General features: G+C 46.2%; 5 protein-coding genes and 2 long non-coding RNA genes across 7 annotated transcripts; 3 read left to right on the top strand and 4 right to left on the bottom strand.

Annotated features, from left to right (window-relative positions):
* Positions 1-34,141: 34,141 nt before the first annotated feature.
* On the top strand, positions 34,142-39,271 carry LOC125526824 (chaperonin CPN60-like 2, mitochondrial). The gene is made up of 16 exons (XM_048691446.1): positions 34,142-34,448; positions 34,593-34,752; positions 35,640-35,815; positions 36,024-36,119; positions 36,196-36,300; positions 36,853-36,939; positions 37,027-37,116; positions 37,339-37,419; positions 37,515-37,583; positions 37,676-37,753; positions 37,870-37,965; positions 38,041-38,140; positions 38,257-38,360; positions 38,456-38,561; positions 38,693-38,771; positions 38,864-39,271. The coding sequence occupies exons 1-16, from the start codon at positions 34,242-34,244 to the stop codon at positions 38,967-38,969; spliced, it is 1,740 nt and encodes a 579-aa protein (XP_048547403.1). The 5' UTR covers positions 34,142-34,241; the 3' UTR covers positions 38,970-39,271.
* Positions 39,272-40,184: 913 nt separating this feature from the next.
* On the bottom strand, positions 40,185-41,167 carry LOC125526812 (uncharacterized protein At4g29660). Its single transcript, XM_048691433.1, has 2 exons — positions 40,867-41,167; positions 40,185-40,512 (listed from the first exon to the last, which is right to left on the bottom strand). The coding sequence occupies exons 1-2, from the start codon at positions 41,047-41,049 to the stop codon at positions 40,378-40,380; spliced, it is 318 nt and encodes a 105-aa protein (XP_048547390.1). The 5' UTR covers positions 41,050-41,167; the 3' UTR covers positions 40,185-40,377.
* A 38-nt stretch (positions 41,168-41,205) lies between these two features.
* On the top strand, positions 41,206-45,454 carry LOC125526792 (flap endonuclease 1-A). The gene is made up of 17 exons (XM_048691421.1): positions 41,206-41,340; positions 41,481-41,597; positions 42,154-42,212; positions 42,329-42,388; positions 42,492-42,545; positions 42,639-42,687; positions 42,783-42,830; positions 43,073-43,138; positions 43,317-43,367; positions 43,451-43,570; positions 43,642-43,726; positions 43,828-43,909; positions 44,093-44,201; positions 44,284-44,340; positions 44,418-44,464; positions 44,590-44,644; positions 45,140-45,454. Exons 1-17 carry the CDS (start codon positions 41,329-41,331, stop codon positions 45,209-45,211), a joined length of 1,143 nt encoding a protein of 380 aa, XP_048547378.1. The 5' UTR covers positions 41,206-41,328; the 3' UTR covers positions 45,212-45,454.
* A 562-nt stretch (positions 45,455-46,016) lies between these two features.
* On the bottom strand, positions 46,017-50,199 carry LOC125526781 (glucosamine inositolphosphorylceramide transferase 1). Its single transcript, XM_048691414.1, has 4 exons — positions 49,557-50,199; positions 49,336-49,458; positions 48,156-48,323; positions 46,017-48,070 (listed from the first exon to the last, which is right to left on the bottom strand). Exons 1-4 carry the CDS (start codon positions 49,818-49,820, stop codon positions 46,388-46,390), a joined length of 2,238 nt encoding a protein of 745 aa, XP_048547371.1. The 5' UTR covers positions 49,821-50,199; the 3' UTR covers positions 46,017-46,387.
* Positions 50,200-51,312: 1,113 nt separating this feature from the next.
* On the bottom strand, positions 51,313-54,838 carry LOC125526801 (uncharacterized protein ycf36). The gene is made up of 4 exons (XM_048691427.1): positions 54,211-54,838; positions 54,092-54,120; positions 52,299-52,355; positions 51,313-51,671 (listed from the first exon to the last, which is right to left on the bottom strand). Exons 1-4 carry the CDS (start codon positions 54,674-54,676, stop codon positions 51,450-51,452), a joined length of 774 nt encoding a protein of 257 aa, XP_048547384.1. The 5' UTR covers positions 54,677-54,838; the 3' UTR covers positions 51,313-51,449.
* LOC125526818 lies at positions 51,456-51,940 on the top strand. Its single transcript, XR_007291905.1, has 2 exons — positions 51,456-51,696; positions 51,773-51,940. It is a non-coding gene; the product is annotated as an uncharacterized LOC125526818 (long non-coding RNA).
* Positions 54,839-57,347: 2,509 nt separating the features above from the next.
* On the bottom strand, positions 57,348-61,038 carry LOC125526772. The gene is made up of 3 exons (XR_007291883.1): positions 60,754-61,038; positions 58,509-58,634; positions 57,348-57,678 (listed from the first exon to the last, which is right to left on the bottom strand). It is a non-coding gene; the product is annotated as an uncharacterized LOC125526772 (long non-coding RNA).
* Between the last annotated feature and the right edge of the window lie 8,971 nt (positions 61,039-70,009).

The following is a 70,009-nucleotide window of genomic DNA, read 5'->3' as shown; positions in this document are numbered from 1 at the left end:
AGAAGCCACTAGTGAAATCTACGGCCCCCGTGTCTATTCTTTATCATATTTGCTTTGAGATCTATTTTTATTTGCTTTTGTTTTCAGATCTGTTATTCCAAAACCCAAGAATACCTTGCTGCAATTTTTTGTTATTTATTTTATTTCGCGTTTCCGCTAGATCTATTTATCCAATGTACTACAAACCAATCTATCTTTTACCCAAGTGGGATTTTTTGTTATATGCATGAGTAGAACACAAGTGAGTTGTGGGCGATACAAGTCATACTGCTTACTAGCATATCATACTTTGGTTCAACGGTATTGTTGGATGAAGCGGCCCGGACCGACATTATGCGTACGCTTACGCGAGACTGGTTCTACCGACATGCTTTGCACACAGGTGGCTGGCGGGTGTCAGTTTCTCCAACTTTAGTTGAACCAAGTGTGGCTACGCCCGGTCCTTGATAAGGTTAAAACAACACTAACTTGACGAACTATCTGCCGCGGTGGAGCGTGTCACGCGGCGCGGCGACTGTTGACCCGCTTGCCGCTCCGCCACGTCATCGGCCTTGCGGAGACGCCTTCTTGGTGGGGATGGAGGCTCTGCTTGTGGCGAGCTGTCTGAAGACGAGGTGGAAGATGAGTTGATTTCCAGCGAGCCGCTCGTGTCCTTGGCGGGCTCGCTCGGCTCGGCGTCACGCCCGGCAAGCTCCTTCTTGCCGGCGGGCTCCCCTCGCTCGGCACGGCTTGCCGCTTCTGCTGCATCTGCCTCCTCCATGGTGAATCCAAACTCGCCCGCGGCTGCGGCTGCCGCCGCCTCTTCTAGCCTAGTGGCGATGAGCGCCATCTCCGCATCCGTGGTGTCGCGGGTGAGGCTGTCCTTCTCGTCGGAGCGGATTGGCACTTCTACCAAGTCATCGAAGAACTGCTGCACGACGTCGTCTGCAGGCTCCTGCCAAGTTGTCACAATTCCATGCGAGTCGCATTCCGGCATCATTGCACGGATGCGGTCGAGCGAGGAATTGTTGCACGGCGGAACGACGCCCCCCGGCAACCTGAAAACCTCGGGATGTTGGGGGTCATACTTGAAGAGCTCCTGGAGCATTGCGTTGAGCTCTAGAACTGTGAAGTTGAAGTTGAGGCCCGGCCGCAACCTCATGATATCTGCCGCATTCTTGAACTCCCAGGCAGGTCTCCCCTGTTCCTGCAGGGGGGCGATGCGGCGGCGAAGCGTATACTTGAAGGCCGGCGAAGGCGCCTTCATCAACCTCCCCTGGGCGTCAAGGTCCAGGGCGCCGGTCGAGGGAGAGATCTTCGACGGGGAAGTGCTTGCCTCCGCGGGGCTGACGCTGGTTGACGCACCAAGCAGCAGCAGCAACGAGCCCGAAGAAGAGCGGCTACTGCGGAGGTTGATGTCGCTCTACCGCGCGCGGCAAGCCAAGCTGGAATCCCGCGAGGCGCTTGTCGCGAAGGCGGGAGCAGATATCGAGAAGCGCGCGGAAGAGCTCGGGGGTTTCCACCGGGAAGCCCTCCGGTCCCTGGCGGAGGAGCGGGAGCTGCTTGCCGAAGCGCAGAAGGTCTTCTTCCTCGAGAAGGCCGAAGTTGAAGAGCAACAGCGGCTTGCCGCTGTAAAGCTATCCGCGGAGGAGGGCGAGCTGGCGCAGCGGAAGGTCAATCTCGACGCCCACGAGGAGGAGCTCGCCGTGCGCGAGGAAAAACTCGGCGGAGCCCTCAAGCAAGCAGAGGATGCTGCCGCCGACGCCGAGGCCGCCAAGAAGGAGTTGGAGACGAAGGTGGCGCAGCTAGAGGCCGATCTTGCCGAGAAGGGCAAAGAGCTCAGCGCCGCCAAGGACTCCAACGCGAATCTTGAGTTGAAGCTGACCGCTTTGACCAAGACGCTGGACGGCGCCAAGAAGCAGGAGGCGGCCTTGAAGGAGGAGATCAAGGCCGACAAGGCGCTGCTAGAGAGTGTTGCCGCCACCCAAAACGCCTTCAGGGAGACTGTGGAGCACTGGACTGAGAGTCTTGTGAATGCTGCCACAGACATTGACAGGGAGTTGGCGCAGTTGGGGATGGAGGATCTCGGGTATCCCTCCGACGAGAACCTCCAGCCCAGTGCCAAGCTCGTCTTGTTCTTCAAGGGCGTGGCGACGGCCCTTCAGCGGCTCCGGGAGAAGATCCCAAGGCAGCTGGCCGACGAGTCGCGCAAGATCTGCGCGGGAGCTCTCCAGAAAGTGTTGGTGAAGGTGGCCTTCCACAATCCGGGCCTCAACCTCACCAACGTCCTCAAGACCCTGCCGCCGGATGCTGATCTGGAGGCGCTCAAGGCCCTTGTCGCACCCATTGTGGACAAGGTGAGCGGGATCAAGAGGATCGAAGGCGATCGCGTAGATTAGGCCACCCATTTCTTCTTTTCTTGTCGTTGTTTGTCATGTTATGAAAACAATCTGTTAGAACTGCGACAAGCTATCTTTGTAATATAACTTTATTCTGGGTAATGATTGCAATGTTATTCCCTTTACTTGATTCCTCCCTTTGTATGTTTTCGCCCTACGCTTTTAGGGAACTTGCCGGTGCAGGCACCTGAGCCGCGAGCGCTGAGTGCGGAACGTCAGCAGCCTGCTGGCGGTGCTGCTACCGACAAGAAACCTTGTCGCAACTAGTTGCAGCTCACTTAAGTTGTTGAGCGGACTCGAAACAAAGTAAGGGCGCAACTAGCTACGAGTTGGTTCCTCCGCGCACAGGTTTTCCATACAAAGTGCGGTCGTTCAAGGGAGATAACTTAAAATTTAAAAAATCTGATTGCTCAAACTTTGGCAACTTAGCTTTTCTGTTGTTTGCTTCCCGGCAAGGCGAAACTTTCTTGAACGACGCCTGGTCCATACCATCGTCTTCTCCTTCCCCCCCCCCCCCCCCCCCCCCGGCAAACTTGTGGGCGAGGGAACCTTCCTTTCCTTGAGAGAAAAGAAAGAAGAGAAAATAAAGATATGGAGCCTTACGGCTCGTTATTGCTTACCATGGAGTAGGTGCCGCACAAAGTGTCAGATAACTCATGCAAAAAATGGAAAGCATGAAATCGACAAAATGTGCGGAGCACATGAGCTTTACTTATGCACGGGGTCTGCGCCCGGCTTTGTACAAAGGATTACATGCAACAGCGGCAAGACTTGTACAAAAGGTGGTTGCCGGAACAGGTTCCGGCAGCCGCGCCTTACGGGTAAAACTTACGAAGATGCTCAATGTTCCAGGAGTTGCTCAGTGGAATGCCATCTTCGGTCTCAAGGCGGACAACACCAGGCCTAGTGACTCGTTTCACCCGGTAAGGGCCTTCCCACTTCGGCGTCAACTTGTTGGAATTCTTGGCGGACTGAACACGCCGAAGAACAAGGTCGCCTTCCTCGAGACTTCTGGCGTTAACTTTGCGGCTATGGTAGCGGCGCAAAGCTTGCTGGTAGCGAGCAGCTCGCACAGCAGCCTGAAGACGGTCTTCCTCAAGGAGCAGCGCGTCATCTTGTCGCAGCTGCTCTTGCTCGAGCTCATCATAAGCGAGCACTCGAGGTGACCCGTATACGAGTTCCATGGGGATAACTGCCTCTGCTCCATAGACTAGAGCGAAAGGTGTCTGGCCAGTGGCTCGATTTGGCGTCGTTCTGATCGACCAAAGAACCACCGGCAGCTCCTCGATCCAGTTTCTTCCGCACTTGTGCAGCCTGTCGAAAGTCCTGGTCTTGAGCCCGCGCAGCACTTCAGCATTTGCCCTCTCCGCTTGACCGTTGCTTCTCGGGTGAGCAACAGAAGCGAAGCAGACCTTGGCGCCAAGATCTTGGGCGTACTACATGAAGGTGCGGCTCGTGAATTGTGTACCTTTGTCGGTGATTATCCTGTTAGGGGTCCCGAAGCGGCAAACAATCAACCTGAAGAACTTGACTGCTGACTGTGCTGTCACCTTCCTCACTGGTTCCACTTCCGGCCACTTTGTGAACTTGTCGATTGCAACGTACAAGTACTCAAAGCCCCCGACTGCTCGGGGAAAAGGGCCGAGGATGTCGAGCCCCCAGACCGAAAATGGCCAGGATAAAGGGATCGTCTGGAGAGCTTGAGCTGGTTGGTGTATCTGCTTGGAATGGAACTGGCATGCTTCACACTTGGTTACTTGTGCAGTTGCATCCTGGAGGGCTGTCGGCCAAAAGAAACCTTGCCGGAATGCTTTGCCGACAAGTGCTCTTGCGCCAATGTGGTGGCCGCATATGCCTCCATGTATCTCTGCCAACAGCTTCTGTCCGTCTTCCCAGTGAATACACTTCAATTTCACTCCGTTGAGTCTTCTTCTGTACAGTGTCTTGTCGACAAACTGGTACATACTTGACTGCCGGGCTACTCTTTCCGCTTCTTCTTGCTCTTCGGGAAGTTCTCCTGTCTGAAGGAAACGGACAATCCGCTGTGTCCATGCTGGAGCTTGTGGCTTGACAACAAGGACTAAAGGCAAATCTGCTGCTGCGGGAACATCCGCTTCTATGGCGAGAACCTGCAGGTCTGTCGGAGCTTGACGTTCCCCGGCAAGCTTGCCGGAGCAAAACTTGTCGGGAGCTTCTGCTTCAACGAAACAAACCCTAGGGCTTGCCAGAGCAGACTGCTCCTCAGCGCTCTTGGTGTTGATCTTGGGGACCTTCTTGGCGGCGGCTTCGGGAAGCTCTACCGGCAAATAGTCACCAGAAATCAACTTCCTCTTCTTGCTCTGTCCAGTTGATGGCGTTATGGACGGTTGAGTCAGCTTAAGCACAAAGATCCCTGGTTCCACAGGTAACTTAAGTGCGGCGCACTTTGACAGGCCATCGGCAATGGCGTTCTGAGCTCTTGGAACATGCTCCATTTGTAGGCCGTCAAAGTGCTCTTCCAGCTTTCTCACTTCGTCGACGTAAGCTTCCATCAACGGACTCTGATAACTCTTGTTTACTTGGCGGACGACAAGCTGTGAGTCACCCCTGACAATGAGCTTCTTGATCCCAAGGTCTGCCGAGATCCTGAGACCGGCAAGCAAGCCTTCATACTCTGCAGTATTGTTTGTTGCTTGCTCCTTGGGAAAGTGCATCTGGACTACGTACTTGAGGTGCTCTCCGGTGGGTGCGACAAGCAGCACGCCAGCGCCGACGCCTTGGAGCGAAAAGGCACCATCAAAGTACATCAGCCACTCTTTGCTTGCTTCCTTGACGGGGATGCTCGTTTCTGGAATTTCTTCATCTGGTGTTGGCGTCCATTCTGCTATGAATTCTGCCAATGCTCTGCTTTGGATAGTTGAAGTACTCTCAAACTTGAGGCCAAAGCTTGACAGTTCCAGTGCCCACTCAACAATCTTGCCTGTCGCTTCTGGATTCTGCAGTATCCTCTACAGCGGAAAGCGAGTGACAACTGTGATCTCATGTGCTTGGAAGTAATGGCGCAGCTTTCTCGAGGCCATGAGAAGGTCGAAAAGCAATTTCTGCACGCCAGAGTACCTTGACCTAGCCCCCTGCAGAAGGGAGCTGACAAAATAAACTGGGCGCTGCACCATTTTCTTCTGTATCTCCTCGTGCATCTGCGCAGATCCATCTTTGTCGGGACCAGAGCTTGCCGGGGAAGCCCCTTGCTTGTCGCTGGATGCGCTTGCCGTGGTTGCAGGCTCGTCATCTGCCTCCCTCTCTGCTACTAACGCAGCACTAACCACTTGATTGGTTGCCGCTATATACAGCAGCAACTTCTCTTGTGGCTTAGGTGCGACAAGTATTGGAGGGGAGGACAGGTATCTCTTCAAGTCTTGCAGCGCATCCTCCGCTTTCGGAGTCCATTTCGTTGGACCTGCCTTTTTTAATAACTTGAAAAACGGCAGGGCGCGCTCAGCAGACCTAGAGATGAACCTGCTGAGAGCAGCCACGCAACCGGCAAGTCTTTGTACATCCTTGATGCGCTTTGGTGCTTCAATCTGCTCAATGGCCTTGATCTTGTCGGGATTGGCTTCAATTCCCCGCTGAGACACGAAGAACCCGAGAAGCTTGCCGGAGGGAACTCCAAACACACACTTCTCTGGGTTGAGCTTGAGGCTGATCTTGCGCAGATTTGCAAAGGTCTCGTCTAAATCTTGAATCAGGGTTGCTCTGTCCTTGCTCTTGACCACTATGTCATCCATGTAGGCTTCCACATTTCTGTGTATTTGTGGCTCAAGAGCGACATGGGCCACTCTTGCAAATGTTGAACCAACATTTTTTAATCCGAAAGGCATCCGTATGAAACAGTACGTGCCACATGGAGTAATAAATGCGGTCTTCTCCTCATCCTCTTCTGCCATGAAGATCTGATGATATCCTGAGTATGCGTCAAGAAATGAAAGCAAATCACATCCGGCTGTGGAGTCAACAATTTGGTCAATGCGCGGCAAAGGAAATGGGTCTTTGGGACAAGCTTTGTTAACATCGGTAAAATCGATACAAAGTCTCCATTTCCCGTTTGCCTTGCGCACGACTACAGGATTGGCCAACCACGTAGGATGGAGCACTCCTCTGACAAGGCATGCTGCTTCCAACTTCTTGATCTCTTCTGCGATGAATTCTTGGCGCTCCACTGCTTGCTTCCTGACCTTCTGCTTGACGGGCCGCGCATGAGGACAAACGGCAAGGTGGTGCTCAATTACTTTCCTGGGAACACCGGGGATGTCAGACGGTTGCCACGCAAACACGTCGACATTCGCCCGCAGGAAAGCAATGAGCGCGCTTTCCTATTTAGGGTCGAGAGTGGCACTGATGGTGAAGGTACCACCAGTGCCGTCCTCCATGGCGGACACCTTTTTCGTCTCTGGCGGAGCTGCCATCGTCTTCTTACACTTGCCGGTGGAGCTCGATGGTGCGTCCTCGACGGCAGCGCAGCACTCCGAAGAGGTGCGCTTGCCGAAGTGGGCATCAGAACTCTTGCCGGACTTGATCTTCTTCCTCCCGGGAGCTTCAACGGCAAGTGACTTGCGATCTGTTGCGGCTGCCGCTTCCCGGTAGATCTTGTCGACGCAGATAAGAGCATCCTTCTTGTCACCAGGGATAGAGATGACGTTTATCGGGCCTGGCATCTTCAGCATATTGTATGCATAGTGAGAGGCCGCCATGAACTTGGCGAGTGCTGGACGGCCAAGTATCCCATTGTAAGGCAATGGAATATCGGCAACGTCAAAAGTGACCCTCTCAGTCCTGAAGTTCAGCTTGCTGCCAAATGTTACGGGCAACGTGACCTTCCCCTTCGGCTTGCTCCTTCCCGGGTTGATTCCTTGGAATGTGCCGGTTTCTTCAAGCTCGCTGTCAGGGATCTGGAGTTTCCAGAGTACAGCGGAGGAGATCAGGTTCAAGCCGGCCCCGCCGTCAACTAGCATCTTTGTGACCTTGAGGTTGCGGATAGTTGGTGAAACCAACATCGGCAAGCACCCGACCGCAGTTGTGCGATCAGGGTGGTCCTCAATGTCAAAGATGATATGCGTGCTGGACCATTTCAGAAGCTTGCGCGACTCGACAGGTGGTTCTACCGCATTGACTTCTCGCACCCACTGCTTGAGTTGGTGGTGCGAAGTATGCAGAGAAGCACCACCATCAATGCACAAGACTTCTGTGGCTTTCTGGAACTCCTGCTCACTGGTCTCGACATCATCCATGTCTTCGTCGTCGTCGTCGTCTTCATCGTTGTCACGGCCGCGGGGAGGTCTGTCTCCTTGCCGCTGCTTGGCCTTGCCGCGGCGTCCTCCCCGGCCGGCGCGCTTCTTGCCGGATTCTCCAGCACCTCCTTGGGCCCTCTCCTTGTCGCGTCGCTCGTATTCAGCCTTTTACTGCTGAACAAGCTGCTCGACTTTCTTGCAGCTCTGGAGGTCATGGCCCTTGGTGCGGTGAATCTTGCAGTACTGCTTGTCGGTGCCGTCCTGCTTGTCGGCGACCGCCACAGCCTGGCAGTTGGTGCATGCGGCAATCTCCTTGCTGGAGCTACCAACCTTGGCTTTCTTGGCGCCACCCTCGTTGCCGGACTGCTCAACGACTAGCACTTCTTTGCCTTTCTTCTTCCTGTTCCGCCGCCGGCTTTTCTTTGCCGGGGCAGCATCTTCGCTGTCAGATCCTTCTGCTCCGGTAGTCTCTCCGGGGAGTTTCCTCCCTTCCTCAGCGCGTGCACACTTGTCGGCCAGGGCATACAGTTCACTGACGTCTCTGATCCTGCACATCGCCATCTCCTCCCGCATCCTGCGGTTACGCACGTTCTGATGGAACGCGCTGATGACCGCGGCGGGGTGGACGTCTGGGATGTTGTACTGTACACGGCTGAACCTCTGAATGTACTTGCGCTGGGGCTCTCCTTCCTTCTGGGCGAGAAGATGAAGATCACTCTCTTGGCCGTGAGGTTTGTGGCCGCCTGTAAAGGCGCCGACAAACTGATGGCATAGGTCTGCCCAGGAGGATATGGAGTTGTCCGGCAAGTGCATGAGCCAGGACCTGACGTTGGGCTTGAGCACCAGCGGGAAGTAGTTGGCAAGGATCTTGTCGTCCCGCCCCCCGGCAGCCTGCACCGCGATGGTGTAGATGCTGAGGAACTCCGACGGATGCGTCTTGCCGTCGTACTTCTCTGGTACGTCTGGTTTGAAATTCTTCGTGTTGGGCCACTGGACTTTCCGCAGCTCATGAGTGAACGCAGGGCAACCTACCGCGTACGGCAAGTCGCCTGGTTCCCCTGGCGCATGCATGTCGACAGAGGGCCCAGCGCGCTGGTCTGATTGACGCCGCGCTTCTCTTTGGCGCTCGATGCGAGTACGAGCGTCTTCTTTTTGTCGTTCTTGAAGAACTTGGCGCTGATCGCGACGAGCTCGCGAATCTGATGACGCGGTGGAGTCGCTGTCGAGGTGGATCCGGCGAGTCGGCGATCTTGGCCTTCGGGGCGGAGAGTGCACAGTGGTTGCACCCCCACCGGTCTTGTCGCCACCGGCTCGTGCCTGGCTGATTGGCTGCGGCTGCGACGTGCTCGGTTGCCGTTGAGTGTCGCCGTTGGCGAAGCCGATGAGACTCTGAATGGTAGCCCTCCAGTCGTCGATCTTGTCTGCCGTTGGAGGGTAGTCCAGGAGCAGTTGAGCTCGCGCCAAAGCTTCTGCTGCAGTGGCGGGTGGCGGTGGCGAACGGTGCGAGGAGCGGGATATGCTCGGACTTCTAACTACGTTAGAAGGAGCAGTATCCCGTCCAGGCGACCGTGTCTCGCTCGCGCCAGCATGTTGGCGTGCATGGTGGTCCTGAGCGCTCCGAGATCCACCAGCTCGATCTTGGTCTAACAAACGCATGGTACCGTGAGTACCATGACGCTGCCAATCCCGCGCCTCCTGAGATGGGCGCGGTGCATGCACGGACGCCGAGGTCTTGGAGTGTGCCCGGTCATTGTGGGAGCCGGCTACGCCGCCGATGGGCAGCGCAGCCTTGTCCTTGGACCTGGCAGCACCGTGAGCTCCCTCGTCGACGCTCGTTCTTCCGTCGGCGCCTGCCCCATCAACCGTTTGCTCCGGTGATGGCGGGTTTGGCGCGGACGGAGCAGCCGCCTCCGAAACCTTCTTCTTCGGTGGCATGTCGATGAAGATGACGAAGATCTAGCTCGCGAGAACGCCGGATCTGGTTCACACAACCTCGACGCCCCCTACCTGGCGCGCCAAAGATGCCGGGGTACTGATCCACGGGCACCTATGGGACCGGCGGACCGGGTCCCTTTCGGTTCGGCGGGGGCAGAGGTCGCGCAAAGAGCGGATCGAGGCGAAGCACACAAGCGGTTTACCCAGGTTCGGGCCGCACGGATGCGTAAAACCCTACTCCTGCTTTGTGGTTTGTATTGAGTTCTTGCTCGGGAGCGTGGAGTGCTACAGTACACACCAGCAGCTAACCAGACCGAGCGTGAGTGTTCTCTGAACTAGCTAACCGCTAACCCCCACTACGTTGCGCATGGGCCTCCTTTTATATGCTCAAGGGGTCACCGACAGGTGGCAATGTAGACAAGGGTAAAAACGGGAAGGTGCTGCGGTAGGTACAGCTACCTGCTACAGTGTATCATACCTAACCCTGACAGCAGGGGACAAGGGTATTAAATGCCCGTCTGTGTCGCCTAAACAGTGCAAAAGGGACCGTCAGGGACGCCACCGCTCGCCACGATGGCAAACTTGTCAGCGCCGCTTGCCACCGCGCGCCGCTGGCTGCACAGCCTCCCGCCACGTATGCCTGGAAGGGCCCCAGAGCGACACGTTGGTGGATGTGCTGGAGCGCGGGCACATAGAGGTGGCTTGCCGCGGCAAGCGCCTTGCCGTTGTCGTTGTCTTGTCGCGTCCGGGAGCTTGTCGCTCACCGGGCCTTGCCGGGACGCGTGGCGCACCGTGGCAAGTTCCTTGAAGTGCCTTGGTAGGCCTTCCCGGCAAGCTCCTCTTGCCGGGGTCTTGAGATGTCTTTGTTGGCCTTCCCGGCAAGCTCCTCTTGCCGGGGTCTTGTCTCCTTGACTTGGATACTTTGTTCTTGAATGGCTCCAAAGGAACCACGGAGGACCTTGGCGGTCACCCGGCAAGCCTTGCCGCGGGATGCTGCGACTGCCCGTGCACAAGTTCGGGATACTAGGGTACCCCTACTCTAGTACACCGACACTATCATTGTGGTTTTGATGCGTAGGTAAGAACAGTTCTTGCTCAGCCCGTAGCAGCCACGTAAAACTTGCAACAACAAAGTAGAGGACGTCTAACTTGTTTTTGCAGGGCATGTTGTGATGAGATATGGTCAAGACATGATGCTATATTTAATTGTATGAGATGATCATGTTTTGTAATTGAGTTATCAGCAACTGGCAGGAGCCATATGGTTGTCGCTTTATTGTATGCAATGCAATCGCCCTGTAATGCTTTACTTTATCACTAAGCGGTAGCGATAGTCGTAGAAGCAATAGTTAGCGAGACAACAACGATGCTACAATGGAGATCAAGGTGTCGCGCTGGTGACGATGGTGATCATGATGGTGCTTCGGAGATGGAGATCACAGGCACAAGATGATGATGGCCATATCGTATCACTTATAATGATTGCATGTGATGTTTATCTTTTATGCATCTTATTTTTCTTTGATCGACAGTAGCATTATAAGATGATTTCTCACTAAATTTCAAGATAAAAGTGTTCTCCCTGAGTATGCACCGTTGCCAAAGTTCGTCGTGCCGAGACACCACGTGATGATCGGGTGTGATAAGCTCTACGTTTCATCTACAACGGGTGCAAGCCAGTTTTTGCACACGCATAATACTCGGGTCAAACTTAACGAGCCTAGCATATGCAGATATGGCCTCGGAACACTGAGACCGAAAGGTCGAGCGTGAATCATATAGTTGATATGATCAACATAGTGATGTTCACCATTGAAAACTACTCCATCTCACGTGATTATCGGACATGGTTTAGTTGATTTGGATCACGTGATCACTTAGATGATTAGGGGGGTGTCTATCTAAGTGGGAGTTCTTAAGTAATATGATTAATTGAACTTAAATTTATCATGAACTTAGTCCTGATTGTATTTGCATATCTATGTTGTAGATCAATAGCTCGCACATAGCTTCCCCGTTTATTTTCGATATGTTCCTAGAGAAAAATAAATTGAAAGATGTTAGTAGCAATGATGCGGATTGGATCCGTGATCTGAGGATTATCCTCATTGCTTCACAGAAGAATTATGTCCTTGATGCACCGCTAGGTGACAGACCTATTGCAGGAGCATATGCAAACATTATGAACATTTGGCAAAGCTCGATATGATGACTAGTTGATAGTTTAGTGCACCATGCATGCTTTACGACTTAGAACCGGGACTTCAAAAATGTTTTGAACGCCACGGAGCATATAAGATGTTCCAAGATTTGAAACTAGTATTTCAGACTCATACCCATGTCAAAAGGTATGAGACCTTTGACAAGTACTTTGCCTACAAAATGGAGGAGAATAGCTCAGCTAGTGAGCACGTGCTCAGAATGTCTGAGTTCTACAATCACTTGAATCAAGTGGGAGTTAATCTTCCAGATAAGATGGCGATTGACAGAATTCTCTAGTCACTATCACCAAGTTACTGGAACTTCGTGATGAACTATAATATGCAAGGGATAACGGAAACGATTCCCAAGCTCTTCGTGATGCTGAAATCGACGAAGGTAGAAATCAAGAAAAGCATCAAGTGTTGATGGTTGACAAGACCACTAGTTTCAAGAAAAGGGCAATGGGAAGAAGGGGAACTTCAAGAAGAACGGCAAGCAAGTTGCTGCTCAAGTGAAGAAGCCCAAGTCTAGACCTAAGCCTAAGACTAAGTGCTTCTACTGCAAAGGGACTGGTGAGTGGAAGCAGAATTGCCCCAAGTATTTGGCGAATAAGAAGGACGGCAAAGTGAACAAAGGTATATTTGATATGCATGTTATTGATGTGTACTTTACTAGTGTTTATGGCAACCCCTCAGTATTTGATACTAGTTCAGTTGCTGAGATTAGTAACTCGAAACGGGAGTTGCAGAATGAACAGAGACTAGTTAAGGGTGAAGTGACGATGTGTGTTAGAAGTGGTTCCAAAATTGATATGATCATCATCGCACACTCCCTATACTTTCGGGATTAGTGTTGAACCTAAAATAAATGTTATTTGGTGTTTGCGTTAAGCATGAATATGATTGGATCATGTTTATTGCAATACAGTTATTCATTTAAGTCAAGGAATAATTGTTGTTCTATTTACATGAATAAAACCTTCTATGGTCATACACTCAATATAACTGGTTTATTGAATCTCGATCGTAGTGATACACATATTCATAATATTGAAGCCAAAAGATGCAATGTTAATAATGATAGTGCAACTTATTTGTGGCACTGCCGTTTAGGTCATATTGGTGTAAAGTGCATGAAGAAACTCCATGCTGATGGGTTTTTGGAATCACTTGATTATGAATCACTTGATGCTTGCGAACCATGCCTCATGGGCAAGATGACTAAGACTCAGTTCTCCAGAACAATGGAGTGAGCAACTGACTTATTGGAAATAATACATATTGATGTATGCGGTCTGATGAGTGTTGAGGCTCGCGGTGGGTATCCTTATTTTCTGACCCTCACAGATGATTTGAGCAGATATGGGTACATCTACTTGATGAAACATAAGTCTGAAACATTTGAAAAGTTCAAAGAATTTCATAGTGAAGTGGAAAATCATCATAACAAGAAAATAAAGTTTCTGCGATTTGATCATGGAGGAGAATATTTGAGTGATCCTGCTAGTATTAGCATATCTATGTTGTAGATCAATAGCTCGCGTTTAGCTCCTCTATTTTATTTTTGATATGTTCCTAGAGAAAAACTAAGTTGAAAGATGTTAGTAGAAATGATGCGGATTGGATCCGTGATCTGAGGATTATCCTCATTGCTGCATAGAAGAATTATGTCCTTGATGCACCGCTAGGTGACGGACCTATTGCAAGAGCATATGCAGACGTTATGAACGTTTGGCAAAGCTCGGTATGATGACTACTTGATAGTTTAGTGCACCATGCTTTACAGCTTGGAACCCGGAAGTCAAAAATGTTTTTGAACACCACGGAACATATAAGATGTTCTAAGAGTTGAAATTGGTATTTCAGACTCATTCCCGAGTCAAGAGGTATGAGACCTCTGACAACTACTTTGCCTACAAAGATGGAGGAGAATAGCTCAACCAGTGAGCATGTGCTCAGATTGTCTCGGTACTGCAATTGCTTGAATCAAGTTGGAGTTAATCTTCCAGATAAGATAGTAATTGAAAAAGTTCTCTAGTCACTATCACCAAGTTACTAGAACTTGGTGATGAACTATAATATGCAAGGGATAACGGAAACGATTCCCAAGCTCTTCGTGATGCAAAAATCGACGAAGGTAGAAATCAAGAAAAGCATCAAGTGTTGATGGTTGACAAGACCACTAGTTTCAAGAAAAGGGCAAAGGGAAGAAGGGGAACTTCAAGAAGAACGGCAAGAAAGTTGCTGCTCAAGTGAAGAAGCCCAAGTCTAGACCTAAGCCTGAGACTAAGTGCTTCTACTGCAAAGGGACTGATCACTGGAAGCAGAACTGCCCCAAGTATTTGGCTGATAAGAAGGATGGCAAAGTGAACAAAGGTATATTCGATATACATGTTATTGATGTGTACTTTACTAGTGTTTATAGCAACCCCTCAGTATTTGATACTAGTTCAGTTGCTGAGATTAGTAACTTGAAACGGGAGTTGCGGAATGAACATAGACTAGTTAAGGGATTAGTGTTGGAAGTGGTTCCAAGATTGATATGATCATCATCGCACACTCCCTATACTTTCGGGATTAGTGTTGAACCTAAAATAAATGTTATTTGGTGTTTGCGTTGAGCATAATATGATTGGATCATGTTTATTGCAATACGGTTATTCATTTAAGTCAAAGAATAATTGTTATTCTGTTTACATGTATAAAACCTTCTGTGGTCATACACCCAAGGTGAATGGTTTATTGAATCTCGATCATAGTGATACACATATTCATAATATTGAAGCCAAAAGATGCAAAGTTAATAATGATAGTGCAACTTATTTGTGGCAATGCCGTTTAGGTCATATTGGTGTAAAGCGCATGAAGAAAATCCATGCTGATGGGCTTTTGGAATCACTTGATTATGAATCGGTTGATGCTTGCGAACCATGCCTCATGGGCAAGATGACTAAGACTCCGTTCTCTGGAACAATGGAACAAGCCACAGACTTGTTGGAAATAATACATACTGATGTATACAGTCCGATGAGTGTCGAGGCTCGCGGCAGGTATCGTTATTTTCTGACCTTCACAGATGATTTGAGTAAGATATGGGTATATCTTCTTGATGAAACATAAGTCTGAAACATTTGAAAAGTTCATATAATTTCAGAGTGAAGTGGAAAATCATCGTAACAAGAAAATAAAGTTTCTACGATCTGATCATGGAGGAGAATATTTGAGTTACGAGTTTGGTATTCATTTGAAACAATACGAAATAGTTTCGCAACTCACGCCACCTGGAACACCACAGCATAATGGTGTGTCCGAACATCATAACCGTACTTTATTAGATATGGTACAATCGATGATGTCTCTTACCGATTTACCACTATCGTTTTGGGGTTATGCATTAGAGACAACTGCATTCACGTTAAATAGGGCACCATCTAAATCCGTTGAGACGACACCTTATGAACTATGGTTTGGCAAGAAACCCAAGTTGTCGTTTCTTAAAGTTTGGGGTTGCGATGCTTATGTGAAAAGGTTTCATCCTGATAAGCTCAAACCCAAATCGGAGAAATGTGTCTTCATAGGATACCCAAAGGAGACTGTTGGGTACACCTTCTATCACAGATCCGAAGGCAAGACATTCATTGCTAAGAATGGATCTTTTCTAGAGAAGGAGTTTCCCTCGAAAGAAGTGAGTGGGAGGAAAGTAGAACTTGATGAGGTAATTGTACCTACTTCCGAATTGGAAAGTAGTTCATCACAGAAATCTGTTCCAATGATGCCTACACCAATTAGTGAGGAAGCTAATGATGATGATCATGAAACTTCAGATCAAGTTACTACCGAACCTCATAGGTCAACCAGAGTACGTTCCGCACCAGAGTGGTACGGTAATCCTGTTCTGGAGGTCATGTTACTTGACCATGACGAACCTGCGAACTATGAAGTAAGCGATGATGAGCCCAGATTCCGTGAAATGGTTTGAGGCCATGAAATCTGAGATAGGATCCATTTACGAGAACAAAGTGTGGACTTTGGTTGACTTGCCCGATGATCGGCAAGCCATAGAAAATAAATGGATCTTCAAGAGGAAGACGGACACTGATAGTAGTGTTACTACCTATAAAGCTAGACTTGTCGAAAATGGTTTTGACAAAGTTCAAGGTGTTGACTACGATGAGATTTTCTCACTCGTATCGATGCTTAAAGTATGCCCGAATCATGTTAGCAATTGTCGCATTTTATGAAATCTGGCAAATGGATAACAAAACTGCAATCCTTAATGCATTTATTAAAAAAGAGTTTATATGATGCAACCAGAAGGTATTGTCAATTCTAAAGGTGCTAACAAAATATGCAAGCTCCAGCGATCCATCTGTGGACTGGTGCAAGCATCTCGGAGTTGGAATATACGCTTTGATGAGTTGATTAAAGCATATAGTTTTATACAGACTTGCGGTGAAGCCTGTATTTACAAGAAAGTGAGTGGGAGCACTACAAAATTTCTGATAAATATATGTGAATGACATATTGTTGATCAGAAATAATGTAGAATTTTCTAGAAAGCATAAAGGAGTGTTTGAAAAGAGTTTTTCAAAGAAAGACCTCGATGAAGCTGCTTACATATTGAGCATCAAGATTGTAAGGGCATACTTATCCCTAAGGTGTTTTGGTGATTGATGACAATGCATTTGTGGACTAATCGTGTGTCTCGAGTATTTCAGATAATTCATGACTAGGCAAGAGACGGTTAGGAGCCCCTCGAAGATTATTGAAGACGGCGGTTTTCTACGTTCCTTTTTCGGTGGATTTGAGTCGTAGTAAAGCCGTCCTATTAAGAGGGGTCCGCTTTGGAAAGGTTTGGGTGGAATTGTCACGTACACGTTTACTCCTCTTTGCACCGCCTTTCCTTTAGCACCTTGGAGCATCTTTCGTTTCTTCTTGTCTGTGCCAAAAATAAGTCTTCCTTTCTATTGTTGTTCTAAGGCTTGCGGTAGTACTGCTCTTGGGAGCGGTAGTACCGCAGGCCCCTACGGTAGTACCGCATGCCTTTGCGGTAGTACCGTAGGTGGTCATGGTAGTACCGCTCCTCGGGAGCCGTAGTACCGTGAGCCCCAGTCCAGCACAACAGGAGTAGCGGAAGTAGGAGCGGATGTAATTTTTTACATCCGCTCCCCGCGCGGTAGTACCGCGTGCCTTCAGCGGTAGTACTGTGTCGGACTTTTTGCACTGTTTTGTTATCAGCGGTACTAGCCACGGACGTTTATCTGTCCACGGCCTTCCCAGGCTGGTCCAACCCTGCCTTGCGGTAGTACCGCAAGGTTGTGCGGTAGTACCGTATGGCCTTGCGGTAGTACCGCTTGGCAGGCATAGTAGTACCGCTTATCGCGGGCTGGTCAAGTGGATAACGGTTGGATTTCTCTCTCCACTATATAAGGGGTATCTTCTTCTCCGAGTTGACCACCTCTTCCAACCCTAAGCTCCATTGTTGCTCCAAGCTCCATTTTCGCCTGATCTCTCTCCCTAGCCAATCAAACTTGTTGATTTTCTAGGGATTGGTTGAGAAGGCCTCGATCTACACTTTCACCAAGAGAAATTCAATTCCCCCCACTAATCCCTTGCGGATCTTGTTACTCTTGGTTGTTTTTGCACCCTAGACGGTTGAGGTCACCGCGGAGCCATATTCCATTGTGGTGAAGCTTCGTGGTGTTGTTGGGAGCCACCGATTAAGTTGTGGAGATTGCCCCAACCTTGTTTGTAAAGGTCCGGTCGCCGCCTCCAAGGTCACCAATAGTGAAATCATGGCATCTCGCATTGTGTGAGGGCGTGAGGAGAATACGGTGGCCCTAGTGGCTTCTTGGGGAGCATTGTGCCTCCACACCGCTCTAACGGAGACGTACTTCCCCTCAAAAGGAAGGAACTTCGGTAACACATCCTCGTCTTCACCGGGTCCACTCTTGGTTATCTCTTACCTTTACTTGTGCAAGCTTTTTAGTGTTACTTCTCTTTCTTTATTGAGTGCTCGTTGTTGTTGCATCATATAGGTTGCTCACCTAGTTGCACATCTAGACAACCTACTTTGATGCAAACTTTAATTTGGTAAAGAAAAGATAAAAATTATTAGTTGCCTATTCACCCCCCCCTCTAGTAAACCATATCGATCCTTTCAATTGGTATCAGAGCCTCGTCTCTTTACTAAGGACTTTGTCGTCCGAAGAGTATGGTTGACACCGTAGACGGTGTGGAGGAGCACTCCGGTGTGAATCCGATCTCGTCTACGGGTGATGGGGGAACCTCGGTCTCCCGTGAGGAATTCAATGTAGCCTTGGAGACATTGAAAACCTCAATGACGACCGAGGTTGAAAGCATGTTTACTAAATTCATTGAAGGGCTTAAACTATCCACCGCACCATTGAAAGTGGGTGATCCCACTGACAAGGTGACGGATGCTAACTCCGACAAGGGGGAAGCTAGAAGCGAAAAGGCTCCTTCTTCTAGTGGTAAAAATGGCACCGGCAGCTTTGCCCATGTGGAACAACCACTTGTTTATGGTGGACCGATTACTTCCACTCATTTGAATCATGTCGGTCCTCCCCCTAAGATTGTGAAAAATGAGGACTTTGATTCTTGGGTTTATCGCTTTAAGCGCCATTTAAATCATGTGAATACTAATCTTTGGAGAATCATTGAAGAAGGTTTCTATCCGCATGACCCAAGCAACTTCACTCCTCGAGAAGCCGCGGATAATCAATTCAATGAGAATGCTCTCTTCATCATCCAAGATGCAATTCCACCCGAAGATTTACCACATCTTCAGCCCTTCGCCTTGGCCAAAGATGCATGGCTTTGTGTTCTCTCTCTCTACCGGGGAAGTGCAAGCATTCAACGCTCCAACTATGAAGTAGTGCAAGATGAAGCCGATGAGTTTTCAATGAAAGAAGATGAAGAACCTCGTGAGCTTTATCGGAGAGTAACCAAACTCGCGGTCTCACTTCGAGATAATGGGAGCAAGGACACAGATGACAATTGGATCAAGCACAAATTCCTCAAGGCAATGATGCCTTACCACAAGGCCATGTCCTCTGTCATTCATCAAAGGCCGGACTTCCACACTTTGACCTCAAGTGAAGTGTTGGATGAGTTTGTGGCTATGAACATCTTGGACATGTTGGGGAACGTAGTAATTTCAAAAAAAATCCTACGCACACGCAAGATCATGGTGATGCATAGCAACGAGAGGGTAGAGTGTGATCTACGTACCCTTGTAGACCGACAGCGGAAGCGTTAGCACAACGCGGTTGATGTAGTCGTACGTCTTCACGGCCCGACCGATCAAGCACCAAAACTACGGCACCTCCGAGTTTTAGCACACGTTCAGCTCGATGACGATCCCCGGACTCCGATCCAGCAAAGTGTCAGGGAAGAGTTCCGTCAGCACGACGGCGTGGTGACGATCTTGATGTTCTACCATCGCAGGGCTTCGCCTAAGCACCACTACAATATTATCGAGGATTATGGTGGAAGGGGGCATCGCACACGGCTAAGAAAACGATCACGTGGATCAACTTGTGTGTCTAGGGGTGCCCCCTGCCCCCGTATATAAAGGAGCAAGGGGAGGAGGCTGGCCGGCCCTATAGGCGCGCCAAGGAGTCCTCCTCCTAGTAGGAGTAGGACTCCTACTAGGAGGGGGAAGGAAGTGGGGAGGGAGAAGGAAAGGGGGGCGCCGCCCCCCCTCTCCTAGTCCAATTCGGACCAGGGGGAGGAGGCGCGCGGACCACCCTGGCTGCCCTTCTCTCTCTCCACTAAGGCCCATATGGCCCGTTACTTCTCCCGGGGGGGTTCCGGTAACCCTCCGGTACTCCGGTTTTCTCCGAAATCACCCGGCACACTTCCGGTGTCCGAATATAGCCGTCCAATATATCAATCTTTATGTCTCGACCATTTCGAGACTCCTCGTTATGTACGTGATCACATCCGGGACTCTGAACTAACTTCGGTACATCAAAACTCATAAACTCATAATATAACTGTCATCGAAACCTTAAGCGTGCGGACCCTACGGGTTCGAGAACAATGTAGACATGACCGAGACATGTCTTCGGTCAATAACCAATAGCGGAACCTGGATGCTCATATTGGCTCCCACATATTCTACGAAGATCTTTATCGGTCAGACTGCATAACAACATACGTTGTTCCCTTTGTCATCGGTATGTTACTTGCCCGAGATTCGATCGTCGGTATCTCAATACCTAGTATAATCCCGTTACCGGCAAGTCTCTTTACTCGTTTCGTAATACATCATCTCGCAACTAACTCATTAGTTGCAATGCTTGCAAGGCTTATGTGATGTGCATTACTGAGAGGGCCCAGAGATACCTCTCCGATAATTGGAGTGACAAATCCTAATCTCGAAATACGCCAACCCAACATTTACCTTTGGAGACACCTGTAGAGCTCCTTTATAATCACCCAGTTACGTTGTGACGTTTGGTAGCACACAAAGTGTTCCTCCGGTAAACGGGAGTTGCATAATCTCATAGTCATAGGAACATGTATAAGTCATGAAGAAAGCAATAGCAACATACTAAACGATCAGGTGCTAAGCTAATGGAATGGGTCATGTCAATCACATCATTCTCCTAATAATGTGATCCCGTTAATCAAATGACAACACATGTCTATGGTTAGGAAACATAACCATCTTTGATTAACGAGCTAGTCAAGTAGAGGCATACTAGTGACGTTTAGTTTGTCTATGTATTCACACAAGTATTATGTTTCCGGATAATACAATTCTAGCATGAATAATAAACATTTATCATGATATAAGGAAATAAAATAATAACATTATTATTGCCTCTAGGGCATATTTCCTCCAGTCTCCCACTTGCACTAGAGTCAATAATCTAGATTACACAGTAATGATTCTAACACCCATGGAGCTTTGGTGCTAATCATGTTTTGCTCGTGGAAGAGGCTTAGTCAACGGGTCTGCAACATTCAGATCCGTATGTATCTTGCAAATCTCTATGTCTCCCACCTGGACTAGATCCCGGATGGAATTGAAGCATCTCTTGATGTGCTTGGTTCTCTTGTGAAATATGGATTCCTTTGCCAAGGCAATTGCACCAGTATTGTCACAAAAGATTTTCATTGGACCCGATGCACTAGGTATGACACCTAGATCGGATATGAACTCCTTCATCCAGACTCCTTCGTTTGCTGCTTCCGAAGCAGCTATGTACTCCGCTTCACATGTAGATCCCGCCACAACGCTTTGTTTAGAACTGCACCAACTGACAGCTCCATCGTTTAATGTAAACACGTATCCGGTGTGCGATTTAGAATCGTCCGGATCAGTGTCAAAGCTTGCATCAACATAACCATTTACGATGAGCTGTTTGTCACCTCCATATATGAGAAACATATCCTTAGTCCTTTTCAGGTATTTCAGGATGTTCTTGACCGCTGTCCAGTGATCCACTCCTGGATTACTTTGATACCTCCCTGCTAGACTTATAGCAAGACACACATCAGGTCTGGTACACAGCATTGCATACATGATAGAGCCTATGGCTGAAGCATAGGGAACATCTTTCATTTTCTCTCTATCTTCTGCATTGGTCGGGCATTGAGTCTTACTCAATTTCACACCTTGTAACACAGGCAAGAATCCTTTCTTTGCTTGATCCATTTTGAACTTCTTCAAAATTTTGTCAAGGTATGTGCTTTGTGAAAGTCCAATTAAGCGTCTTGATCTGTCTCTATAGATCTTAATGCCCAATATGTAAGCAGCTTCACCGAGGTCTTTCATTGAAAAACTCTTATTCAAGTATCCCTTTATGCTATCCAGAAATTCTATATCATTTCCGATTAGTAATATGTCATCTACATATAATATCAGAAATGCTACAGAGCTCCCACTCACTTTCTTGTAAATACAGGCTTCTTCAAAAGTCTGTACAAAACCAAATGCTTTGATCACACTATCAAAGCGTTTATTCCAACTCTGAGAAGCTTGCACCAGTCCATAAATGGATCGCTGGAGCTTGCATACTTTGTTAGCTCCCTTTGGATCGATAAAACCTTCCGGTTGCATCATATACAACTCTTCTTCCAGAAATCCATTTAGGAATACAGTTTTGACATCCATTTGCCAAATTTCATAATTATAAAATGCGGCAATTGCTAACATGATTCGGACAGACTTAAGCATCGCTACGGGTGAGAAGGTCTCATCGTAGTCAATCCCTTGAACTTGTCGAAAACCTTTTGCGACAAGACGAGCTTTGTAGACAGTAATATTACCGTCAGCGTCAGTCTTCTTCTTGAAGATCCATTTATTCTCAATTGCTTGCAGATCATTGGGCAAGTCAACCAAAGTCCATACTTTGTTCTCATATATGGATCCCATCACAGATTTCATGGCTTCAAGCCATTTTGCGGAATCTGGGCTCACCATCGCTTCTTCATAGTTCGTAGGTTCATCATGATCTAGTAGCATGACTTCCAGAACAGGATTACCGTACCACTCTGGTGCGGATCTTACTCTGGTTGATCTACGAGGTTCAGTAGTATCTTCTTCTGAAGTTTCATGATCATCATCATTAGCTTCCTCACTAATTGGTGTAGGTGTCACTCAAACTGGTTTCTGTGATGTACTACTTTCCAATAAGGGAGCAGGTACAGTTACCTCATCAAGTTCTACTTTCCTCCCACTCACTTCTTTCGAGAGAAACTTCTTCTCTAGAAAGTTTCCGAATTTGGCAACAAAAGTCTTGCCTTCGGAGCTGTGACAGAAGGTGTATCCAATAGTTTCCTTTGGATATCCTATGAAGACACATTTCTCCGATTTGGGTTCGAGCTTATCAGGTTGAAGCTTTTTCACATAAGCATCGCAGCCCCAAACTTTCAGAAACGACAACTTTGGTTTCTTGCCAAACCACAGTTCATAAGGCATCGTTGTTGGAAATATGCCCTAGAGGCAATAATAAATTGATTATTATTATATTTCCTTGTTCATGATAATCGTTTATTATCCATGCTAGAATTGTATTGATAGGAAACTCAGATACATGTGTGGATACATAGACAACACCATGTCCCTAGTAAGCCTCTAGTTGACTAGCTCGTTGATCAATAGATGGTTACGGTTTCCTGACCATGGACATTGGATGTCATTGATAACGGGATCACATCATTAGGAGAATGATGTGATGGACAAGACCCAATCCTAAGCCTAGCACAAAGATCGTGTAGTTCGTATGCTAAAGCTTTTCTAATGTCAAGTATCATTTCCTTGGACCATGAGATTGTGCAACTCCCGGATACCATAGGAATGCTTTGGGTGTACCAAACGTCACAATGTAACTGGGTGACTATAAAGGTGCACTACAGGTATCTCCAAAAGTGTCAGTTGGGTTGGCACGAATCGAGACTGGGATTTGTCACTCCGTGTAAGCGCGGAGAGGTATCTCTGGGCCCACTCGGTAGGACATCATCATAATGTGCACAATGTGAAAAGGAGTTGATCACGGGATGATGTGTTACGGAACGAGTAAAGAGACTTGCCGGTAACGAGATTGAACAAGGTATCGGGATACCGACGATCGAATCTCGGGCAAGTATCGTACCGCTAGACAAAGGGAATTGTATACGGGATTGATTGAAGTCCTTGACATCGTGGTTCATCCGATGAGATCATCGTGGAACATGTGGGAGCCAACATGGGTATCCAGATCCCGCTGTTGGTTATTGACCGGAGAACGTCTCGGTCATGTCTGCATGTCTCCCGAACCCGTAGGGTCTACACACTTAAGGTTCGATGACGCTAGGGTTATAAAGGAAGTTTGTATGTGGTTACCGAATGTTGTTCGGAGTCCCGGATGAGATCCCGGACGTCACGAGGAGTTCCGGAATGGTCCGGAGGTAAAGATTTATATATGGGAAGTCCTGTTTTGGTCACCGGAAAAGTTTCGGGGTTTATCGGTAACGTACCGGGACCACCGGGAGGGTCCCGGGGGTCCACCAAGTGGGGCCACCAGTCCCGGAGGCTTGTGTGGGCCAAGAGTGGTGAGGGACCAGCCCCTGAGTGGGCTGGTGCGCCTCCCACAAGGCCCAAGGCGCAGCAAAGGAGGAGAAGGGGAAACCCTAGGCTTAGATGGGCCCTAAGGCCCACCCTAGGGGGCGCCCCCCTCTCCCCTCTTGGCCGCCACCCCAAGACCCATCTAGGGCTGCCGCCCCTCTAGGGGTGGGAACCCTAGAGGGGGGCGCACCCTCCTCCCCTTCCCCTATATATATGAGGCCTAGGGGCTGCCCAATACACGCGATCTGATCTCTGCCTGTTGGTGCAGCCCTCCCTCTCTTTCTCCTCATATCTCGCGGTGCTTGGCGAAGCCCTGCAGGATTGCCACGCTCCTCCATCACCACCACGCTGTTGTGCTGCTGCTGGATGGAGTCTTCCTCAACCTCTCCCTCTCTCCTTGCTGGATCAAGGCATGGGAGACGTCACCGGGCTGTACGTGTGTTGAACGCGGAGGTGCCGTCCATTTGGCACTTGGTCATCGGTGATTTGGATCACGACGAGTACGACTCCATCAACCCCATTCACTTGAACGCTTCCGCTTAGCGATCTACAAGGGTATGTAGATGCACTATCCTTCCCCTCGTTGCTAGTCTCTCCATAGATAGATCTTGGTGACACGTAGGAAAATTTTGAATTTCTGCTACGTTCCTCAACAGTGGCATCATGAGCTAGGTCTATGCGTAGATTCTATGCACGAGTAGAACACAAAGAAGTTGTGGGCGTTGATTTTGTTCAATATGCTTGCCGTTACTAGTCTTATCTTGATTTGACGGTATTGTGGGATGAAGCTGCCCGGACCAACCTTACACGTATGCTTACGTGAGACCGGTTCCACCGACAAACATGCACTAGTTGCATAAGGTGGCTGGCGGGTGTCTGTTTCTCCCGCTTTAGTCGGGTCGGATTCGATGAAAAGGGTCCTTATGAAGGGTAAATAGCAATTGGCATATCACGTTGTGGTTTTGCGTAGGTAAGAAACGTTCTTGCTAGAAACCCATAGCAGCCACGTAAAACATGCAAACAACAATTAGAGGACGTCTAACTTGTTTTTGCAGGGTATGCTATGTGATGTGATATGGCCAAAGGATGTGATGAATGATATATGTGATGTATGAGATGATCATGTTCTTGTAATAGGAATCACGACTTGCATGTCGATGAGTATGACAACCGGCAGGAGCCATAGGAGTTGTCTTAATTTATTTATGACCTGCGTGTCAACATAAACGTCATGTAATTACTTTACTTTATTGCTAACCGTTAGCTGTAGTAGTAGAAGTAATAGTTGATGAGACAACTTCAAGAAGACACGATGATGGAGATCATGGTGTCATGCCGGTGACGATGATGATCATGGAGCCCCGAAGATGGAGATCAAAAGGAGCAATATGATATTGGCCATATCATGTCACTATTTGATTACATGTGATGTTTATCATGTTTATACATCTTATTTGCTTAGAACGACGGTAGTAAATAAGATGATCCCTCATTACAATTTCAAGAATGTGTTCTCCCCTAACTGTGCACCGTTGCTAAAGTTCGTCGTTTCGAAGCACCACGTGATGATCGGGTGTGATAGATCCTTACGTTCACATACAACGGGTGTAAGACAGTTTTACACATGCAAAACACTTAGGGTTAACTTGATGAGCCTAGCATGTACAGACATGGCCTCGGAACACAGAAGACCGAAAGGTCGAGCATGAGTCGTATGGTAGATACGATCAGCATGAAGATGTTCACCGATGTTGACTAGTCCGTCTCACGTGATGATCGGACACGGCCTAGTTGACTCGGATCATGTAATCACTTGGATGACTAGAGGGATGTCTATCTGAGTGGGAGTTCATAAGATGAACTAAATTATCCTGAACATAGTCAAAAGGTCTTCGCAAATTATGTCGTAGCTCGCGCTTTAATTCTATTGTTTATTTATGTTCCTAGAGAAAAATTAGTTGAAAGTTGATAGTAGAAAATAAGCGGACTAGGTCCGTAAACTGACGATTGTCCTCATTGCTTCATAGAAGGCTTGTGTCCTTAATGCACCGCTTAGTGTGCTGAACCTCGAACGTCGTCTGTGGATGTTGCGAACATCTGACATACACGTTTTGATGACTACATGATAGTTCAGTGCGTAATGCTAAACGGTTTAGAGTTGAGGCACCGAAGACGTTTGAAACGTCGCGAAACATATGAGATGCTTCGAGGGCTGAAATTGGGATTTCAGGCTCGTGCCCACGTCAAGAGGTATAAGACCTCCGACGATTTTCTTAGCCTGCAAACTAAGGGAGAAAAGCTCAATTGTTGAGCTTGTGCTCAGATTGTCTGAGTACAACAATCATGTGAATCGAGTGGGAGTTGATCTTCCAGATAAGATAGTGATGTTTCTCCGAAGTCATTACCACCAAGCTGCTAGAGCTTCGTGATGAACTATAATATATCAGGGACATATATGATGATCCTTGAGATATTCGCGATGTTTGACACCAAAGTAGAAATCAAGAAGGAGCATCAATTGTTGATGGCTGGTGAAACCACTAGTTTCAAGAAGGGCAAGGGCAAGAAGGGATACTTCATGAAACGGCAATTCAGCTGCTGCTCTAGTGAAGAAACCCAAGGTTGAACCCAAACCCGAGACTAAGTGCTTCTGTAATAAGGGGAACAACCACTGGAGCAGAATTACCCTAGATACTTGGTAGATAAGAAGGCTGGCAAGGTCGATAGAAGTATATTGGATATACATTGTGTTGATGTGTACTTTACTAGTACTCCTAGTAGCACCAGGGTATTAGATACCGGTTTGGTTGCTAAGTGTTAGTAACTCGAAATAAAAGCTATGGAATAAACGGAGACTAGCTAAAGGTGAGCTGACGATATGTGTTGGAAGTGTTTCCAATGTTGATATGATCAAGCATCGCACGCTCCCTCTACCATCGAGACTGGTGTTAAACCTAAATAATTGTTATTTGGTGTTTGCGTTGATCATAGACGTGATTGGATTATGTCTATCGCAATACGGTTATTCATTTAAGGAGAATAATGGTTACTCTGTTTATTTGAATAATACCTTCAATGGTCTTGCACCTAAAATGAATGGTTTATTGAATCTCGATCGTAGTGATACACATGTTCATGCCAAAAGATATAAGATAGTAATGATAGTACCACCTACTTGTGGCACTGCCACTTAAGTCATATCGGTATAAAACGCATGAAGAAGCTCCATGTTGATGGATCTTTGGGCTCACTCGTTTTGAAAAGTTTGAGACATGCGAACCATGTCTATTGGTGTATATGCATGAAGAAACTCCATGCAAATGGACCGTTTGGACTCACTTGATCTTGAATCACTTGAGACATGCAAATCATACCACATGGGCAAGATGACTGAAAGCCTCGTTTTAGTAAGACGGAACAAGATAGCAACTCGTTGGAAGTAACACATTTTGATGTGTGCAGTCCAATGAGTGCTGAGGCGTATAGTGGATATCGTTATGTTCTTCATAGATGATTTGAGTAGATGTTGAGTATATTTACTTGATGAATCACGAGTCTGAATTATTGAAAGGTTCAAGTAATTTCAGGGTGAAGTTGAAAGATCGTCGTGACAAGAGGATAAAATATCTATGATATGATCATAGAGATGAATATCTGAATTACGAGTTTGGCATAGAATTAAGACATTGTGGAAATCGTTTCACAACTAATACAGCCTGGAACACCATAGTGTGATGGTGTGTCCGTACATCATAACTGCACCCTATTGGATATGATGCATACCATGATGTCTCTTATCGAATTACCACGATAGTTCATGGGTTAGGCATTAGAGACAACCACATTCACTTTAAATAGGGCACCACGTAATTCCGATGAGATGACACCGTATGAACTATGGTTTAGAGAAACCTAAGATGTCATTTCTTAAAAGTGTGGGGCTGCGACGCTTATGTGAAAAAGTTTCAGGCTGATAAGCTCGAACCCAAAGCGGATAAATGCATCTTCATAGGACACCCAAAATAGTTGGGTATACCTCCTGTCTCAGATCCGAAAGCAATAAGGGATTGTTTCTAGAATCGGGTCCTTTCTCGAGAAAAAGTTTCTCTCGAAGGAATTGAGTGGGAGGATGGTGGAGACTTGATGAGGTTATTGAACCGTCACTTCAACTAGTGTATAGCAGGGCACAAAGAGTTGTTCCTGTGGCACCTACACCAATTGAAGTGGAAGCTTATGATATTGATCATGAGACTTCGGATCAAGTCACTCCCAAACCTCGTAGGATGACAAGGATGCGTACTACTTCAGAGTGGTACGTAATCCTGTCTTGGAAGTCATGTTGCTAGACAACAATGAACCTACGAGCCATGGAGAAGCGATGGTGGGCCCGGATTCCGATAAATGGCTCGAGGCCATAAAATCCGAGAGAGGATCCATGTATGAAAACAAAGTGTAGACTTTGGCGGAACAGCTCGATGGTCGTAAGGCTGTTGAGTACAGATGGATTTTAAAAGGAAGACGGACAATGATGGTAAGTATCACCATTAAGAAAGCTCGACTTATCGTTAAGATGTTTTCCGACAAGTTCAAGGAGTTGACTACGGTGAGACTTTCTCACTCATAGCGATGCTAAGAGTCTGTTGGAATTATATTAGCGATTACTGCGTTATTTATGAAATCTTGCAGATAGGATGTCAAAACATTGTTTCCTCGACGATTTTTCTTGAGGAAAGGTTGTATGTGATACAACCGGAAGGTTTTGTCAATCCTGAAAGATGCTAATAAGTATGCAAAGCTCCAGCAATCCTTCTGAGGACTGGAGTAAGCATCTCGGAGTTGGAATGTATGCTTTGATGAGATGATCAAAGATTTTGGGTGTATACAAAGTTTATGAGAAACTTGTATTTCCGAAGAAGTGAGTGGGAGCACTATAGAATTTCTGATGAGTATATGTTGTTGACATATTGTTGATCAGAAATGACGTAGAATTTCTGGAAAGCATATAGGGTTATTTGGAAAGTGTTTTCAATGGAAAGCCTGGATTAAGCTGCTTGAGCATTGAGCATCAAGATCTATAAGGATAGATCAAAACGCTTAATGGAACTTTCAAATGAGCACATACCTTGACATGATCTTGAAGGTGTTCAAGATGGATCAGTCAAAGAAGGAGTTCTTGCCTGAGTTGTAAGGTATGAAGTTAAGACTTAAAGCTCGACCATGGCAGAATAGAGAGAAAGGACGAAGGTCGTCCCCTATGCTTAAGACGTAGGCTCTACAGTATGCTATGCTGTGTACCGCACCTGAAGTGTGCCTAGCCATGAGTCAGTCAAGGGGTACAAGAGTGATCCAAGAATGGATCACAGGACAGCGGTCAAAGTTATCCTTAGTAACTAGTGGACTAAGGAATTTTCTCGATTATGGAGGTGGTAAAAGAGTTCGTCGTAAAGGGTTACGCCGATGCAAACTTTGACACTAATCCAGTTTATTCTGAGTAGTAAACTGGATTTGTATAGTAGAACAGTTATTTGGAATAGCTCCAAATAGAACGTGGTAGCTGCATCTAGGAGATGACATAGAGATTTGTAAAGCACACACGGATCTAAAAGGTTCAGACCCGTTGACTATAACCTCTCTCACAAGCATAACATGATCAAACCCAGAACTCATTGAGTGTTAATCACATGGTAAATGTGAACTAGATTATTGACTCTAGTAAACTCTTTGGGTGTTAGTCACATGGGGATGTGACCTTGAGTGTTAATCACATATCGATGTGAACTAGATTATTGACTCTAGTGCAAGTGGGAGACTGTTGGAAATATGCCCTAGAGGCAATAATAAATTGATTATTATTATATTTCCTTGTTCATGATAATCGCTTATTATCCATGCTAGAATTGTATTGATAGGAAACTCAGATACATGTGTGGATACATAGACAACACCATGTCCCTAGTAAGCCTCTAGTTGACTAGCTCGTTGATCAATAGATGGTTACGGTTTCCTGACCATGGATATTGGATGTCATTGATAACGGGATCACATCATTAGGAGAATGATGTGATGGACAAGACCCAATCCTAAGCCTAGCACAAAGATCGTGTAGTTCGTATGCTAAAGCTTTTCTAATGTCAAGTATCATTTCCTTAGACCATGAGATTGTGCAACTCCCGGATACCGTAGGAGTGCTTTGGGTGTGCCAAACGTCACAACGTAACTGGGTGGCTATAAAGGTACACTACAGGTATCTCCGAAAGTGTCTGTTGGGTTGGCACGAATCGAGACTGGGATTTGTCACTCCGTGTAAACGGAGAGGTATCTCTGGGCCCACTCGGTAGGACATCATCATAATGTGCACAATGTGATCAAGGAGTTGATCACGGGATGATGTGTTACGGAACGAGTAAAGAGACTTGCCGGTAACGAGATTGAACAAGGTATCGGGATACCGACGATCGAATCTCGGGCAAGTATCGTACCGATAGACAAAGGGAATTGCATACGGGATTGATTAAGTCCTTGACATCGTGGTTCATCCGATGAGATCATCGTGGAACATGTGGGAGCCAACATGGGTATCCAGATCCCGCTGTTGGTTATTGACCGGAGAACGTCTCGGTCATGTCTGCATGTCTCCCGAACCCGTAGGGTCTACACACTTAAGGTTCGGTGACGCTAGGGTTATAGAGATATTAGTATGTGGTAACCCGAAAGTTGTTCGGAGTCCCGGATGAGATCCCGGACGTCACGAGGAGTTCCGGAATGGTCCGGAGGTAAAGAATTATATATAGGAAGTGCTATTTCGGCCATCGGGACAAGTTTCGGGGTCACCGTATTGTACCGGGACCACCGGAAGGGTCCCGGGGGTCCACCGGGTGGGGCCACCTGCCCCGGGGGGCCACATGGGCTGTAGGGGGTGCGCCTTGGCCTACATGGGCCAAGGGCACCAGCCCCAAGAGGCCCATGCGCCAAGAGAAGAGAAAAAGGGGAGAGTCCTAAAAGGGGAAGGCACCTCCGAGGTGCCTTGGGGAGGATGGACTCCTCCCCCCCTTGGCCGCACCCTTCCTTGGAGGAAGGGGCAAGGGCTGCGCCTCCCCCTCTCCCTTGGCCCTATATATAGTGGGGAAAAGGAGGAGCAAACCATATCTAAGGCCTGGCGCCTCCCTCTCCCTCCCGTGACACATCTCCCTCCTCCCGCAGCGCTTGCGAAGCCCTGTTGGAATCCCGCTACTTCCACCACGCCGTCGTGCTGTTGGATCTCCATCAACCTCTCCTCCCCCCTTGCTGGATCAAGAAGAGGAGACGTTGCTGCTCCGTACGTGTGTTGAACGCGGAGGTGCCGTCCGTTCGGCGCTAGGATCATCGGTGATTTGAATCACGACGAGTACGACTCCATCAACCCCGTTCTCTTGAACGCTTCCGCGCGTGATCTACAAGGGTATGTAGATCCACTCCACCCTCGTTGCTAGATGACTCCATAGATAGATCCTGGTGACACGTAGGAAAATTTTGAATTTATGCTACGTTCCCCAACAGTTACAACACCCACTTAGTTTCAGTTTGAGCTTTCATATACTTATAGCTCTAGTGCATCTGTTGCATGGCAATCCCTACTCACTCACATTGATATCTATTGATGGGCATCTCCATAGCCCGTTGATACGCCTAGTTGATGTGAGACTATCTTCTCCTTTTTGTCTTCTCCACAACCACCATTCTATTCCACCTATAGTGCTATGTCCATGGCTCACGCTCATGTATTGCGTGAAAGTTGAAAAGGTTTGAGAACGTCAAAAGTATGAAACAATTGCTTGGCTTGTCATCGGGGTTGTGCATGATGTGAATATTTTGTGTGGTGAAGATGGAGCATAGCCAGACTATATGATTTTGTAGGGATAACTTTCTTTGGCCATGTTATTTTGAAAAGACATGATTGCTTTATTAGTGGGCTTGAAGTATTATTGTTTTTATGTCAAATGATAGACTATTGCTTTGAATCACTCGTATCTTAATATTCATGCCATGATTAGATATGTGATCAAGATTATGCTAGGTAGCATTCCACATCAAAAATTATCTTTTTTATCATTTACCTACTCGAGGACGAGCAGGAATTAAGCTTGGGGATGCTGATACGTCTCCGTCGTATCTATAATTTTTGATTGTTCCATGCCAATATTCTACAACTTTCATATATTTTGGCAACTTTTTATACTATTTTTGGGACTAACATATTGATCCAGTGCCCAGTGCCAGTTCTGTTTGTTGCATGTTTTTTGTTTCGCAGAATATCCATATCAAATGGAGTCCAAACGGGATAAAAACTGACGGAGATTTTTTTGGAATATATATGATTTTTGGGAAGAAAAATCCACGCGAGACGGTGCCCGAGGTGGCCACGAGGCAGGGGCGCGCCCCTGACCCTCGTGGCCACCCGTAAGGCGGTTGATGCCCTTCTTTCGCCGCAAGAAAGCTAATATCCGGATAGAGATCGTGTTAAAATTTCAGCCCAATCGGAGTTACGGATCTCCGGGAATATAAGAAATGTGAAAGGGAAGAATCTGAGAACGCAGAAACAGAGAGAGATAGAGAGACAGATCCAATCTCGGAGGGGCTCTCGCCCCTCCCGTGCCATGGAGGCCATGGACCAGAGGGGAAACCCTTCTCCCATCTAGGGAGGAGGTCAAGGAAGAAGAAGGAGGAGGGGGGCTCTCTCCCCCTCGCTTCCGGTGGCACCGGAGTGCCACCGGGGGCCATCATCATCACCGCGATCTACACCAACACCTCCGCCATCTTCACCAACATCTCCATCATATTCCCCCCTCTATCTGCAGCGGTCCACTCTCCTGCAACCCGCTGTACCCTCTACTTGAACATGATGCTTTATGCTTCATATTATTATCCAATGATGTGTTGCCATCCTATGATGTCTGAGTAGATTTTCGTTGTCCTATCGGTGGTTGATGAATTGCTATGATTGATTTAATTTGCTTGTGGTTATGTTGCTGTCCTTTGGTGCCCATCATATGATTGTGCGCGTGGATCACACCCTAGGGTTAGTTGTATGTTGATAGGACTATGTATTGGAGGGCAAGACTGACAGAAGCTTTAACCTAGCATAGAAATTGATGCATACGGGATTGAAGGGGGACCAATATACCTTAATGCTATGGTTGGGTTTTACCTTAATGAACATTAGTAGTTGCAGATGCTTGCTAATAGTTCCAATCATAAGTGCATAGAATTCCAAGTCAGGGATGACAGCTAGCAGTGGCCTCTCCCACATAATACTTGCTATCGGTCTAGTAAAGTAGTCAATTGCTTAGGGGCAATTTCGCAACTCCTACCACCACTTTTCCACACTCGCTATATTTACTTTATTGCTTCTTTACTTACAACAGCCCATACTTTTTATTTACGTACTCGTTATTATCTTGCAAATCTATTCAACAACACCTATTTTACTTACAACAGCCCCTGCTTGTTGGTTTGTGCGGTGTAAAACAGAAACTTTGGCTGTAGTGCGCAATTTTATATTTTTTACTGGAACGTCAAACGGTTCTGAAACTTTTTGCAATGTCTTTCTATACAAATTATTTATTTTTCCTAATTGTTTCAGAATTTATGGAGTACCAGAAGTATGGTGAATGTTCAGATTACTACAGACTGTCCTATTTAATACAGATTCTATTTTTAATGCATAGTTTGCTTGTTTTGATGAAACTATCGATTTCTATTAGTGGATTAAGCCGTGGAAAAGTTATATTACAATAGCTACAATGCAAAAATAAAATATGAATTAGTTTGCAACAGTACTTAGAGTAGTGATTTGCTTTATTATAGTAACGGATCTTACTGAGCTTTCTGTTAAGTTTTGTGTGGATAAAGTGATCAAAGATCGAGGAGAAGAGGTAAAAGTCCAAGCTTGGGGATGCTCAAGGCATCCCAAGTAAATATTTTTGAGACATAGTCTTGGACAAATGGGTCGATCAACTTCTCTGCTCCTTTTGATTTCCATTCGGCATGAGTGGTGATCTATAATAAAAAAAAACAATAACCTTGTTTTTATAGTACAAATCAATAAGCTAGCCATGTTTTTTTTAGAACAGCTAGCCATGTTGTTGAAAATAATACTCGGAGCCTCAATTGAGGAGCACGAGTGGCCACACGATCTTAGAGCACGGACGGCTCAGATTTCACAAAATCATCTCCTCCCCCACAAGACTGACGCCGCGGTGCTCTCGCTGCGGAAGTACTCCGACCGAGAAGCTTCCAGAACCCCCAAACCCACATAAACCCTCACCCCGTCTCTCGAACCCAGAGACGCCACACAGAGTTCGATTCTCGCCAAACCACACCACGCACACACCAACACGCGGCCATGTACCGGGCGGCGGCGGCGGCCATTTCGCGGTCCTCCTCCTCGGCGCTGCGGCGGCAGCTCGCGCGCGGCGGCGGCGGGGAGCAGCGGCAGTGGGCGCGCGGGTACGCGGCGAAGGAGGTCACCTTCGGCGTCGGCGCGCGCGCCGCCATGCTGCGGGGCGTCAACGACCTCGCGGACGCCGTCAAGGTCACCATGGGCCCCAAGGTTCGTCCGTGCCCCCCTCTCGCTCCCGATCAGAGCGGATTGGCCGGCGCGACGCGGCAGTCGGCGCGGATCTAGCGGGAAAACGCCGGGCTAGATTGTAGGGTTTGATTTGTCGACTGAGTGGGCTGCTTGCTTGTGCCGCAGGGCCGCAATGTGGTTATCGAGAGACCGAACAGATCCCCCAAGGTCACCAAGGACGGGGTCACCGTTGCCAAGAGCATAGAGTTCGAGGACAGCGCCAAGAATGTTGGGGCGAGCCTGGTGAAGCAGGTCGCCGATGCCACTAACAAGGCAGCAGGAGATGGTGAGCACCGAGGGCTCTCGGAAATTCCTGAACTTGATAAACCATCTCATCTAGCTGCTTTTTTTTAGCAAAGCATTCCCCTTTCCCTTTTATTTACATGCTAGTTTCATGTCGGTGTGTGTAGTGTTAATGCTGATGTCTTACCTTCTCTATCATGTGTAGTTAATCCCTTTGTTAACTAGTAGTAGCAGATTGTTGTGCCGTCCCAGGACTAGGAAGTTTTGATGCTAGTTCAGTGTATTTAACTGTTATTGCTTACTGCAATGTGATGTTCAGTCATTCGTGCCTGCAGTACTCCAACGACAGATGAATAGCAATAGCTTTGTGGTTTGTATTATTTTTGTGCCTCACCTGTGTGGTGTGCCTCCAGGCCCTACCTTCAGATCCAGTGCACTAGTTCTGATCACTATGATCTCTACATGATTTGACGTACTTCTAGGTTAGGCCTAGTCGCCTAGATTACATTGTGATTTGATACTTGCCATATTTTATTCCTCATGCAGTGGAGTAACTAACCCCATATTTTGTGATCTGCACTAGTTCTCACAATTTGATTTCTACTGATGGATCAACTAATTTTAACCTAGGCATTCTTGAAGAAATCATTTAGTTTTCAGACATGCAATCACACTGTACCGTTCTTTAGGAAAACGTGGGATTCGTTTCCAAACATTGTTACTCGTTGTTTTGCCATAAGTGAGATAAGAAATAGTTGGCATTTAATCTGAAGCAACATGCTATAAAGAGTAGGAACTTCTCATGTGTGTGGTCTCTGTGCAAATGCCTTGTCCTTTCGTCAAGATATGAGGGTAGGGAACTACTTGCCTATTTATGTGAATGGAGCATCGCATGTCGTTTACTTTGTTTCTGATCGTGTGGGGCAACAGGTACCACTTGTGCAACTGTGCTTACACAGGCAATTCTCACGGAAGGATGCAAGGCTGTGGCAGCAGGGGTCAATGTTATGGATTTGCGGAAAGGCATAAACAAGGCTATAAGCGCCGTCACTGCTCACCTCAAAAGTAAAGCATGGATGATTGATTCCCCAGATGAAATAAACCAGGTAAGATACTCTCATTTGCTGCGGTGGCCTGTTATGTGTGCTTATGTATCTTTGATGTAGTTATTACTTGTATCTGCCATGGGTAATAAAAAATCATCATTATGATTCATTACTAGACACACTACATAGTAACTTAACATTCTTTGTTTGTACTTTAATTCAAAACCTGGCCTAGACATACCCACCTCATTTTTGTCTTGTAAACCAGGTAGCTACAATTTCTGCAAATGGCGAAAAGGAAATTGGAGATCTGATATCAAAAGCTATGGGAATAGTTGGAAAGGATGGCGTCATTACTATTGCTGTGAGTGCTACCAGCTGTTTTTGCTACTATATTTGGTTTATCTTGTATTCTGCTACTAATTCTTACAAATTGGCAGGATGGCAAAACATTGGATAATGAGCTTGAAGCAGTCCAGGGAATGAAGTTGACTAGAGGCTACATATCCCCTTACTTTGTAACTGATCACAAGACTCAGAAATGTGTGAGTCTTTATTATCTTTTCTTCTTTTCTATAAATACAAATTCAGCACGTTTACTGTCTGCAAGGGATTTCTTCAAATCCTCCTTTTGTTTTAACTTTTCCATGGCAATATGCATGTAGGTGGGAACTTATCAGTAGTACTCCCTCTGTCCCAAATTACTTGTCTTAGATTTGTCTAGATACGGATGTATTAGTGTTAGATACATCCGTATGTAGACAAATCTAAGACAAGTAATTCGGGGCGGAGATTGTACTTGGGAAGTCAATGGCTGTGGTTTGTTTCCTCTTTGTTTACAGTTTCTTCAATGTAATCTTAAATAGACTACTACAATGACGCATGCTGCTTGTGTTTTCTCTTGTAAACTTGAATTACAATTGTTTGGTATCTGTCTGCAGAGATTGTTGTAGGCAGTAGGCATGTCACATATTTGATAAGAGCAAATAGAAAACAAAGATGAGAGGGATACCATGCATATCAATAGACAATGAAGATTTTATACGAATGATCTGAACTGAACCCATGTTTCTGATTTATCCTTTTTTCATGTGCAGGAGTTGAAAGATCCTCTGATTCTTATTCATGACAAGAAAATCTCAAACATGAATTCACTTCTTCCAGCAGTGCAAATTTCTATCCAGGTAACTCCATTAAGTTCGGTGCTTGCTTTTGTTGATCCCATGATGGAAATTTGGTGGCAACTGATAAATCATGATTGATCTATGTAGAACCGCAGACCTCTTCTCATTTTTGCTGAGGATGTAGATGGAGAAGCTCTATCAATGCTTGTACTGAACAAGCATCGTGCTGGACTCAAGGTATTATGAATCATTTCTTTAGTTCTTACTTCTGTCATACTTCTGTACTCGTATAAGATGGTTGGCAGTGTGCACTCTTTATTGAAGTAAGCCTTTTCAGTTTGTTTTTCCTTTTGTCTATGTTGTCTATTTCCTTCACTAGGCTCAAGCTACTCTGGATTGTTGTCACAGAGAAGCTTATTTAAGCAAAATTCTGAACTAATTTTGAGGCCTTGGCTGTAGATATGTGCTGTCAAAGCTCCTGGATTTGGTGAAAACAGAAGGGCCAATCTGGATGATATGGCTGTTTTAACAGGAGGGCAGGTTAGTTGTTATGAGAACAATCAAGTTGGTTAACATGACTCATGACTGACATTACTATGAATGAATTTGACTTGATATTTCATTTTAATGTCAAGGTTATTAGCGAGGATCAAGGTCTTGATCTTGATAAAGTTGAACTACAAATGCTCGGCACAGCTAAGAAGGTTTGTCAACTTCCACAAATTATTTTACTTGAGAGCAATATAGTAACATTAATTTGAAGAAAAAGAACCATACAGTGACATTTTCTTCACAGGTTACTGTATCTCTTGATGACACTATCATTCTAGATGGTGGAGGTGAAAGGCAACAGATAGAAGAGAGGTGTCAACAGGTACTCTAAGAATCATCACATTTGACTCTTTGTCTCAAGTTAAGCTATCTGGATACTGGTTCAGGTAATTCTTTCAGTACAAGTCACAATTTTTGTCATGTGGATGCCCTTCACAGCTTAGAGAATCACTTGAGAACAGCACCTCCATGTTCGACAAAGAAAAGGCTCAAGAGCGTTTATCAAAATTATCTGGAGGCGTTGCTATTCTTAAGGTTTGTTAGTTTCTAAGTATGGTGTAAGGTCCCTTGTTTTGTGTGCTCGTCTCAGCATACACATTTATTTTGCAGATTGGTGGAGCTAGTGAAGCTGAAGTTGGTGAGAAAAAAGACAGGGTAACAGATGCTCTAAATGCTGCAAGGGCTGCTGTGGAGGAGGGTATTGTTCCAGGTAATCGCATTTTTCTTGAGCAGCTTGTACGACATTTCTACACTATTTCTTATTACTTTGTTTCCGCAACCTGATTTTATGTTGTATGTGTTCCCAATTAACGTCATGCCTAACAGGTGGTGGAGTTGCACTTTTATATGCCACCAAGGAGCTCGACAATATTAGCACATCGCATGAGGATGAAAAGATTGGAGTTCAGATTATCAAGAATGCTTTGAAGGTTACTTCTTGTGCTGATTATGATGCTCTTCTGCACTTCATGCACTTGGTTATTCCATATCGGGACATACACGAATTATTCCGTAATTTCTGCAGGCCCCTCTGATGACCATAGCTGCAAATGCCGGCATCGATGGTGCCATAGTTATTGGGAAGCTACTGGAACAAGATAATCTTAGTCTGGGCTATGACGCAGCAAAAGGTCTGCGCAAATTAACCGTACTTCAGCTGTCGATTCTTAATTGCAGTAAAAATGGCAATCCTGATATTTCTCCAGCAGAATAATATTCTCTAGCGGTTCAGTAATTGATTCTTGCGTTTTGCCTACTGCAGGGGAGTATGTTGACATGATCAAGGCTGGTATCATCGACCCTGTGAAGGTGATTCGAACTGCACTTCAAGATGCAGCAAGGTACAGCTCAAGTTCTCGAACCATGTACTCCTACCTTTGTACGACTGACAGAAACAATTAAACTTGTCTGACAATCTGTGTTTCTGGTACAGCGTTTCTCTGCTGATGACAACCACAGAGGCTGCAGTCGCTGAGCTCCCGTCGACAAAAGCCAGAATTGCCAGTCGCATGCCGGACATGAGCGGAATGGGCTTCTGAGGACAGTGCGGCATGATGTCTCATTTGCCTGTTTTTGGTTAAAGACATGACAAACTTAACTCCCCCCGGTCTATACATGAATAGAGATTCCCCTCCCTATCGAAGTGAGAGGTGCAAAGCTGGCACCTATTTTGGTTTGTGAAAAACTCATGCTTCAGTGCTGATGTAGCCTTAACTAGATTTAGAGCTCTTTCATTTTGGGTCAAAACTCAGATAGATTTTGACAAGACAAGCATTTGGGGCTTTGAATGTTAACTGGGCAACGCCTGGTGTTATCGAAGTGCTTCTTTTGATAACTGCAATTTGCCTGTGTCCTTGTGTTTTTAGGCCAACTCCACCGCGTGACTCATCCGGACGTCCGCTTTTGTCCGTTTGGGGTGCGATTTGGCGGACAGACGTATGAGGCATCTGCACCCAACGCGTAGAAGGCCTCTGGTACCCCTGTACGCCCTGCTTCGCCCTGAGCTCGCCATGCCGCACCGCGCACACCCTGGAGCCTCGCCGCGAGCTCGCCATGCCACCCCGCGCGAACCCCCACCTCGTCGCGAGCTCGCCGCCGCCCTGCCTCGCCCTCGCCGCGGCCTGCAGGACCGCGCCCTGCCCCGCCACGCCAGCACCCCGTCGCGCCGCGTGCGCCCGCGCCCGTGTCGCGCCTAGCCTCACCCGCGCCTGCGCCCCTGCGGCTCGCCTCGCCGCGCCGCGCTCGTCCAGCCTGGCCGCGCCCTCGCCGCGGCGCCGCCCCGCCCGCGCACGCGCCCCAGCCTCTCGGTCTCACTGATTTGTGGGCCAGAGGGAAGGTACGGGCGGACAGGAGCGGACGAGAGGTGCGAGGAGAGCGTCCGTTTTCTGTCCGTTCGGGAGCATTTTTGGACCAAATTTGCTTCAGGTTTGGGGTTGGGCGGGACAAAAAAAGTGTCCAAAAGACAACTTTGTCTGTTTGGGTATTACCGCTGGGTCGTATTTTATCCCAAACAGATAAATTCGGACCGGATGGGTCACGCGGAGGAGTTGGCCTTGGCCTTATGGTGGTGTGCTCGTGGCTGTTCCGGTGCTGCATATTCCCTCCGTTTCAGTTTACTTTGTATATTAGGTCTCATGGCACTGCCTATCGTTGGCTGCACGCTGGCAATGACTGGAACCTTTGTTTTAGATGATGCAAAATGAGAGCATCCCAGCGCTATCTATTTCGCTTGGAAGATCATCAAATCGATAAAATGCAAACAATCTGCTCCGTGATAGAAATATCAATTTATTTGTGCAAACAAGGATACATAGAAAGACCATTATGATTCACGGCAGTGCGCAATCACCAGAATGCAAATTGCAAGAAATGCAGGAATGCCATAGCTACACAGCAGACAGTGAACAGCAAACATTTCACAGCATCCCCAGCGATCTCCAAGCAGTTCTATGCCGGCTTAGCTTCCTCGGGCGTCTGGATGAAGCGGGGAACCTCTCCGTTCACCACCCTCCATGGCCCCCAGTAGAACATGGGCGGCATGATCGGCACCGCCTCGCCCGGGTGATCCTCCCAGTACTTCTCCTGCTCCAAAAATACAACAGCAACACACAATCAGGTGAACTCCAGAGGCGATGTAAGCACACAAAACCAAGCCTCTCCAATGCAGTATCATAATTGGATCCTTCGATTTTCAAATGAATTCCTAAATTTGAAGCCACATATCACCGTAGGAGATCAGTGGAATCTGGCCAGTAAATAAAGAATGCAAACGATGCCATGCCAGGAGATGGATAATTTTATGATGCGAGCTGTGCTATCCTGAGCAAGGAGGCATTTCGTCGAGCATCTACCGCGCGAGCGAGCGAGCGCGCAGACAGGAAGGGGGAGCGACGTCCGAGGAGGCCCCGGCGTCGGTCCGAGAGCGAGTGGCCTGACCTTGTAGAGCTGCTCGGTGACGGCGGCGCCGACGATGGCGGTGTAGAAGGCGGCGACGTAGGTGCCGACGAGCGGCGCGAAGGAGCGCGGCGGGCGGTAGGGCTCCACCATGTCCCACAGCACCGTCTTCTCCCACTTGTGGAACTGCCGGTCCGCGTACCACCTCCACAGCCGGCTCGCCATCTCCCCTTCCCTCCCTCCGGCAGCTCGCCGCAGCCTCCCCGGCGGCTCTGCTTTGGGTGCTGTTCGAGATTAGGGGTGGCTTCCCTGGGCCTGGACGCTCTGCTATCTGAGCCCGCCCGCCCGGCCCATATGTACCACGGCGCTCCCAGAATACAAAGACCGGGGGGCGGAAAGGAAAAGAGAAAAAAAAACTGAAAATAGCCCGCGGCCTCTTCTCCCCCCCTCTCCCCGCCCCGCCCCCGCCGCCTTCGCGCGCCGCCTGCCACCGTCGCCGGCGAGATGGGAGTCAAGGTGAGCGCGTCGCGTCGTGACCGGCTGCCTGAGCCTCCTCCTCTCCTTGTGGATTTTGAGTATCGTATCCTGTGGATTCGGGGGCGGTTTTCCCCGTCACATTCGAATGGAGAGGCGATTCATTTTGTGCGTGGCTGTAGGGTTTGACGAAGCTGCTGGCGGACAACGCGCCCAAGTCGATGAGGGAGCAGAAGTTCGAGAGCTACTTCGGCCGCCGCATCGCCGTCGACGCCAGCATGTGCATCTACCAGTTCCTCGTATAGCCCCCATTCTCCCCTGACCCGCATGGCCTCTCCTCCATTTACTGTTTGTTTCTATGTAGTATTGTGCTTGCACGACAGTGGCCTCGGCCAGTTTTGTGCTGAAGAGTCCATCTCTATATGCGGCTGGTCGCTGACTCTACGCGCATTCTACGATTGGGCCTATAGCAGATTTGCTCTCTTAGGTTGGGTTTAGGGTTTTGTAGACCCTCGTGTGGTGGCAGTTTTGTGATACTGGTTGCCCAGTGCTGGAATATTTCCCATTTTATACTCTTAGAAGATTGTTGCAGTAGGCTGCCAAATTTTCACCCACCCCTTGGGCATATAAGTTGCGTGTTCTTACTTTGGCTGGGTTGATTAACAATGAGCTGATTGCCTCTAGCATAGGATGTTTTCTCTTATTTACAACATAAAGGAAGGAAAAATTTGAAGTTGCACCGATGAACTTTCTTCTGTGTGGATGTTAACAAGCAGTTGTGAGATAATAGCAAACCCTTTTTTTACCTAACGCGATGAAAGGTGAGATATGTTTCTTATGCTTTCCCTTGTACAGATTGTAGTTGGAAGGACAGGGATGGAAACCCTTACAAACGAAGCCGGCGATGTCACCAGGTTTAGATCTCTTTCTCTCTCTCCAACCATACTTAATATTATTTGACTTGAAGTACTGCTCAAAGTTTATAGTCCTAGTATGTATGTTCATGCGGTTCTTTCTTTTTCTTGGACAGTCATTTGCAAGGCATGTTCAGCCGGACAATAAGGTTGCTCGAGGCAGGAATTAAACCAGTGTAAATCCAAATTCTTTCATTTCTTAATATCAGAAATTTTTCATATAATTACATGTGAAAATATCAGTCTATTTTTAATGGGATCACAACATTGCTCATGCAGATATGTTTTTGATGGCAAGCCTCCTGAAATGAAGAAGGACGAGCTTTTAAAAAGGTTATTTATCCTTTGGTTGTTTCCTAGCACACTTTATATGTTTGCCTTCACTACTTTTTAGGTTATACAATGCTAACCTGGAATACTTGTCAGACACGCAAAGAGGAATGAAGCAACAGAAGGGCTGACGAAGGCAGTAGAGGTTTGCTGACGTTGCTTTGATCAGTTTTTTATCCACGCTGTTCTTCTATGCTCTCTCTTTTGACCCCCTATGCGAAATGCATTTTGTTGTTCTAGGCAGGAGATACGGATGCAATTGAAAAATTCAGCAAGAGAACTGTAAAGGTGAGAAATTACTATTTTCAGTTGTTTGTGATAAAGAGTCTTGAAATTTTTCATCACTCGTAATCTCCTTAATGTAAGACGATTTGCATTGTGCTAGGAGCCAACTGGTTCCTTCACTGAGCAAGTATCAACTGAACTTTTGTACCTTTTTTTTGCATAAAGTGATGTTATGTAATATATGCGATGAATTAGTTCTCAGAGTAAATTCTAGCTTTACATCTTTCCATGTCCTTTATGAGCAGGTCACGAAGCAGCACAATGATGATTGTAAGCGTCTACTAAGACTGATGGGTGTTCCTGTTGTGGAGGTAAATTCAGTTTTGCTCACTGCCATACATATTTTACAGGGTACACATTAACATATATAATCATGTTTTTATGTGGAATTGGTAAATTTGCTTTCTATCAGCATATAGTTTATGATTTATTGTGTGTTTGTGATGCTGTTAATTTCACTTAAAGTTCCCTCTCCTGTACCACCAATAGGCTCCTTGTGAAGCAGAATCACAATGTGCTGCCCTTTGCAAGAATGACAAGGTAATATTAACATAGTGGACTTCCACTACCTTCTTGTTTTCACCCTCTGCTTCCATTTTTATTTAGTACAGTTTATTTTGTAGGTGTATGCTGTTGCATCCGAAGATATGGACTCACTTACTTTTGGAGCTACACGGTTTGTTCGTCATTTGATGGATCCAAGTTCCAGGAAAATACCTGTTATGGAATTTGAAGTTGCGAAAGTATGCAGTATTATGTTGAGCATAAGTTTCATCCTTATCTTGTATACACTTAACCAAATTTCATACTGCAGATTCTTGAGGAGCTTGAATTCACTATGGACCAATTCATTGACTTGTGCATCCTCTGTGGATGTGACTACTGTGATAGCATTAAAGGTATCATTGCTTACTCTTTCGCTTTCATTTTGTAGTCCACATTTACCAAATTATGTAGCTAGCAGAGAAGTTTTCTAACTGTATGGAATCTTGTCCACTAGGCATTGGTGGTCTTACAGCTCTGAAGCTCATTCGTCAGCACGGGTCCATTGAGGGCATTCTGGAAAATATTAATAAAGACAAGTTAGTCCTTATCCATTTTGAAGGTTTTTCTATTGACTTAGTGCTCAGCTGAATCCAACATGTCAGTTGTGTAGCACAGTGGCCCAAGATTTATCCGCTTTAAAGTCATGCACCTCTTGGCCAGTGAAATTCTGGTTTGTGTTGGTTTTTAATTTCTTCGCATGTGTCCATTGTCTACTGTAGATATCAAATTCCTGAGGACTGGCCTTATCAAGAAGCTCGGCGCATGTTCAAGGAACCCGATGTAACACTGGATATTCCCGAGCTCAAATGGACTGCACCTGATGAGGAGGTATGTCTACTGTCCTTGTTACTTGCCTCGTGAACAGGAAGTGAACAATTGAAAATACCCATTACTTCTAATCTTTCCCCAGGGCCTCGTGAACTTTCTGGTGAAAGAAAATGGTTTCAATCAAGATCGTGTGACAAAGGCATGCATTTTTCTTGTCTCTCTCTGTTCCAGTTATTTAAACATTTTTATCAACCATATGTCATGGGTTTCATGTAGGCCATAGAGAAGATTAAATCGGCGAAGAATAAATCATCCCAAGGAAGGTGAGCATTATATATTCACATACATGGTTCTTAAGAATAATACATGTGTGCATAGTCACTTTCTTAGCACTTGAACTTGATCATAGATCATCATACTGTAATAATTGTTGACTTGATTTAATCAGGCTCGAGTCATTTTTCAAGCCAACTGTTAGCACATCAGTGCCATTGAAGCGGAAGGTACATACATCCACCAAAATGCCACTTCATGTTATAGTGCTTATATATGTAATCCTTGGCCTTGTCTGGAAACATCATTTTCTAGCATCATATGCAACCCAAACTTTGGCCTAGTGTGTATCTGATATTCGTACCACTATTTGGGTAGTGCTAGACATCACCAATTCACCACCAGGCTACCTGCCCTAGTTTGAACTGTAGATGATTCCATTGTGCAACACGCCTGATATCAACATCACCACAAGACAGATGCACATTTCCCAACAGTATTTTCAAATGAATAAGCAGCCGGGTAGATACAAATAGCAGAAGCTATATTTTGAAAACTAGTGCTGTAATAATTCTAGACGATTTTCCCTCGGGGGCTCCTATAGGATTGTGTTTAGTGTTGAATTGTGCACTAACAATAACACATTTGCCCTGCTGGGGTAGTACTATATCTTTTCTGCATGACAACATTTCACCACTTGAATTTCTGTATGGTATGAATCGCAGGAAACTGCAGAGAAACCAGCCAGTGCAGCTGCTAGCAAGAAGACGAAGTCAACCCGCGGAAGGAAGAAATAAGTTGGATGCGCAAACAAAAAGCTGCAGTCGCATCCTCAGCTAGACCAGTCGCCTCCTGTTGTGTAACTCAAATGTTTGTTCGGTGCTCTCTAGTCGTTTCATGTTCGAAGATTAGGTAAATTAGCGACTTGAGAAGGGAAAAAACGGAACTCTGTCTCATGTTTGTTCATCTGCTGATAGTTGTAGGGTCGTACTTTCTATGAGAATTCAGCAATTTTAGGGTTGGTTTGCTTTGGTAGCTTCCATGCAATCTGTCCAGTGAAATTTTAGTTAGACGGGCAAAGCTTGGACTTCTACCAACCGGCTAGGCCAGTCTCGGGGAAAGTATCCAATGCTCCCAGTCTTGGGTACTCCCGGTACTCTAATGTCAAAAAACATTTTTTTAATATTTCATTTTTTTAAAAAAAAATTGTGAATGTTCATAATGAATATGACTACAAGCCCTCCAAATTTCAAGTCCAAATTCGAAACACACATTGAGAAACAAAAATATGAAATCTAGCATGAATAGTGTAAAGAAGAGACAAAAGCAACATTGATACTATTTAGATCTGGATTTCTCTTTTTTGTTACTGAATGTACATTTCGATTTTGGACCTGAAATTTTTAGGGGATGTGGTAACATTCCTTGTGATCATTCTCATTTTTTTCCAGAATTCTTTGAAATATTTAAAAACATTTTTTAACATTGGAGCACCGGGAGTACCCAAAGGCTGGGAGCACCGGATACTTTCCCGCCAGTCTCGCTATCGCACGCCACAAAACGTTAGAATTTCTCCTGCCACTGCAGTCCACTCTAGTGACGTGAACAAAATTCTGAAACATCTAAGATGAATTCCTTGCACTCTAGTTTGATAAGCAAAACCACACCATTTACAATTGGAGAAACAAAGTGCAAAAAGAATATCTATGAGAAAAGGACAAGCATACGACCCAATCGAATCTTAGCGCATTGCAGTTGGCCTATTTTGAGCATTGAACCAGACACTGAAGAGATCTTGATCTACTGCAATCTAGGCTTCTAGCCAAAATCTAATAGACACTTCTACCAAGCAGGTTATAGCATTTCCGTCCCGTGCTGCAAAACTTCCCACGGGACCAACAACAAAAAAAGTTCTAAGCATTTGCATCTGTTGGTTGTGTACTATCTCCCGCCCCCACTGTCCAGAGCCCGGGCTATTTGTCCCAGCCATCTTGTCGCCTGCCGAACTCCCATTTCTGTGGCAGAGGGCCGTATATGGAGGAGAACTTGGCCAGGCACTTGGTCCTCACGTCGTAGTGCTTCTGGGTGTCGCGGCTGATGGCGACGGAGGAGAGCTTGGAGGTGTCGATGGCCCACGCCGGGTGCACGTACTCCACCGTCCTCCCCCCGGCACCGGAGCTCGCGTTCGCGTACATGAAGTTCATCAGCAGGTCCTCACAGTTGAAGTTCTTGTGCACGTAGTCCCTCCCTTCCTTGGCCTCCTCGCTCCAGTACCTCTTGAAAGCAAACTCACTGTCCATGAATGCGGCACCTGTGAGGATCAGGTTGTAGCCCTTCTTGCCCCTGGCGTACCGCTCGTTCCTGTACTGCGGAGGGTCGCCGTCGATCATCCGTGGGTAGAAGCCGACCATCCGCTCGGGGTGCTCCCTCCACACCTTGAACCCTTTCTCTACGTCGCTGCAGGTCATCATGATGTCGTCGTCCAGCTCGAGGACGGCCCGGGTCTTTATCAGAGGGTCGACTCTGAACCTGTTGTTGAGAGAGTTGAGCTCCTCCACTCGTATCCTGACAGGCACCGTGGAGTCGAAGGCATCACTGCCAGGAGGGTTGCCTTTGTTCCAGACGACAACTATCTCCCTGACCGACTCGCATCTGGAGTAGTGTTCGACGAACATTTTCAAGTTCCAGAGCCGAGCTTCATATGTCATGGTGACCAACGTGAACTGAGAGCGCTGACCTTGATGTGTGTATGCCTCTTCCGTGCCATTACCACCAAGTAGGAAGTGCACAGCGATGCAGACGTTCATGGTCCCTAATAGAGCAATCACGCAGAAGAAGAGCTTGTTGGACCATGTTTTCTCATTGAGCCTTGCTTTGGTGGCTGTGATGTATCTGCCAAGGCTGGTAGAATATCTGCGGACTTTCTGGTTGAAGCGGTAGACAGGCACGATACGGGACAATTCATTTCTCCTTGCCGGGGCAGCCCAGAAACTCGGAGGGATGTAGCAATTGATTGCACCTTTCACAAACCCCACAAAAGTGACCAGAACTATGGCTAGCAAGAAACCCAGGTAACCAGAGATGGACCTTCGCGTTGAATCGCCTGAAGGAACGCGGTCACCATCCATTACAGCTATCCATCTACCAGAGTCAAGTTGCTGCGCGTCCAAGTGATGGTACCTCATACCATTCCAGGCATTTCTCCCCTTCTTTGGCTCTTCAATCCCAAGTTCTACTGGCACCTCTTTGTATTCTTCCTTGCTTAGCTTTTCAACTTTGTACAACTTAACCTTCCGTCCATAGGTTCCGCTGCAATCCTGACCTGGACGATACAACGACCCTTCAAACATGAAGAGCCTTCCACCATTTCGAGCTCCCAAACTTTTGTCAGCTTTGTAAATAGGGTTCTGCCTGTGCTCTTTCCAAGGACCAAGAGGAGAGCTACTGTACCAAATCTCAAGCTCTGCATTCTTCTCAGTTCCATACCGTGTAAAATCCGAGGCAAAGAGCCACCAGTTATCCTCATATTGGACTAATGAGGCGTCAATAAGTGGTTTGTTGATGAGCACCTTCTCCAATGTCCATTCGAGCGGAAATTTAGTAGCACGATAAAGTCGAAGCTCCTTCTTTTTGTTCCCCTCTGGCATCATATAAATCTGAAAAAAGAGAAAGTTAGTACCTCGACATCTCCAGAAATAGCCACTTAGTTCTCAGGTAACAGATACAGAGTGAAAAATATACCTCATTCTCATATTTGAACACAAAAGGGTAGGACAGGTGCCATGCCTCATCTAGAGCAATACCAAGAAACTCCCATGTTGCACCTTGATCGAAGCTTCTTGCAACACCAATATCACCATGCATTGAGGTAGTTGTTTTTGTTTCAAAGAAAAGAAACAGTGTGTCGCCCTGAGAGACGAATAAGAAGTAATATCCGGTTGAGAATTCCAGAAAATATCAATGCAAAACATATTATGGTAAGTAGAAAAGAATGCAGAAGGTAAATCGCATGAAGTTCTTTCTCAACTCAAGAATACTTCTATGAACATAAGTCCAAACATATAATCCATGAAGATGGCATTTCTAGGTTGATAAAAAGTATTAAGAAACATGATTTAGATGTCTTGTATGAAGTGTAACATAAATATCATCCAAAACAGGTAAATGCACAAACAAATATCCTCAAATGTGTTTCTGGGCCTTATAAAAACTATTTAATTGGGCAAATCCACTTATGTTGTCATGCAGTGTACAAGTACGCTAACGATGTGCTTTTGTTTGGTACTTTGGTGCATGAAAGTCTGAAACCATCAACCAAATCAGCAGCATTTCAGAAGCTAAATTTCCTCAAAAATACATTTCAGAATCACACTAATTCTTTTTCATGCAAGCATGTTCGAGTGGTAGTTAGTCTGTTTTACAATCAAATTACAGGATTAATAGCTGAAGTGTTCAATCATGCCATGGAGACAATGTTTCAGTATAAACAAGGTTGCAGTCCTCCCCAAGTAAAGTTATCAAGTTAAATTGTTCATGATGCACTGGCAATTCAGTACGCACCAAGCTTGGTAGTTAATTTTGCATCCCCGACTAGAACAGTTGATACAATGTCTTCCACATGCTAATAGAACCGTCAGAACACCATATCCAGCTACCCAGATAGACATCGCACTCCCAAATCCTGTCCTACTCCTAAGCATCCGAGAGTCGAGCCGCAAGCGCTTGCTAAGCCTCGGTTGCAGAGGAGCTGAATTCAGAAACACCGCAACCGCCACCAAAATCCACCCAGTCAGCCTGAATTTCGCTTGTTTAGCAGCTCAAGGATCAAGGATTTGCAGCCCTGACGCCGCAAATTTCGCGAGATGCCCGTACATGTACACACAGCAGTAAAGCGCAATTCCGCAGAGTTGACGGACCGTACCTGCAGGTAGAGGAAGGGGTCGGCGACGAAGTTGCTGGGGTAGCCGGCGTCGGTGGCGGAGGCGCAGGTGAGCACGGGGTTGGCCACCGGCCACGCGGAGCCGTTGGCGCTGCTCCTCCCTTCCTGCGCGAACCAAATCAAAACAGCAGTGAGCACCCCAGCGCCTCCCCGAAAGTCAAAACCCACACCACACACAGCCTTGAAGGCTCGAGGCTCCTCACCAGCTCGATGGGGCGGAGGTGGAAGGGGCTGCTGCCGTAGAAGACCCCGATGGCCCAGGAGCCCTCGCCGTCGGGCCGGCACCCGAGGGCCTGCGAGTCGGGGAGGCGGAACGAGGCGACCACCACCCAGAAGTAGGCGCCCCCGACGAGCGCGGCGGCCGAGGCGGCCGCCAGCAGGAAGGGGAGCGCGGGCGAGGAGCGCGCCGCGGCGGCGAGCCCCCGCATGCCCGTGCCTCCCGTCCTCATCGCTCGGCGCCCGGCCATGCCCCGCCAGCCGGCATCGACCGCCGCCCGATCCCAATCCCCGCCGGATCCTCCTCCGCCCCCTGCCGCTGCCGCTGGCGGAATTAGAGCAGCGCAAGTGGGCCTAGTTAATTAATCGACGACAGCGGGTTAAAGCGCGGGCGGAATGGGATGGGATGGGCCGCAGGCGAGGCGAGGGGAGGAGCGAGCGAGTATTTGGTGGGCGATTAGCTAGCGAGGGAGGGAGGGAGGGAAGGATTGTGCTGTGCCGGCGCGGCGGCTGCCTCGCTGGCGCGGCTCTGGCTGCCGTGTGGGGGAAGGTGGTGGTGCTGGTGAGGCCTGCGCGTGGGCGTGGGCGTTTTGCGGGGTGGACGGACCCGAGGGCGAGGGGTTTGGATTCCAGCCGGGGCGGCGGCGACGGCATGTTTGACCCCAAGCGGCACGGACACATTCCCCCTTCTCGGATTTTCCGGGGCTCTGTACTAATTTTCAATGCCTTCTCGAAGCGGACATTTCAAAACCTTCCCTCTGTTCCATAATAGAAAAGCCGTTTTTTAGATAGGCTGGCCTAAAAAACGCGCCCTTCTATTATGGAACGGAGGGAGTAGAATTCTCTGCTTAAAAAAAATATAAATGCAATGGTTTTTCTGGCTGAAAAACGGAGGTGGAATGGCTATGAGCTGTGCTTGAAAAATCGTGTGCGGTGGCGAATGGTTAGGGCAGTGGTTGTGCTCGACATTGAGCTCCAACTTTCGCGAGGAATACCGCCATGCCGCGGGTATCCGGTGAAGAACTGGACGGATTTGTGATGTTGGAGGCTGTGGCTATCGTTTTCAAAGCTTTAGGTCACAGCGACGAACTGAGTGCCCGTAACTTTTGCTGGCCACCCACAGCTTCGGATAACTGCAATCCCGCCATGGTCATTTTCGCAGCAAAATCCCTTTGCGCACAAGTTCCCACGTGTTCGTGAAAAAATTGCCATGTGCTTTCGAAGAACTTGTCATGAAAAACATTCGCAAGTGCCATGCTTCCCGATTAACGTTCGTTGGCTATTGGGGTCCTTATAAGATATTTTCCTCCCCTCTTAAAAAAATTAAATAAGACAAGTGAGTGCCCGTAACAAATTTAGCAAGTCCGTGCCTGATACCCGGGTTTTCTTAAAAGGAACGGTCCACGGGTGATTTTATGCCGGCATCAGGCCCTGTGGCGGCGAAGAGTTGCCGGCCTGAGGAAACGCCGAGCTCCGGAATGGACTCCTCCCTGGATTCGATCCGGAAAAGCGCCCGCCGAGAGAGATACGTTCTCAGCAAGTGGGACGGAGACGCATCGTTTTCTCAGGCAGGCAGCTTCCACCCGGTTTCGGCGGCCAGCACGCCCGCCACACAAGACGCGAACGCTCCCAACCGCGTCAACGACATTCCTGGCGCTGGCGGATGACCCAACGGCGTCGCCGTCACCTCGCCTGTCACGTCCCCGCCAGCCAAACCGGACCAAGATACACAGGACCAACAGCTACATACAATTTCATTTTTCGTATGGACTATCGCTATGTACGGCTAGATATTTACACCACTTCACCCTGATGAACAGGATGGATGCTATGAGATAGATGATCCTGTCATCGCCTTCCACCAGAACCACCGTCGAAAGTTACGACTGGTCGCCGCCGAGGTCGGGCTCCCCGCAGAAGGCGTCGGGCTCGAACGACCTCGCGGCGGCGTCGCTGTACACCCCGGGGATGGCCCTCCCGCCAGCGGGGTTCTCCAGCGGCTCCCTCGGCTTCTCGGTGTTGGCGTAGAGGAGGATGCAGAGGGTCAGCGACACCGCCAGGCCCACCAGGGTGAACTTCACTCTGTTCAGCACCGGCTTCACCTGAAGAAGCAGCATGTGCTACCATGTTAGTTTTTTCCCCCTTTTACAGCATGACCATGCAATGCAAGTATGACTAATATCATGAAACTTGGTTCACGAAGGGGTCAGCGTTACACAGAAGGTGGCCAGCACGGCGCCGCTTGAATGAGATGGGATACTGGAAATAGACAGCATCATCAGGGAGAAGACTTGAGATGATGTAAAGACCAACTGTTTCTTATTGCTTAGTCTCGTAAAGCTATAATGCGTAGCCTGTTACACCAAACAAAGTCCTACAGAAAGATTCCTAATGCATGATTTAGTAGCTCCCAGTGGCCCACGCCTATCACAGTTTAATACTACTTTTTTTTATAGGAACATGGCAGTTTAATAGTGTGCATCATTTTAGAAACAGACTGGTCCAGATAACGCCCATAAAAGGTAGATCCAGGCAATCGGTTCTTTATACGAGTATATTCTTGTCAATAATTACACAGCTCATGCCATGTGCATACACCATTCAATATTCATTTCCCTAGCTTCTTGACAGGTATCTCAACAGAAAAGAAGCACTTTGACAGTTAACATAACCGATCAGACCAAAGTGGACTAGGATGTCAGAGGTTAACATGTATGATGTCAACTTACAGAAAATGATCCGAGAAGACGATCACGAGCTAGAACTTCTGGGGTTTTAACCCATATCTGCCAAGAGTAAGAAACAGAGTCAGGATGCCACAGCTAATTCCAATGCCTGGTGCTGAATATGTACACTATTTTCTCATATCTCCATGCATAAATTAATCTAGTCAGCATAATATCTGCAACATCATCAAGAATGAAATCAGTGAAGGGGGCAACCTAACCCATCTAGACTAAAAAAGAATAGCCCTGTTTTAATAGCATCGGCTGAATGGGTTAAATACTACATGGGCGAAATAAGTCGTCATGTTTACATCATAACTTCTGTTAAAGCTAGCTGGGTTTCTTTACTAAATTGCTCCGCGCTAGAGTTGCAGCATAAAATGCATGAAGTGTATGAATCAAAACAAGTGAAGCACCGTCATAACCAACATAACTGAAACTCCATTTATAAGTTAATGTGTACTCTTCAGAGATGATTAATTAATTGGCATCCTGTGAACATGTGTTTTTGGTATATCATCTTTGAATTTCATATCACTGTTGGCAACAAAGTCCATTATGCGAGGCTTCAGTTACAAAAATACATAAGCATACAAACACTTCAGTAGTACATCAGTAATTTCAGGCACAGAGTTATGCTGAATACATCAGCAGTTTCAGGCAGAGTTATACTGAATACATCAGTAATTTCAGGCACACAGTTATAGTAACTTATAAGGAATTAAACAAGTAGTGTGAATGATCTTTTGGTGGCGTGATGCTACTTGTGTCACTTGCTCGGTGATCTTTAGGTGGTGTGATGCTACTTGCGTCTCTTATTTAGTGATCTTTTGGTGGCGCAATGCTACTTATGCCTCTTATTCAGTGATCTTTTGGTGGAATGATGCTACTTTTATTACTTATCCAGCTTCATACTTTGGTGGTGTGATGCTACTTATATTATATTGGGTGCTGACTGCCGCTTCTCTAGTTCAAATCCCTTACATCATCAATAATGAAATCAGTGAAGGGGGTAACTTGACCTATCTAGAGTAAATAAAAAGCCCAGTTTTAATGGCATCCGAGGAATGTGTCAATACTACAAGGGCGAAATAAGTTCCCTCATGTTTACTGTTTACATCACAGCTTATGTGCAAGGTAGAATAAAGAGTTAATTGGGTTTCCTTACTAAGTTGTTCCTCCTTAGAACTGGAGCAGAAAAGTGCATCAAGTGTATGAATCAATACAAATGATGAATTGGTATAACAAACTGAAACGGAAGTGTATATGCTTCAGAGATGATTGAATAATTGGCGTCCAATGAAAATGTCCATGCTATGCCATCTTTGAATTTCTATACCAGTCTTGCCAACAAAGTTCATCATGCAAGGCTTCTATTATAAACATGCAAAAAACATACAGAAGCGAAGGTAACACTTCAGCACTAGGTGCATATTGAACATCAGTAACTTCAGGTACAGAGTTATAACTTATAAGCAAGCGAACGGCTATTGTGAATGATATTTTGGTGGTGTGATGCTATCTCGGTCAATTACTCAGTGGTCTTTTGATGGTGTGATGCTAATTATATACTTATTACTTAACCAGTGATATTTTGGTGGCGTCACGCTACTTATATTATATTCAGCGCCGCCAGTGGCTTCCCCAATTCAAACCCCTTACATCCCGCTGATTATACTTCACAAAAAGCCAGTTGCTCTTGAACAATCATAGCATCCGAGGGTCGTCAGGTCAGCATGTTATTAACAGAATAAAAACCAGATCACAGAAACGAGTGATCATGAGTATCATCTCACCTGCCCGTCGTACCATCCCGTCTCCTCATCTGCGAGGAATCACGCACATAATTCAGGCACAGAGACACTACAAACCGGCCGATCAGAGGGGAATATATAAAATCGGGCGGGCGGCTCACACTCCACGGTGGCGCTGAGCAGGCGGTTCCCGACGTAGGCCCAGCCGAGGTACATGCGCACGACGGCGAGCGTGACGGCGAGGATGCCGGAGCCGGTGGCCCCGAGCGCGAGGTGCAGGGCGTCGCCGCCGGCGCCCCCGCGGCCGCCGAAGGCCGCGACGGGGAGGCCGACGAAGAGCGCGAAGGCGGCCCCCGTGAAGGCGAGGCGGGAGCAGTAGAGGCGCAGGTCCCCCGCCGCCCAGGAGAAGGGCAGCGACGCGGCCAGCGCCTCGTACTCGTTCACGGGCCGCTGCTCCGGGGGCACGGGGCACCAGTCCGTCCCCGCCGAGCTCCCGTTCCTCGACGGCGGCACAGCCGACGCCGGCGCCGTCGCGAGGCGCCGCCGCCGGGGCCTGCCGAGAGTCGGGGCGGGGTTCGGGAGCAGGTGGAGGAGGCGGGGGGCGTGGAGGGAAGGCGAGGCGGCCATGGGGAAGGGAAGGGGGATGCAGACTGCAGTGCGGGTGCGGCGAGCGGAGCGACCGAGCGAGTGGTGGCGAACCGGAAGCAACAGCGGCGGCGGCCTGGAGTGGAGGTTCGGCTCAGGCCTCAGGCTGGCTCGGTCGCGGTTTTTGCGTGGCTGCCTCTCCGTGCCCGTGCCGTGTGCAGTGAGTCGACTTGCTTGGACTTGGGCTTGGACTGTAGGAACGTGTGGCACTGGCACGTGGCCTAACATATGCGTGCAAGCATACACCACACCAGCAATGATGCTTCCTTTGGCATTCCATGGCTTACATGGTATTTCTACTTCTTGCATTTTTTTCCATGTTTAGCCGGCTAACGTTTCACTATTTTGTATGTCGGTTTTCATAAAAGTTTATAAATTTTTTACCACAACAAAGCCCACCAACCAAAAAAACGAGCCTTAGAAGTCGCGAGAGAGGCGTGGCTGCTCTCGCACGACATTCTTTTTGTTCTCGTCACTGCGGTTCTGGACGCCCTCCTCACCTACACCATGGCCGCTATGATGTTGCCACCGTTTGTGATTAAGGCGCTCGACGCGCTGCTTCGGAATTTCTCCGAGACGTGGTTGAAGCTGCTTCCAACACACAATGCCTTGTTGCCTGAGAGGGCGTCTGCCGCCCTAAGGCCTTGTACAATGGGAGGTGCTTAGAGAGATGCTTAGAAAAATAATTTGAATTTTCCTGAAGTATCGGTGCCTATTTCTACAGGAGAGGCGCTTAGTTAAGCGTCTATCCTGTACGAGTAAGCACTGGTGCTTAAAAAAAGCCTAGTTTATTTCTCTAAGCATCTCCTATTGTACAAGGCCTAAGGAGGAGGGAGGCCCCAACGTAAAAGGACCTAGCCTGCCAAAACAAGTGCCTTCTTCTCAAATTGTTTCATCGACTTTACTTCCAGTTTGAGTCGAGATGGGCACACTGGGCTTGGAACGAGCTGGACGGATTCTCATTTTTCTCTATCAGTGCCTGCTCCCAAGCTGGCGATCACTGGCAGGGCATCGCCTGCCTTGTGATGGCTTATCACATCCTCTTGTGGGAGGAGGTGGGAGACACGCGGATGACCTCCTTTTACCATGATCATTGCATGTCGTATGGGCCTCTTTAGTCTTCGTACCCTTATTATTCACGCACACCACTGCGTTTGAAGCCTTGGTCTTGCAGGTCGTGGTGCATGGCCTCCACTCAATCCTCGTGCCTCGTCTCACCTCAATCAGGGACGGGCAACCCCGTATCGTGCACTCTTTGCCGATCAAGACAATGTATGTTTTCGACGGTCCATATCGGTGATCACCCACTCTCTATTTACAACCCAGTTGGGACTCTCTATTTACAACCCAGTTGTACAATCTCTCTCACGTCAACAAAGTGCAAGCCTCATTCACCGCTGTGATCTAGTCTTCCCGGACGTCGTCTATAGGCAAGTTGTTTGCTTGGCTGCTCTCCCTGGCACACATCTACAGCGGTGACAGTGCTTCTCCGAAAGACCATCGTTAACGCCGCCGATGATGTAGGCCAATTCGCACTGCCCCCTTAGATCATTTGGTTTTCGGTTGCCACTCTCTCATCTCCTTTCTGGCAACGCTTGCATCTCGACGTCAGCGACACCTTGGTTGGGGCTCTCCATCTTATCGACGTCGCCGACACCGTCGGCCAAGCCTCGCCGAACACCTTTCATCCTGCTCTGCTGCTGGCACCTATGGAAGCACCGGAATGAGGTGGTGTTTTGGGGCTTGTCACCCTCTCTCTCCCCCTTCTCCTTCAGGTGACGCCTCCGTGCTTTGGCATTGTAGGTTCAAGCAAGATCATTGCGAAGATGTTAATGTATGGCCTCGTGCCATCGCGCACTGATGTTTGTGTCTTGATGCCTATTGGTGTAACAACTCCATGTCGCCCAGGGGCTGCCTCTGGTTTTGTGGATGAGATGCTCAGGGTCATTTTGTGTCACGTAGCAATTGAGAGATTCTGTTTGTTGACGATATTACAACTGCTGAAACCCGAGCACACCATGCCAAGTAGAGTAGATTTTAGCGGGACAAATGTGATGCAACACGATCTTGGTCGAATATGATAGATTGGAAGTGGTCGAGGTCATGCAACATGGAGGGAACTGTATTGGACTTATTGCAGCACCGTCAGTTCAGGAAGCGGTTAGTTTGAGCTCAAGCTCATATAAGTTTGGATGAACAGTAAAACTAAAAAAAGGAAAAAAAAACTAGCATCTTTTTGCAACGTCGTCCACAAATGTCATCCATGATGAAATTTTGCAAGCAATCAAAACATTTGTCAATGTTTGCTAAAAAAAAGCCATTTTTATTTTATTTTACGGTTCGCTCGAGCTCATGTAAGCTCGAGCTGAGAAGACCACTTTCGGTTCACGGAGTCTTTGTTGCAACTTCAGCTTGTGTCCGTTAGCCCTTGTCCCAGAGAAGCTAATACGGTGGCTCATATAGCATCTGCTTGAATATGGATGAACCTATTTCTTGATCGATGTAATAGTGAATGATGTATTTGATGTAATAGTGAATAATGTATCCATTATGCCCCAAAGTAATATAATCCGTCACAGTGGCTTTCCCTTAAGAAAAAGTGAGGGAGAGCGAAAATGCCTCGGCCTTGTAGCCATCGGTGTTACGACATAGCTATACGAAACAGTCATACTTCATACTCATAAGAATCGGCATTCTCATGCATGAGTGGGTGAAATTCTGATGTGAGCTGTGCTAACAAAATACTTCACGCAACACCAAGAGAGGACCCAAAAGTTTAACCATATAGAAGTGCCTTGCCTCTAACTGTCGAGACACATAGTTCAAATGCATAAAGCGCAGAGTGCAGGGAGAAGGCAAACAAGGCATGGGCCAAGGCAATCACAACCTATTTTTTGATTCAGCGAAAGAACACGTGGCCTGCGAACAACGCAAGGAACATAGCGGCGGCAGCACAGTTTACGACCTTGTCCTGTCGCTTGCACCTGCAGGTTAAAAGGAACCATGTTTAGCATAGTTCATACGGAAGAAAAGGAAGATCTGCAGGACAAAAGAAGAGAAAATTCCTTATTTGACACTGTCTTAAAATCTGGTTCCTTATTTGACACTGGAAAAGTTTTTCTTCTCTATTTGACACTAGTCCTAAATTTTATTCCCTATACGACACTTTCGTCCATTTTGAGCCTAAATGGCACCTGAAAAGACGATTTTTGCCCCTCATGCGGTATGTGTGTGCGCACGTGTGTGCTGTTGCGTGTGTGGGTGCACGCGCACATGTGTGCTGCTGCTGCATGTGTGTGTGCATGTGTGCTGCTGCGTGTGTCTTTGCTACTGCGTGGGTACGTGCGCGTGTGTGTGTGTGCTGTTGCGTGCCTATGTGCTGCCTGCGTGTGTGTGTGCTACGTGCGTGTGTGTTGCTGCTGCGTGTGTGTGCTACGTTCGTGTGTGTTGCTGTGCGTGTGCGCGCGTGCATGTGTGTGCGTGTGTGTGCATGCGTGTTGTTGTGTGTGTGTGTGTGTGTGTGTGCACGTGCGTGTGTGTTGGTGCATGTGTATGTGTTGCTGCGTGTGTGCTCCTGCCCTCGCACTGGTGTTGCATGTGTGCGCTATTGCCCCCCACACACATACCACATGAGGGGCAAAAGAGTCTTTTCAGGTGCCATTTAGGCTCAAAATGAACGGAAATATCATATAGGGAATAAAATTTAGAATTTGTGTCAAATAGGGAAGAAATTTTTTTCCTGTGTCAAATAAGGAAGCAGATTTTAAGATAGTGTCAAATAAAAAAATTTCTCACAAAAGAATTAGTTCCTTACTTTTCATCGCGCTGCGCCGATGCTTCAAGTATTTCCCTCATCTCTCTCCAGTCACGAGCATCCTTCTCAGGTACGCAAGCTGACTCTCCATATGCTTTTTGCGGCCCAGGTTAACTTGCAGGGATGCTGAGGAGAAATGGAATTTATTACGTCACTAACATGATATATATAACCTGTACTCAGCTTCTCAGTGGCATTATATCGAGAAAAAAATGCTAAAATACAACTAGATAAGTGGTAGAGGCACAACAAAGAGATAATGATCTGACCCTGATTCAAAAAGCTAGGGGACACCGAAAGAAGAAGGTTTGGATCCGCTAGTAAGTGTGCAATTTCACTTGTTATTTACCAAAATGAACTATAAAAGTTCTCTTGCACCTTCAAGGCAAGTAATGAGCTTGCACTATGTAGTCAACTAGCAACTGTTGTCCCTAAAAACTTTTAGTAGCTTATTCATTGCAATATGCTTAATTGTTTACAAGTAAGTAGGTCTTACCAAACATATCTTGGTTTCAACGACGGAATGATTTATCATATGCAGCTTAGTATGCAGTACTAGGTACACAGCACTTTGGGCTAGAGTAGGAAATTTAGGATTCACCTCAGTACACAAATTGCAGCCTTTATTTATGTAGAGAACACAGTATGGATCAGATGTGCTTCTTGAAACCTAACTACAGATTTTATTTATTGCTGGCAGTTAGCCACTGCTGCTCACTGGAACAAATTAATTAACTACTGTTATCTCTAAATTGCAGCTTCTTGATCTTGAAGATTCAAAAGAAGCTATTTACAGCACCCTTGATGCATGGATCGCCTTTGAGCAGGACTTTCCACTCGCCTCATTAAAGCAAGCAATTGTAGCTCTTGAAAAGGAGGAACAATGGCATAGAATTGTCCAAGTATTGCAGATTATAATTAAATTATTTTTATTGGATTTATCTTTTATACAGTATGAATTGAATTTCTGCCAACCACACACCTAGGTAATAAAATGGATGTTGAGCAAAGGGCAAGGAAATACCATCAGAACATACAAGCAATTAGTGCGTGCACTTGAGAAGGACAACAGAGCACAAGAAGCACAAAAAATCTGGGAGAAGAAAATAGCCCATGACCTGCATTCAGTTCCTTGGCGTGTCTGCGCCTCTGCGGTCTCATGTTAGCTATTTACTACAGAAACAATATGCTACATAGGCTTACCAAGGTATGGACCTCTCATCTTCTACTCTTCACTGACTACTACCTATTCTTTTACTTCAAGTTTATTAGCTGGTAATTTCTAATATTATCTTATCAATGTTCATGACAGTGGAAAAGGAATGGTCTGAAAAGTGTAAAAATATTTTAAAACTGTCATGAATATTTCTAATATTATCTTACCATTACTTCAAGTTTATTGGCTGCTGTTAGTGCAAAGCTGCGGATCCAGAGGGTGGACAGGGGGATTTTGTGATGGCCTTCATACCATAGAAGAAAAGCCCTGAGGAAAATATAAAAAAGCCCAGGAAGCATTATCCCGACCTAGTGCGCACAGCCGCACCTGTTCCCGTCCCCTGATTCCCCCATCCCTACTCAGCTACTCGCCGCCTCGCCTGCAACTCACCGTAGCGGCAGAGCGGCGGAGCTCGGTCGATCCAGTGCCATAGTCCGTTCCCAGGAGGCCAGGAGCCACCTGGTACCCGCCCCATCCGGCCGACGCAACAGCGGCACGCCGGCACCACCCAGCGTGCAGTTCTACCCGGCAGCCGGCGGTGTGCTGCAACCATCCAGATTTGTCATGTGTGTGGTAGGTTGACCTTTTCTAAATTCTGGTTGATTGCATGCCATATTTGTTGTCATTAAGAAGATAAACATGAGGAACTGTCTGGTCATCAGGAAAATGCTACGGAGTATGAATAACTGGAGTCACATGAGTTGACTTATGATCAATGGTGCAGCCCGTGACTTATCATTTGTGATTTTTGTAACGGTACAGTAAACTGGAACTAGGAGTTGGAATCAAAATTGTAGTATGATGCAAAGCAACTATTTCTTGAATGGCAATTCTTCAGTGCCATTTCTTCCTACATACGTCAAATTAGTAGTGGAAGATCGTAGGCAAAAAAAAAAAAACCCTTCCTGCAGAAGATACCCCAGACGATGTTTCAAAATCCTAGATCCGCCACTGCTGGTGGATTGGAGCAAGCGCACGATGGGGGTCTACACATGACGGAGAAAAGGAGGAGCAGGGAAGCCGCCTTACCTTGTAGGACGACGCGCGGCCGCCGGAATCTGAGCTGAAGAGGCGAGAAGGGCTTCCGGAGAGGGGCCGGGCCAGGCAGCGCCGCTCCTCCTCAAGCGCGCGCGCAGGAGACCCCGTGCTGGAGCGGAGGAGGAACGGAAGACGGCGGCGGAGCGGATCGCCGACGCCATGCCCTCTCGCTTTCCTCGCCGCAGCCCTACGGCCGTTCCTCCCCTTCTTCCTCATCTACCTCGCTCGTCAGTCGTGCCGACACGCGCCGTTTCGTCGGGCCAGTGTTGGCCTTTGTTTCGTACCGTTTTTCTTTTCATTCGTTTGTTCTCTTTCTTTCTTCTACTTTTGTTTATTATATTATTTTTTAGCATCAGTACAGACACAAGCGCTCATATACACGTGCATACACTCACCCCTATGAACGCACACACGCACATCCCTATGAGCACCTCCGAGAGACTGAGCCGGCATATCATCTTGAGATTTACGAAGTCATCGTAGGCGCCTCGTCGTTGACGGGAACGTCTCCTCCCACTGAAAGCACATCGCCGGAAATTCTGAAATAAATCCAGGAATAATGCGAGCACCAGGATTTGAACCCTGGTGGGTTGTGGATACCAGTGTCCACCTAACCAACTCAACCACAGATTGATTCGCTGTTTATTATATTTCAAAAATATATTCTGAATACATATATTCCATTTTTTTAAAAAAGTGCTGATCATGCATTCGAAATATTCATACAGTGTAGAAAAATTGTTCGCATTTTTTTGAAATATTTGCACCACTTAAAATATGCGTGGCATTTATAAAATGTTCACAATTTTCAAAAAAGAAAATGGTTCATGAAAGTTTTAAAATATGTTTACAATGTAAGTTAAATAATCACATTATTTTATAACATCGAAAAAATGATCGTGACATATTAGAAAATGTCAAATGTTCCAAAAAATATGTTCCTGGCATTTCTAAAAAGTTGTTTACGCAATGAAAAAGATGTCCCAGTATTGTTTTTTTGAAATTGACATGTTTTAAAGAACATTCACGTGTTTCAAAACAATGTTTGTGATATTTTAGAAATTATTTATACAATGTAAAAAATGCTTTATACTCTAAGAAAATCATGGATTATAAAATATATTTGTAACATTTAGAAAAAATGATGCACAATTTAGGAAAAAAATGTTAAACCTCTATATGAAAAATGTTTCGACGCGTATATGAAAAAGGTCCAAATGTATTTGAAAAATGAAGATAAAATAAAAAAATAAAAGACACATAAAACAAAAAAGTACAAATAAAAAACCCGATAAAGCACATAGAAACAATAGAAAAGAAGAAGAAACAAAAACTGAAGCTTCTAAAACCGATCTGAACCGGTCCATAGAAGCTTCCCAAACCGCTCAGAGAACTCAAGCAGAACATGTATATGGGAATGCCCGCTTTCGCTCGGCGCTCGCCCTAGAGGCGAGACGAGCTTCTTTCTCGGAAAGAGCGAGACATAACCCTGACGTTGTTCCACGCGTAACACGCTAGAAACTGACCAAACAGGCACCTGTACTCAGCCCAGTTAGCAATTTGGTCCGATTTGGTTCGGGCTTTTATTCTAGGTTTTTTAGTCGGTTGCCGCTGCACTAGCGTATCAACAGCTGTGATTTCAGATTTTCACCGGTTTTGGGTTGTTTTCACCCCAAAACACGGCTACTATAAGATTTATAAAATAGTTCAATGGTAATAAAAGCAAAAGTTCTTTTTAAAAAAAACCATGAATATCAAAATTGTTGTGAATTTTTGAAATGTTCCTGAACTAAGAAATGTCATGAATTTACCAAATTATTGACGAACTTACAAATGATCCTGAATTTTACAAAATATTTACAGAATTTAAACACTTTCTAGAATTTAAAATTGGTACATATGTTAAAAGTGTGCACTCTTTTTAAAAATGTCAGGGGATTTTAAAATATTCCCAAGTTAAAAAGTGTTCAAAATTTGAAAAACAAAATCATGAACTCAAAAGTATTTATGAACATGAAAAACTATCTGACAAATCTTGTGGAAGTAGTATCAGAAATCTAATTTGGCTCTCCGGAGCATATGCTCCTGTGTAGAAAAATGTTTTTTGGCAAAATGTCAAAAATTATATAAAGCATTGTTGTTGTAAAAAACCAAGTAGTAGAAACAGTCTAAAAAGGACAACTAGCATAAGATAAAGGATTGCAATATTGACTGTAACCTAACACCCCCCCCCCCTTTTTATTTTGGGGAAGTGTCAAAGTAGTAGAACGACGGCTTACTGTGGTAACACAAGCAAAGTAAGTGCCAAAAAGCACCACACTACTGAGAAAACGGTTATAGGTTTCCTCCAATCAGTGGGGCGCGCTGTCGGGCACCCGCCACAACTATTTTGAAAATGTAGCGGTGCAGATAAAAATAATTGCCCGTCACAGATATTTGAGAAGCAGCGGTGGGCACAAACTATGGCTCACCACTCGTGAACTCTTCCAAATTGGCCCATGGCAAGTAAACAAGCAGTGGTGGGCAGTTCTGTTGCACCCACCACTGCTTACTCGTGAAGCAATGGCGGGCAGATAAAGGGCCCGCCACTGCTCCTATTTGCAGTGGCGGGCGGGACTAAAAATCCACCACTCATATCTTAAGTTCGAAAAATCCTATAAAAACATATTTACTAAATGTAGAATAGTCTCAATTTTGCGCATGGGTCTTTGGATGGTATGTATTAATCATAAAAAGTTTGAAGCTCAAATGTTTAAAAAAATTGAGTTGTGTGTGGAAGGCGACGGTTTCGTTCAAAACCCTCATACTTTAGGTTAGTGTCTGGTTTATACATGAGGTGCATCAAGTTTTCACCGTAATGATCTCAATTTTTTATTACCCCTTACAGGGGTCCAATGAATACACCATTTCAAGTTTTAGCCCATTCAGAGCTTGTTTGCACGCTATTTTCTTACCGAAGATCATTTTGATCTTTTTAGTTACTGAAAAATTAGTTAATGCCTCGAAAATAGTAGGCCAACTCAAGAAGTGGTTAAATTTGAGCATGTGCCTTTGGATGGTGTGTATTAATCAAAGGAAAAGTTTGAAGTTCAAATGTTTCACAAAAAATGACTTCAGTGTGGCAGGTTGTAGTCTTCCTTTCGAAACCCATACACTTCTGTGAAGAGTGTCTGATTTGTATACGAGGTGCATGATACGTCTCCAATATATCTATAATTTTTAATTGTTTAACGCTATTATATTATCACTTTGTATGCTTTATATGCTATTTTATATTATTATTTTTGACTAACCTATTAACTCACTACCTAGTGCGATTTCCTGCTTTCTCCATGTTTTTTGTTTTTCAGAAAATCCATACCTACGGAAGTCCAAAGATGATGAAACTTCTTGACATTTTTTGTAAATCAAAAGAGACCCTGGAAGTGTTGGGAGAGGACTAGAAGACCCACGAGGCGACCACAAGGCAGGGGGCGCGCCCTGAGGACACCCCTTCCCCTATGGAAGGATGCCGAATTGGGGAAGGGGAGGAGTCCTACTCCTCCCCCTGGCCGACGCACCACCTTCCTCCTTGGTGGCAGCCCTCCCTCTCTCCTCTAACCTATATATGCTTGAGGTTTGGTGCTCTTTTCGACACACAAGTTTTGGTGCCTCCTCTAGTTCTTCTAGTTCTAGTTCTAGTTGGTCCTAGTTGACTAATTAGAGCTAGACTAATTCTCTAATCCTCATAATTAGAAGTCTTGTGTTGTTCTAATATCCTCCCTCTAATTCTCTGGCGACGATTAGCTCTGGATGGTGAAGCGCTGCCAGATCGTGAAGGCTACATGCTTGCAACCAAGTAGAGAGGCCATGCTTTCGGTCTTCGGTTCGAGGGGCTGATCGTGGGCGGTTCGAGGGGCTGTTCGTGGGCGATTCGCAAGATCATTCATCGATGGTTCGAGGGATGCCAAGTACGATCTACACCGACACGTTCTTCTTCCTCTGCAACTCATTGACAGTAACGATCGTGATCCCAACTCGTTATGCATCTTCATATTGATCTTGGGTGTGTGTGGGTGTGATTCTGTTTTTGTTTTATACAATGTTTCCCAACAGGAACAATTTTATTTCACACATGCGGGACGTTATTTCAAATCCCTTCCATTGACCCCCACAACAAATACAGAGGGTTGCAAGGCTCATGCCTGAACCCATATGTTGTGGTTTTGTCATGACAGATGTCCTCATGAAATGACTTAGTCGTGAGGCCATCGCAGCTAGACAGTAGCTTGAACGGGGTTGATTGGAATCGAGAGACTAGGGTTTACCCAGGTTCGGCCCCTCACAGTGGAGGTAATACCCTACTTCCTGCTTGATTGATTATTGCTTGAGATCTCGGTTACAAGCGTGCAATTTGGCTATCCCAGTACTTGAGAGCTTGTAACTTGTCCCCTCTACCTTATGGGCTATATATAGGTTGAGGCCCTGGGTCTACAACAGAGTTCGTGACCTAATCTATTTACTACTTGTCTTACTTCCCAAGGAAGGAACTTTCCTTCATCGTCTTGCTTGAACCGGCGTCTCAGATTCTGGGCCATGAGCTGACCTGCTCGCTGCTACTTCTTAAGCTTGCGTTGATTTTTCCCTTAAAGAGGGTGATGCAGCAAAGTAGAGATAAGTATTTCCCTCAGTTAAGAACCAAGGTATCAATCCAGTAGGAGGCACAAGCAAGTCTCCAATCTATGCACTTGCACAAACTAACAAACACTTGCACACAACGCAAAAAATGGGTTGTCAATCCCTTCACGGTCACGAACAAGAGTGATATCTAAAATAGATAGGTATAAAAGATAAATAAAAGAGCAAACCAAAGTAAATCTAAATAAATTGCAGCAAGGTATTTTTGGGTTTTTTGGTTTATAGATCTGAAAATATATGATGGAAAATAGAACCAGGGGCCATAGGTTTCACTAGAGGCTTCTCTCTTGAAAGAAAACATACGGTGGGTAAACAAATTACTGTCGAGCAATTGATAGAAAAGTGCAAAGTTATGACGATATCCAAGGCAATGATCATGAATATAGGCATCACGTCCGTGTCGAGTAGACCGACTCCTGCCTGCATCTACTACTATTACTCCACACATCGACCGCTATCCAGCATGCATCTAGAGTATTAAGTTCATAAGAATGGAGTAACGCCTTAAGTAAGATACATGATGTAGAGGGATAAACTCAAGCAATATGATGAAAACCCCATATTTTTACCCTTGATGGCAACAATACAATACGTGCCTCGCTACCCCTACTATGTCACTGGGTGAGGACACCGCAAGATTGAACCCAAAACTAAGCACGTCTCCCCTTGCAAGAAAAACCAATCTAGTTGGCCAAACCAAACCGATAATTCGAAGAGAAATACAAAGATATTTGATCATGCATAAAAGAGTTCAGAAAACACACAAATAATATTCATAGATAATCTGATCATAAATCCATAATTTCATGGGATCTCGACAAACACACCGCAAAAGAATATTGTACATCGGATAGAACTCCAGGAACATCGAGGAGAACATGCTATAAGTGAAGCACTAGAGCAAGCTGCCTAGCTCAAAGGATATAAGTGAAGCACATAGAGTATTCTAATAAATTCACGATTAATGCGTGTACCTCTCAAAAGGTGTGTACAACAAGGATGATTGTGGCAAACTAAAAAGTAAAGACTCATATCATACAAGACGCTCCAAGCAAAACACATATCATGTGGTGAATAAAAATATAGCCTCAAGTAAATTTACCGATGGAACAAAGACGAAAGAGGGGATGCCATCCGGGGCATCCCCAAGCTTAGGTGCTTGGTTGTCCTTGAATATTACCTTGGGGTGCCTTGGGAATCCCCAAGCTTAGGCTCTTGCCACTCCTTATTCCATAGTCCATCAAATCTTTACCCAAAACTTGAAAACTTCGCAACACAAAACTCAACAAAAAACTCATGAGATCCGTTAGTACAATAAAATAAATCACCACTTTGGGTACTGTTGTGAACTCATTCTAAATTCATATTGGTGTAATATCTACTGTATTCCAACTTCTCCATGGTTCATACCCCCCGTTACTACCCATAGATTCATCAAAACAAGCAATCACCACATAGAAAACAGAATCTGTCAAAACTAGAACAGTCCTTAGCAATCTGAAAACTTTGTATACTTATATAACTCCAAAAATTCTGAAAATTAGGACAATCTGGGAAATTTGTATATCAATCTTTTGTAAAAAAACTTCAAATCAAAATCACGTTTCTGTGATTTTTTAAAATTCTGGCAATGAGCGCAAAATTTTCTATTTTTCAGTAAGATCAAATCAACTATCACTGTAGACCATCCCAAAGGTCTTAGTTGGCTCAAACACTAATTAAAACACCAAAACACAATTACTACAGAAATAATAATGTGTATTTTCATTAAAACATATAAAATATTGGGTTGTCTCCCAACAAGCGTTTTTCTTTAAAGCCCTTTAGCTAGGCGTTGATAATTTTAATGATGCTCACATGAAAGATGGCAATTGAAACACGAAGAGAGCATCATATAGCATGTGAAAAACAAGTTTAAGTCTAACATAGTTCCTATGCAGAGGCATTTTATAAGCAAACAAATTATCAAGACAAGCAATAACTAGTATATGCAAAGAAGAAGAAAGAAACAATAGCAGACTCAACATAACGAGAGGTAATTTAGTGACAAGAAAATTTCTACAACCATATTTCCCTCTCTCATAATAATTCAAATTCAACAATATAGCTGTCACATAAAATTTTCTCTTCATGATCCACATGCATGCAAAGTTGACACTCTTCCAACATAGTGGGGTTATCATCAAATAAAGTTATGACCTCTACAAGCACGCTTTTATCAAAACTTTCAGAGTTCTAGTCACTTCTTCTGTTAATTTCATAGTGGGGTTATTGCAGAGTTCTAGTCACCACTGTTGCTAGTCACTTCTTCTGTTAATTCACACGTGACAAATTGAGATGCCATGATAACTTTAATGTCTACCATATTGATTATTGGATAGAAATTTTGATGCTTTACAGAAAAATTTAGGTAGCAATGGTGAAACAACGGAAGGTGTGGTCTTTTTTAAAAGAAAAGGGGATGATGAAATGGTTGAATCTCCATTAGATCCTGATGCTCTAGCATTGGTGCCGTATATGGGTGAAAGACAACATGAAGATGCACAAGAAGGTAAAATGGAAGATGATAATGGGCAGGAAAATCAGATGCAAGATGACGATGTGCAGGATGCAAAACAAAGAGGAAACAAACATGTCATTTTTCGAGGCATTGATTTGTTGGAGCAAGACCCTGCACTACGTCCATGATGGCTCGTATCCGCGTCACTATTTTCCCCGAAGAGGAAGGGATGATGCAACACAACTTTGGTAGGTATTTCCCTCAGTGATGAAACCAAGGTTATCGAACCAGTAGGAGAACCAAGCAACACTATGTAAATGGTACCTGCAAACAAAGAACAAATACTTGCAGCCCGACGCACAAGAGGGGTTGTCAACCCCTCTCGGGTAAAAGATAGATTGATTTGTAGTAGATTGGATAAATAGATCTCGCGGAAACGCAAAATAAAATAAATAACAAAAAATTGTAGCAAGGTATTTTTGGATTTTTGGAATACCAGATCTGAAAACAAAAGCAAATAAAAATAGATCTCAAAGCAAATATGATAAAGAATAGACGCGGGGGCCGTAGATTTCACTAGTGGCTTCTCTCGAGAAAAATAGCATACGGCGGATAAACAAATTACTGTTGGGCAATTGATAGAACTTCAAATAATTATAACGATATCCAGGCAATGATCATTATATAGGCATCACGTCCAAGATTAGTAGACTGACTCCTGCCTGCATCTACTACTATTACTCCACACATCAACCGCCATCCAGCATGCATCTAGTGTATTAAGTTCATGGAAAAACAGAGTAATGCAATAAGAACGATAACATGATGTAGACAAGATCTATTCATGTAGGAATAGACCCCATCTTGTTATCCTTAATGGCAACGATCAATACGTGTCTTGCTACCCCTTCTGTCACTAGGAAAGAACACCGCACGACCGAACCCATCACAAAGCACCTCTTCCCATGGCAAGAAAAATGATCTAGTTGGCCTAACTAAACCAAAGATTCGAAGAAGAAATACGAGGCTATAAGTAATCATGCATATACGAGATCAAAACTCAAATAACTTTCATGGATAAAAATAGATCTGATCATAAACTCAAAGTTCATCGGATCCCAACAAGCACACCGCAAAAAGAGTTACATCAAATAGATCTCCAAGAGACCAATGTATTGAGAATCAAGAGAGAGAGAGGAAGCCATCTAGCTACCAACTATGGACCCGTAGGTCTACAATGAACTACTCATGCATCATCGGAGATGTTGGGGAACGTAGTAATTTCAAAAAAAATTCCTACACACACACACAGGATCATGGTGATGCATAGCAACGAGAGGGGAGAGTGTGTGTACGTACCCTCATAGACTGAATGCGGAAGCGTTAGCACAACGCAGTTGATGTAGTCGTACGTCTTCACGATCTGACTGATCCAAGTACCGAACGCACGACACCTCCAAGTTCTGCACACGTTCAACTCCATGACGTCCCGCGAACTCCGATCCAGCAGAGCTTCACGGGAGAGTTTCGTCAGCATGACAGCATGGTGATGGTGATGATGATGCTACCGACGCAGGACTTCGCCTAAGCACTGCTACAATATGATCGAGGTGGATTATGGTGGAGGGGGGCACCGCACACGGCTAAGAGATCAATGATCAATTGTTGTGTCTAGAGGTGCCCCCTGCCCCCATATATAAAGGATGGAGGAGGGGAGGCCGGCCAGCCCCTAGGGCGTGCCAGAAGTGTGGGATTCCTCCTCCCACATGGAATAGGAAAAGGGGAAGGGAAAAGGAGAAGGAAGGAAGGGGACGCCCCCCTTCCCTAGTCCAATTCGCACCAGACCATGGGGAGGGGTGCGACCACCTTTTGAGGCCTTTCTCTCCTTTCCCGTATGGCCCATTAAGGCCCAATACGAATTCCCGTAACTCTCTGGTACTCCGAAAAATACCCGAATCACTCGGAATCTTTCCGATGTCCGAATATAGTCATCCAATATATCGATCTTTACGTCTCGACCATTTCGAGACTCCTCGTCATGTCCCCGATCTCATCCGGGACTCCGAACTA

This window comes from Triticum urartu, chromosome 1 (assembly GCF_003073215.2).
Source record: "Triticum urartu cultivar G1812 chromosome 1, Tu2.1, whole genome shotgun sequence".
Classification (NCBI taxonomy): Eukaryota; Viridiplantae; Streptophyta; class Magnoliopsida; order Poales; family Poaceae; genus Triticum; species Triticum urartu.
This window is presented reverse-complemented; position numbering and strand designations above follow the sequence as displayed.

Coding starts and splice junctions, on each gene's coding strand:
- LOC125526812 (XM_048691433.1), bottom strand. CDS start 41,049: ATGGCGAGCCGGCTGTGGAGGTGGTACGCGGACCGGCAGTTCCACAAG. Junction 40,513..40,866: donor TCACCGAGCAGCTCTACAAG/GTCAGGCCACTC, acceptor TTTTTGGAGCAG/GAGAAGTACTGGGAGGATCA.
- LOC125526824 (XM_048691446.1), top strand. CDS start 34,242: ATGTACCGGGCGGCGGCGGCGGCCATTTCGCGGTCCTCCTCCTCGGCG. Junction 34,449..34,592: donor AGGTCACCATGGGCCCCAAG/GTTCGTCCGTGC, acceptor CTTGTGCCGCAG/GGCCGCAATGTGGTTATCGA. Junction 38,141..38,256: donor GGAGGAGGGTATTGTTCCAG/GTAATCGCATTT, acceptor CATGCCTAACAG/GTGGTGGAGTTGCACTTTTA.
- LOC125526801 (XM_048691427.1), bottom strand. CDS start 54,676: ATGGCCGCCTCGCCTTCCCTCCACGCCCCCCGCCTCCTCCACCTGCTC. Junction 54,121..54,210: donor GCTCAGCGCCACCGTGGAGT/GTGAGCCGCCCG, acceptor GATTCCTCGCAG/ATGAGGAGACGGGATGGTAC. Junction 51,672..52,298: donor GTCTTCTCGGATCATTTTCT/GTAAGTTGACAT, acceptor CTGCTTCTTCAG/GTGAAGCCGGTGCTGAACAG.
- LOC125526792 (XM_048691421.1), top strand. Junction 42,213..42,328: donor GAAGCCGGCGATGTCACCAG/GTTTAGATCTCT, acceptor TTTCTTGGACAG/TCATTTGCAAGGCATGTTCA. Junction 43,727..43,827: donor CTACTGTGATAGCATTAAAG/GTATCATTGCTT, acceptor CTTGTCCACTAG/GCATTGGTGGTCTTACAGCT.
- LOC125526781 (XM_048691414.1), bottom strand. CDS start 49,820: ATGGCCGGGCGCCGAGCGATGAGGACGGGAGGCACGGGCATGCGGGGG. Junction 49,459..49,556: donor ACCTCCGCCCCATCGAGCTG/GTGAGGAGCCTC, acceptor TGGTTCGCGCAG/GAAGGGAGGAGCAGCGCCAA. Junction 48,324..49,335: donor ACCCCTTCCTCTACCTGCAG/GTACGGTCCGTC, acceptor TTCGTCTCTCAG/GGCGACACACTGTTTCTTTT.